The 72,089-nt window shown below is 43.2% G+C and overlaps 1 protein-coding gene and 1 long non-coding RNA gene across 2 annotated transcripts; one reads left to right on the forward strand and one right to left on the reverse strand.

The window, feature by feature from the left end:
- Positions 1-19,945: 19,945 nt before the first annotated feature.
- On the reverse strand, positions 19,946-22,075 carry LOC128652766 (uncharacterized). Its single transcript, XM_053705697.1, has 4 exons — positions 22,040-22,075; positions 21,203-21,601; positions 20,333-21,121; positions 19,946-20,221 (listed from the first exon to the last, which is right to left on the reverse strand). The coding sequence occupies exons 1-4, from the start codon at positions 22,073-22,075 to the stop codon at positions 19,946-19,948; spliced, it is 1,500 nt and encodes a 499-aa protein (XP_053561672.1).
- Positions 22,076-22,119: 44 nt separating this feature from the next.
- Positions 22,120-39,339, forward strand: LOC128652174 (uncharacterized). Its single transcript, XR_008401290.1, has 2 exons — positions 22,120-22,229; positions 38,864-39,339. It is a non-coding gene; the product is annotated as an uncharacterized LOC128652174 (long non-coding RNA).
- Positions 39,340-72,089: the final 32,750 nt, after the last annotated feature.

The raw sequence follows: 72,089 nt of genomic DNA on the forward strand, positions 1-72,089 counted from the left end.
CATGCAGAGAATAGGACACTGTGTTTGCCTGATACTAGCCAGTGCCTCACATGCAGAGAATAGGACACTGTGTGAACCTGATACTAGCCAGTGCCTCACATGCCGAGAATAGGACACTGTGTTTACCTGATACTAGCCAGTGCCTCACATGCAGAGAATAGGACACTGTGTTTACCTGGCTCTGATACTAGCCAGTGCCTCACATGCAGAGAATAGAAAACTGTGTTTACCTGGCTTTGATACTAGCCAGTGCCTTACATGCAGAGAATAGGACACTCTGTTTACCTGGCTCTGATACTAGCCAGTGCCTCACATGCAGAGAATAGGACACTGTGTTTACCTGGCTCTGATACTAGCCAGTGCCTCACATGCAGAGAATAGGACACTGTGTTTACCTGGCTCTGATACTAACCAGTGCCTCACATGCAGAGAATAGGACACTGTGTTTACCTGGCTCTGATACTAGCCAGTGCCTCACATGCAGAGAATAGGACACTGTGTTTACCTGGCTCTTATACTAGCCAGTGCCTCACAGGCAGAGAATAGGAAACTGTGTTTACCTGGCTCTGATACTAGCCAGTGCCTCACATGCAGAGAATAGGATACTGTGTTTACCTGGCTCTGATACTAGCCAGTGCCTCACATGCAGAGAATAGGACACTGTGTTTACCTGGCTCTGATACTAGCCAGTGCCTCACATGCAGAGAATAGGATACTGTGTTTACCTGGCTCTGATACTAACCAGTGCCTCACATGCAGAGAATAGGACACTGTGTTTACCTGGCTCTGATACTAGCCAGTGCCTCACATGCAGAGAATAGGACACTGTGTTTACCTGGCTCTTATACTAGCCAGTGCCTCACAGGCAGAGAATAGGAAACTGTGTTTACCTGGCTCTGATACTAGCCAGTGCCTCACATGCAGAGAATAGGACACTGTGTTTACCTGGCTCTGATACTAGCCAGTGCCTCACATGCAGAGAATAGAAAACTGTGTTTACCTGGCTTTGATACTAGCCAGTGCCTTACATGCAGAGAATAGGACACTCTGTTTACCTGGCTCTGATACTAGCCAGTGCCTCACATGCAGAGAATAGGACACTGTGTTTACCTGGCTCTGATACTAGCCAGTGCCTCACATGCAGAGAATAGGACACTGTGTTTACCTGGCTCTGATACTAACCAGTGCCTCACATGCAGAGAATAGGACACTGTGTTTACCTGGCTCTGATACTAGCCAGTGCCTCACATGCAGAGAATAGGACACTGTGTTTACCTGGCTCTTATACTAGCCAGTGCCTCACAGGCAGAGAATAGGAAACTGTGTTTACCTGGCTCTGATACTAGCCAGTGCCTCACATGCAGAGAATAGGATACTGTGTTTACCTGGCTCTGATACTAGCCAGTGCCTCACATGCAGAGAATAGGACACTGTGTTTACCTGGCTCTGATACTAGCCAGTGCCTCACATGCAGAGAATAGGATACTGTGTTTACCTGGCTCTGATACTAACCAGTGCCTCACATGCAGAGAATAGGACACTGTGTTTACCTGGCTCTGATACTAGCCAGTGCCTCACATGCAGAGAATAGGACACTGTGTTTACCTGGCTCTTATACTAGCCAGTGCCTCACAGGCAGAGAATAGGAAACTGTGTTTACCTGGCTCTGATACTAGCCAGTGCCTCACATGCAGAGAATAGGATACTGTGTTTACCTGGCTCTGATACTAGCCAGTGCCTCACATGCAGAGAATAGGACACTGTGTTTGCCTGATACTAGCCAGTGCCTCACATGCAGAGAATAGGACACTGTGTTTACCTGGCTCTGATACTAGCCAGTGCCTCACATGCAGAGAATAGGACACTGTGTATACCTGGCTCTGATGCTAGCCAGTGCCTCACATGCAGAGAATAGGACACTGTGTTTACCTGGCTCTGATACTAGCCAGTGCCTCACATGCAGAGAATAGGACACTGTGTTTACATGATACTAGCCAGTGCCTCACATGCAGAGAATAGGACACTGTGTTAACTGGCTCTGATACTAGCCAGTGCCTCACATGCAGAGAATAGGACATTGTGTTTACCTCGCTCTGATACTAGCCAGTGCCTCACATGCAGAGAATAGGACACTGTGTTTACCTGGCTCTGATACTTGTCAGTGCCTCACATGCAGAGAATAGGACACTGTGTTTACCTGGCTCTGATACTAGCCAGTGCCTCACATGCAGAGAATAGGACACTGTGTTTACCTGGCTCTGATACTAGCCAGTGCCTCACATGCAGAGAATAGGACACTGTGTTTACCTGGCTCTGATACTAGCCAGTGCCTCACATGCAGAGAATAGGACACTGTGTTTACCTGATACTAGCCAGTGCCTTACATGCAGAGAATAGGACACTGTGTTTACCTGATACTAGCCAGTGCCTCACATGCAGAGAATAGGACACTGTGTTTACCTGATACTAGCCAGTGCCTCACATGCAGAGAATACTACACTGTGTTTACCTGATACTAGCCAGTGCCTCACATGCAGAGAATAGGACACTGTTTTTACCTGATACTAGCCAGTGCCTCACATGCAGAGAATAGGACACTGTGTTAACCTGGCTCTGATACTAGCCAGTGCCTCACATGCAGAGAATAGGACACTGTGTTTACCTGATACTAGCCAGTACCTCACATGCAGAGAATAGGACACAGTGTTTACCTTGCTCTGATACTAGCCAGTGCCTCACATGCAGAGAATAGGACACTGTGTTTACCTGATACTAGCCAGTGCCTTACATGCAGAGAATAGGACACTGTGTTTACCTGATACTAGCCAGTGCCTCACATGCAGAGAATAGGACACTGTGTTTACCTGATACTAGCCAGTGCCTCACATGCAGAGAATAGGACACTGTGTTTACCTGATACTAGCCAGTACCTCACATGCAGAGAATAGGACACAGTGTTTACCTTGCTCTGATACTAGCCAGTGCCTCACATGCAGAGAATAGGACACTGTGTTTACCTGATACTAGCCAGTGCCTCACATGCAGAGAATAGGACACTGTGTTTACCTGATACTAGCCAGTGCCTCACATGCAGAGAATAGGACACTGTGTTTACCTGATACTAGCCAGTGCCTCACATGCAGAGAATATGACACTGTGTTTACCTGATACTAGCCAGTGCCTCACATGCAGAGAATAGGACACTGTGTTTACCTGATACTAGCCAGTGCCTCACATGCAGAGAATATGACACTGTGTTTACCTGATACTAGCCAGTGCCTCACATGCAGAGAATAGGACACTGTGTTTACCTGGCTCTGATACTAGCCAGTGCCTCACATGCAGAGAATAGGACACTGTGTTTACCTGATACTAGCCAGTGCCTCACATGCAGAGAATAGGACACTGTGTTTACCTGATACTAGCCAGTACCTCACATGCAGAGAATAGGACACTGTGTTTACCTGATACTAGCCAGTGCCTCACATGCAGAGAATAGGACATTGTGTTTACCTGGCTCTGATACTAGCCAGTGCCTCACATGCAGAGAATAGGACACTGTGTTTACCTGATACTAGCCAGTGCCTCACATGCAGAGAATGGGACACTGTGTTTACCTGATACTAGCCAGTGCCTCACATGCAGAGAATAGGACACTGTGTTTACCTGATACTAGCCAGTGCCTTACATGCAGAGAATAGGACACTGTGTTTACCTGATTCTAGCCAGTGCCTCACATGCAGAGAATAGGACACTGTGTTTACCTGATACTAGCCAGTGCCTCACATGCAGAGAATAGCACACTGTGTTTACATGATACTAGCCAGTGCCTCACATGCAGAGAATATGACACTGTGTTTACCTGATACTAGCCAGTGCCTCACATGCAGAGAATAGGACACTGTGTTTACCTGATACTAGCCAGTGTCTCACATGCAGAGAATAGGACACTGTGTTAACCTGATACTAGCCAGTGCCTCACATGCAGAGAATAGGACACTGTGTTTACCTGATACTAGCCAGTGCCTCACATGCAGAGAATAGGACACTGTGTTTATCTGGCTCTGATACTAGCCAGTGCCTCACATGCAGAGAATAGGACACTGTGTTTACCTGATACTAGCCAGTGCCTCACATGCAGAGAATAGGATACTGTGTTTACCTGGCTCTGATACTAGCCAGTACCTCACATGCAGAGAATAGGATACTGTGTTTACCTTGCTCTGATACTAGCCAGTGCCTCACATGCAGAGAATAGGACACTGTGTTTACCTGGCTCTGATACTAGCCAGTGCCTCACATGCAGAGAATAGGACATTGTGTTTACCTTGCTCTGATACTAGCCAGTGCCTCACATGCAGAGAATAGGACACTGTGTTTACCTGGCTCAGATACTAGCCAGTGCCTCACATGCAGAGAATAGGACACTGTGTTTACCTGGCTCTTATACTAGCCAGTGCCTCACATGCAGAGAATAGGACACTGTGTTTACCTGGCTCTGATACTAGCCAGTGTCTCACATGCAGAGAATAGGATACTGTGTTTACCTGATACTAGCCAGTGCCTCACATGCAGAGAATAGGATACTGTGTTTACCTGGCTCTGATACTAGCCAGTGCCTCACATGCAGAGAATAGGACACTGTGTTTACCTGGCCCTGATACTAGCCAGTGCCTCACATGCAGAGAATAGGACACTGTGTTTACCTGGCTCTGATACTAGCCAGTGCCTCACATGCAGAGAATAGGACACTGTGTTTACCTGGCTCTGATACTAACCAGTGCCTCACATGCAGAGAATAGGACACTGTGTTTACCTGGCTCTTATACTAGCCAGTGCCTCACAGGCAGAGAATAGGAAACTGTGTTTACCTGGCTCTGATACTAGCCAGTGCCTCACATGCAGAGAATAGGATACTGTGTTTACCTGGCTCTGATACTAGCCAGTGCCTCACATGCAGAGAATAGGACACTGTGTTTGCCTGATACTAGCCAGTGCCTCACATGCAGAGAATAGGACACTGTGTTTACCTGGCTCTGATACTAGCTAGTGCCTCACATGCAGAGAATAGGACACTGTGTTTACCTGGCTCTGATGCTAGCCAGTGCCTCACATGCAGAGAATAGGACACTGTGTTTACCTGGCTCTGATACTAGCCAGTGCCTCACATGCAGAGAATAGGACACTGTGTTTACATGATACTAGCCAGTGCCTCACATGCAGAGAATAGGACACTGTGTTTACCTGGCTCTGATACTAGCCAGTGCCTCACATGCAGAGAATAGGACATTGTGTTTACCTCGCTCTGATACTAGCCAGTGCCTCACATGCAGAGAATAGGACACTGTGTTTACCTGGCTCTGATACTTGCCAGTGCCTCACATGCAGAGAATAGGACACTGTGTTTACCTGGCTCTGATACTAGCCAGTGCCTCACATGCAGATAATAGGACACTGTGTTTACCTGGCTCTGATACTAGCCAGTGCCTCACATGCAGAGAATAGGACACTGTGTTTACCTGGCTCTGATACTAGCCAGTGCCTCACATGCAGAGAATAGGACACTGTGTTTACCTGATACTAGCCAGTGCCTTACATGCAGAGAATAGGACACTGTGTTTACCTGATACTAGCCAGTGCCTCACATGCAGAGAATAGGACACTGTGTTTACCTGATACTAGCCAGTGCCTCACATGCAGAGAATAGGACACTGTGTTTACCTGATACTAGCCAGTGCCTCACATGCAGAGAATATGACACTGTGTTTACCTGATACTAGCCAGTGCCTCACATGCAGAGAATAGGACACTGTGTTTACCTGATACTAGCCAGTGCCTCACATGCAGAGAATAGGACACTGTGTTTACCTGATACTAGCCAGTGCCTCACATGCAGAGAATAGGACACTGTGTTTACCTGATACTAGCCAGTGCCTCACATGCAGAGAATAGGACACTGTGTTAACCTGGCTCTGATACTAGCCAGTGCCTCACATGCAGAGAATAGGACACTGTGTTTACCTGATACTAGCCAGTACCTCACATGCAGAGAATAGGACACTGTGTTTACCTTGCTCTGATACTAGCCAGTGCCTCACATGCAGAGAATAGGACACTGTGTTTACCTGATACTAGCCAGTGCCTTACATGCAGAGAATAGGACACTGTGTTTACCTGATACTAGCCAGTGCCTCACATGCAGAGAATAGGACACTGTGTTTACCTGATACTAGCCAGTGCCTCACATGCAGAGAATAGGACACTGTGTTTACCTGATACTAGCCAGTGCCTCACATGCAGAGAATATGACACTGTGTTTACCTGATACTAGCCAGTGCCTCACATGCAGAGAATAGGACACTGTGTTTACCTGATACTAGCCAGTGCCTCACATGCAGAGAATATGACACTGTGTTTACCTGATACTAGCCAGTGCCTCACATGCAGAGAATAGGACACTGTGTTTACCTGGCTCTGATACTAGCCAGTGCCTCACATGCAGAGAATAGGACACTGTGTTTACCTGATACTAGCCAGTGCCTCACATGCAGAGAATAGGACACTGTGTTTACCTGATACTAGACAGTGCCTCACATGCAGAGAATAGGACACTGTGTTTACCTGATACTAGCCAGTGCCTTACATGCAGAGAATAGGACACTGTGTTTACCTGATTCTAGCCAGTGCCTCACATGCAGAGAATAGGACACTGTGTTTACCTGATACTAGCCAGTGCCTCACATGCAGAGAATAGGACATTGTGTTTACCTGGCTCTGATACTAGCCAGTGCCTCACATGCAGAGAATAGGACACTGTGTTTACCTGATACTAGCCAGTGCCTCACATGCAGAGAATAGGACACTGTGTTTACCTGATACTAGCCAGTGCCTCACATGCAGAGAATAGGACACTGTGTTTACCTGATACTAGCCAGTGCCTTACATGCAGAGAATAGGACACTGTGTTTACCTGATTCTAGCCAGTGCCTCACATGCAGAGAATAGGACACTGTGTTTACCTGATACTAGCCAGTGCCTCACATGCAGAGAATAGGACACTGTGTTTACCTGACACTAGCCAGTGCCTCACATGCAGAGAATATGACACTGTGTTTACCTGATACTAGCCAGTGCCTTACATGCAGAGAATAGGACACTGTGTTTACCTGATACTAGCCAGTGTCTCACATGCAGAGAATAGGACACTGTGTTAACCTGATACTAGCCAGTGCCTCACATGCAGAGAATAGGACACTGTGTTTACCTGATACTAGCCAGTGCCTCACATGCAGAGAATAGGACACTGTGTTTATCTGGCTCTGATACTAGCCAGTGCCTCACATGCAGAGAATAGGACACTGTGTTTACCTGATACTAGCCAGTGCCTCACATGCAGAGAATAGGATACTGTGTTTACCTGGCTCTGATACTAGCCAGTACCTCACATGCAGAGAATAGGACACTGTGTTAACCTTGCTCTGATACTAGCCAGTGCCTCACATGCAGAGAATAGGACACTGTGTTTACCTGGCTCTGATACTAGCCAGTGCCTCACATGCAGAGAATAGGACATTGTGTTTACCTTGCTCTGATACTAGCCAGTGCCTCACATGCAGAGAATAGGACACTGTGTTTACCTGGCTCTGATACTAGCCAGTGCCTCACATGCAGAGAATAGGACACTGCGTTTACCTGGCTCTGATACTAGCCAGTGCCTCACATGCAGAGAATAGGACACTGTGTTTACCTGGCTCTGATACTAGCCAGTGCCTCACATGCAGAGAATAGGACACTGTGTTTACCTGGCTCTGATACTAGCCAGTGCCTCACATGCAGAGAATAGGACACTGCGTTTACCTGGCTCTGATACTAGCCAGTGCCTCACATGCAGAGAATAGGACACTGTGTTTACCTGGCTCTGATACTAGCCAGTGCCTCACATGCAGAGAATAGGACACTGTGTTTACCTGGCTCTGATACTAGCCAGTGCCTCACATGCAGAGAATAGGACACTGTGTTTACCTGGCTCTGATACTAGCCAGTGCCTCACATGCAGAGAATAGGACACTGTGTTTACCTGGCCCTGATACTAGCCAGTGCCTCACATGCAGAGAATAGGACACTGTGTTTACCTGGCTCTGATACTAGCCAGTGCCTCACATGCAGAGAATAGGACACTGTGTTTACCTGGCACTGATACTAGCCAGTGCCTCACATGCAGAGAATAGGACACTGTGTTTACCTGATACTAGCCAGTGCCTCACATGCAGAGAATAGGACACTGTGTTTACCTGATACTAGCCAGTGCCTCACATGCAGAGAATAGGACACTGTGTTTACCTGATACTAGCCAGTGCCTCACATGCAAAGAATAGGACACTGTGTTTACCTGATACTAGCCAGTGCCTCACATGCAGAGAATAGGACACTGTGTTTACCTGGCTCTGATACTAGCCAGTGCCTCACATGCAGAGAATAGGACACTGTGTTTACCTGGCTCTGATACTAGCCAGTGCCTCACATGCAGAGAATAGGACACTGTGTTTACCTGGCACTGATACTAGCCAGTGCCTCACATGCAGAGAATAGGACACTGTTTTTACCTGATACTAGCCAGTGCCTCACATGCAGAGAATAGGACACTGTGTTTACCTGATACTAGCCAGTGCCTCACATGCAGAGAATAGGACACTGTGTTTACCTGATACTAGCCAGTGCCTCACATGCAAAGAATAGGACACTGTGTTTACCTGGCTCTGATACTAGCCAGTGCCTCACATGCAGAGAATAGGACACTGTTTTGTGTAAAGTGTTTAGCTATCAGGTACAGTTTCTCTATATTAGGTGAGTTATCTGAATATTGAATGAGATAACAAGAAGTCTCACTATAATTTCACTCTATTTAGTACGTTATGTTAGAATTGTGTAACATGATTCTTCATTTTTCTCCTTTGCAGGGCGTGTGCGCCTCATTTGACATGGCTGAGCAGGCTTGCATTATGGGAGACTGTGAGTGTGAGCGCCCACATATTATACGTAAACCAGGATTTGGCATGATCAAACAATTCCCCACTTACGATTCTATTCAGCAATGCTTACAGATGACTACATACAGTGACTTCAGCAGCTGCTTTGAAAGTAAGTGCTGATATCAAAACCAGTGTAATATAAAATGTGGTCCTGTCCCTCATACACCACACTGTGTCCCCCCAAGAGCCTAGATGTGTTGGTTACAAACCATTCCACACCCTTAACCCCACGTGCCAAGATATGAGGGTCCCTAAAGCACACCTAGTATATTGTGATCCTTATGTGCCCACATGACTTGGGCACAAACCATTCCTCACCCTCTATCACCCTATTTGCCAAGATGTGAAGGTTACAGAACCCCTTAACTGCACCAATCCAATTTGAACCCCACATGTCGGATGCGAGGTGTACAGACCGTCCACACACCATACTGTGACTCCCCATGTGCCCAAATGTTAGGGCAAACAAAACACTGAGACACAAATGCCCAGGTATGTTGTAAACAGACCATTTCTCATCTTAACTAACCACACAATTTATCCCAGAATACAGATTGTACCTCAATCACTAGCACACCACTATGTATCCAGAGGTCAGAGATCATGGTGTTCAGGCGATTCCTCATACTCCTCTTAGTGACCACTCATATGCTCAGATGTGAGTTGTACAGACCGTCCTTCACCCTAACACTTTACACTATAACTCCCATGTGTACAGATATGAGGGGTACAGACCGTCCTTCAATCTCACATTTTACACTATAACTCCCATATGTACAGATATGAGGGGTACAGACCATTCTTCATTCTCACATGTTACACTATAAGTCCCATGTTACGGTTACCCTTAGTCTCGCTGAGAGATGGACCGCTTAGTAGCCTGGATCCCTATTGCTAAAGAGGGGAGAAGCTGCTTTCCATAGTATTCTATATGAGTCTCGCAAATATAGAATAATCTCCCTTAGCTGTAGTACAGCTAGGATACCCTTCTGCCCACAAAAACGAGTCAACGCTGCGATTGAGGGTCAAACAAGAACTCAGCACTGGGATGCCCAGCCTGCTTTTTATTAAGGTTACATGCACACAGGGCACTCCCAGGGGGAGAGGGGGGGGAAGCACAAAATCCCCCATCACACATTTAGATAGAGAGCACTGTCCTTTGACAGGCCACAATAGGATTACAGTACTTAAGATAACAAGTTTACAAGTTCATCTTATCAATTAGCAGTCTGGCTCCAGAGGTGATTAGACAATGGGATTGGTTATCCCTAAACTTAGAGCTGAGGCCAGCAAAAATGTGTATTTAGGCAATAGTTTCTAAAAGCTGAAAAAAAAGAGTTAACTCTTTATGAAATGATACTTGTTACGGTTTTCTTGGAGCCCTTCTTAGGCGCTGGCTTGGCTGGTTCAGGCATTGCTGGGAAATAAGCTCTTCACAACAAAATAACTAATGCTTCTGTAACAGTGCTCCCTTTCTGTGGAACACTCTGGCAGACACGGTCTGACCCCTTTTCGGGGCAGACTAAGGCTGTCCAGACCGCTGGTTATGCAGGGCTGAGGTCTGTTTGTCTGGACAACCCGTCGGCGTTGCCATTCTGTTTCCCAGGTCTGTAAGAAATGGTGAAATTGAAGGGTTGCAACGATAAGCTCCAACGTAATAGCCTGCCGTTATCTCCAGAGACCCGGTTCAGCCACACCAACGGGTTATGGTCGGTGACCAGAGTGAACTCCTGACCATATAAATAGGGAGTCAATTTCTTTAATGCCCACACCAAAGCCAAACACTCCTTTTCGACCGCTGCATAGCTGACTTCGCGGGGCAGGAGCTTCCGGCTGATGTAGGCAACTGGATGCTCCCCTCCATCTTCGCCTACTTGGCTGAGGACAGCTCCCAGCCCGAACATGGAAGCGTCTGTATGGACGATAAAACGTTTGTTAAGGGCTGGGGCCGCCAAGACAGGAGCGTTAATTAGAGCATTTTTGAGAGCCTGGAAAGCCGTTTCACAGTGGGGAGACCACAGGACCTGTCGAGGTAAGTTCTTCTTGGTCAAGTCAGTCAGGGGTTTGGCAAGTGTGCTGTAGTCTGGTACGAACCGTCTATAGTACCCTGCCGTGCCCAGGAAGGCTAGGACCTGAGTCTTAGTGATGGGGGTGGGCCAATTGGCGACAGCTTCTATTTTGGCCGGCTCTGGTCGCTGCTTTCCACACCCCACCCGGTGACCCAGGTACTGTACCTCGGCCATCCCAAAGTGGCATTTTTCTGGCTTCAGAGTCAGGCCAGCAGCCCGGATCTGATCCAGAACCATTCCCACATGAGCTAAGTGGTCCTCCCAGGACTCACTGTGGATCGCTATGTCGTCCAGGTAGGCGCAAGCAAAACTCTGGAAGCCATCCAGGAGCCTATCCACCAAGCGCTGGAATGTAGCTGGGGCATTCTTCATCCCAAACGGCATTACCCGAAACTGATATAAGCCGAATGGGGTGACGAATGCCGACTTGGGGATAGCCTCCGGGGCCAGGGGAATCTGCCAGTAACCTTTGCAGAGGTCAATAGTGGTCAGGTAATTTCCCCTGGCTATACGATCGAGTAGCTCGTCTACCCTGGGCATAGGGTAAGCGTCCGTCACGGTATTTTCATTGAGCCTCCGATAGTCTACACAGAACCGGGTGGTCCCATCTTTCTTGGGCACCAAGACAACTGGGGAGGCCCATGGACTATCGGAGGGCTCAATTACCCTGAGCTGGAGCATCTCATCGATCTCCTTCTTCATTCCTGTCCTAACTGCTTCGGGGATTCGGTACGGAGCCTGGCGCAAGGGAGCTTGTCCCGGAGTATCTACCTGGTGGGTGGTTAAAGTAGTGTACCCTGGCTTCGGGGAGAAGGTGAGGTGTTTGGACTGGAGGAGTTGGTTGAGCTGCTCCCTTTCAGTGGGGCTAAGTCGGTCCCCTATCTGAACCTGCGCCACTATACCTGTGGGGAGACTCTTTTCTAATAGGTCTGGAATGGGTAAACTGTCGGGGTCTTCCTGAGGGGAACAACATACGGCCGTCACGTTCTCTGGTCGCTCAAAATATTCCTTGAGCATGTTTACATGTAATGTCTTTCTAAGATTGTTGTCATGGCAGCTAGCTATCACATAAGTGGTGTCTCCCCTTTTCTCTACGATCTGGTAGGGACCCTGCCAGGACGCCTGCAATTTGTCTGTCTTCACCGGCTTAAGTACTAACACCTTTTGTCCTATGGTGAAGATTCTCTTTCGGGCCCCCCGATCGTACCATACTTTCTGTCTTCTCTGGGCCAACTGGAGATTAGCCCGCACGGATTTGGCTAATTGCTCCATTCGGTCCCTGAGTTCCAGCACGTATGGCACAATGGGGACACCGTCAGCCTCCATCTCTCCCTCCCAGTGCTCCCGGATCAGGTTTAGGGGTCCCCGTACCTTTCTTCCGTAGAGCAACTCGAAGGGAGAGAACCCTGTCGTTTCCTGGGGCACCTCCCGATAAGCAAATAGGAGGTGCGGCAGGAAGCGTTCCCAGTCTCGGTATTCCTGAGTGAACGTCTTGAGCATTTGCTTGAGGGTCCCATTGAACCTCTCACACAGCCCGTTCGTCTGGGGGTGGTATGGGGAGCTCAGGAGGGACTTAATTTTGCAAACCTGCCAGAGTTGTTGGGTTAATTCAGCCGTAAATTGGGTGCCTCGGTCGGATAGGATTTCTTTTGGAAATCCTACCCGGGAGAACACCTGTACTAGTGCATTCGCTACCGTATCCGCTTGTATGTTGGATAGGGCGACAGCCTCTGGGTACCTGGTAGCGTAGTCCACTACGGTAAGAATGTAGCGCTTACCGGAGGGACTAGGGGTAGCCAGTGGTCCCACTAGGTCAATAGCAACCCGGCTGAAGGGTTCCTCTACAATGGGCATATTTACTAGCTGGGCTTTAGGGTGATCGCCTCGCCTTCCTACTCGTTGACACACATCGCAGGTGTTACAGTAAGTTCTAACGTCAGCGTGCACCCCTGGCCAAAAGAACGTGTGAGTAATGCGGTGTAGGGTACGGGTAACGGCTAGGTGGCCTGCTAAGGGGATGTCGTGGCCTATTTTGAGGATTTCTTGACGGTATTTGTGGGGCACTACCAGCTGTCGCCTACGCTGTCCCCTTTTCTCTATCCAGCGGTATAGTTTCCCTTTTTCCCATAAGAATGTTTCGTTATCTGCCCCGCCCCCTCCGGTCTCTGCTCGTTCCCGGTACTTTTGTAAGGTCGGGTCAGTCTTAGACTCTGCCTCGAAAGCATCTGGGGTGTCCCAGGGTATGGGGCCTAACCTGTCAGGCAAGGTCGGGGTAGGTCTTACCTGTGTCTCCCGCACTGGTGAGAGCTCTCGCTCCGTCCGGGCTTGGGCCCGTGTAGTCACTGGGTCCGCCTCGTTGTTGCATACTGGAGCATAGGCAGAAGTCATGGGGCCCAAATCGTTGCCCAGTAGTACTTCGGCAGGTAAATTATCCATTAGGCCCACGTTCACAGCCCCCTTTCCCGCTCCCCAATCAAGATGCACTTTAGCTGTTGGAATTTTGTACACATCCCCCCCCGCCACTCTAACGGCCACAGTCTGTCCGGATCGCTTGTGCTCTGGCACCAAATGACTCTGTACCAGCGTGATAGTAGCCCCTGTGTCTCGCAATCCCTCGGTAGATCGCCCCTCGAGCCATACCCTCTGCCGATGGTGCTGGCGGTTATCTGAGGCAGCATATACAGGGTCTGCCTCGTGAAGCGGCCCCACATATCCCTCCATAGGGGCCTCTTGGTTAACACAGAGGGCCCGGGCCGGACGATAGGACCCAGAGGGGTAATTGTAATTCCTGGGTGTCTGGTGCGTATTAAGGGGGCAGCTAGCCATGAAATGCCCTGGTTGCTTGCATCGGTGGCAAGTCGGTCTGTGATGCTCAGAGCTGTTATTGGGTGGTCCTGAGTGTCGGACGGGCCCTGTGGGCACCGGGGCTCGGAATTCAGCACGAGGGGGTGCACGGTAAACCTCTCTGGGTTCGACCCGTGCTGGAGCTCGGTAGTTCATGGGTTCGTGAAGACGGGAGTCATAATGTTCATCGGCCAATTTGGCTGCTTCTTCTAAGGTAGAAGGCCGCCTGTCTCGCAGCCATTCCTTCCCTTGCTGTTCCATGCCATTATAAAAATGTTCTAAGAGAAACAATTGTAAAATTTCCTCCCCAGTCACCGCTTTACTTCCGCTCAGCCAGTGATTTGCCGCTCTCCGCATTCGGTGCGCCCATTCCATATGGGTATCGTTAGGCTTCTTTTCCGTGCCCCGAAACTGTCGGCGATACGTGTCCGGAGTTACAGCGTACCGTCGCAACAGTGTCTCCTTAACTAGCTCATACTGTGTCACTTCCTTAGCACCCAGAGTACGAAAGGCTTCCAGGGCTCGCCCGGATAGTTTCCCAGACAATATCGTGGGCCACTCTCTGTTGGGAATCTGGTGCAGGGCACATTGCCTTTCGAAGTCCGCCAAATATTCATCAATCCCTGTCTCGCTCTCTAGAAAGGGTCGAAATGCTGTATAGGGTATCTTGGGCCTCCCAGCATTTTCGACAGGGATGATTACCTGCGGGGCTACAGCATTGCGGTGTGCGTTCGCTAGGTTGAGTTCGTGGGCTCGAGTCTCTCGTATATCCTCGTCCGCCTCCGCCATCAACTGCTGTACCAATTCCATGGAGGGGTTCGGCCCGTATAATGAGAGCCTTTCCCGAACAATCCTGGTTTTTTCGTCACTAATCGTGGTCGGTGTTTCCACCATTGTGAAGCTCTGATCCAGTTCGTTCAATTCTGCGATCAGCTCTCTCCTCGGCCGGTTGCTGGTGTACCCCCCTCTGCTTTCAAGTAAATCCTTTAGGGTTGTACGCTTCAATTTTTCGTAAGCGCTCTCCATCCGTTCTGTACCTCTCCTAGGAAATCCAGGAAAATCCCGCCGCTGCCGCCAAATGTTACGGTTACCCTTAGTCTCGCTGAGAGATGGACCGCTTAGTAGCCTGGATCCCTATTGCTAAAGAGGGGAGAAGCTGCTTTCCATAGTATTCTATATGAGTCTCGCAAATATAGAATAATCTCCCTTAGCTGTAGTACAGCTAGGATACCCTTCTGCCCACAAAAACGAGTCAACGCTGCGATTGAGGGTCAAACAAGAACTCAGCACTGGGATGCCCAGCCTGCTTTTTATTAAGGTTACATGCACACAGGGCACTCCCAGGGGGAGAGGGGGGGGGAAGCACAAAATCCCCCATCACACATTTAGATAGAGAGCACTGTCCTTTGACAGGCCACAATAGGATTACAGTACTTAAGATAACAAGTTTACAAGTTCATCTTATCAATTAGCAGTCTGGCTCCAGAGGTGATTAGACAATGGGATTGGTTATCCCTAAACTTAGAGCTGAGGCCAGCAAAAATGTGTATTTAGGCAATAGTTTCTAAAAGCTGAAAAAAAAGAGTTAACTCTTTATGAAATGATACTTGTTACGGTTTTCTTGGAGCCCTTCTTAGGCGCTGGCTTGGCTGGTTCAGGCATTGCTGGGAAATAAGCTCTTCACAACAAAATAACTAATGCTTCTGTAACATCCCATATGTACAGATATGAGGGGTACAGACCGTCCTTCACTCTCACACATTACACTATAACTTCCATGTGTACAGATATGAGGGGTACAGACCGTCCTTCACTCCCACACGTTATATTATAACTCCCATATGTGCAGATATGAGGGGTACAGACCATCCTTCACTCTCACACTTTACACTATAACTCCCATATGTACAGATATGAGGGGTACAGACCATCCTTCACTCTCACATGTTACACTATAACTCCCATATGTACAGATATAAGGGGTACAGACCGTCCTTCACTCTCACACATTATACTATAACTCCCATATGTACAGATATAAGGGGTACAGACCGTCCTTCACTCTAACATGTTACACAATAACTCCCATATGTACAGATATGAGGGGTACAGACTGTCCTTCACCCTAACACTTTACACTATAACGCCCATATGTACAGATATGAGGGGTACAGACCGTCCTTCACTCTCACACGTTACACTATAACTCCCATATGTACAGATATGAGGGGTACAGACCGTCGTTCACTCTCACACGTTACACTATAACTCCCATATGTACAGATATGAGGGGTACAGACCGTCCATCACTCTCACATGTTACACTATAACTCCCATGTGTACAGATATGAGGGGTACAGACCGTCCTTCACCCAAACACTTTACACTATAACTCCATTGTGTACAGATATGAGGGGTACAGACCGTCCTTCACTCTCACACTTTACACTATAACTTTCATGTGTACAGATATGAGGGGTACAGACCGTCCTTCACTCTCACATGTTACACTATAACTCCCATATGTACAGATATGAGGGGTACACACCGTCCTTCACTCACACACTTTACACTATAACTCCCATATGTACAGATATGAGGGGTACAGACCGTCCTTCAATCTCACACTTTACACTATAACTCCCATATGTACAGATATGAGGGGTACAGACCGTCCTTCACTCTCACATGTTACACTATAACTCCCATATGTACAGATATGAAGGGTACAGACCGTCCTTCACTCTCACATGTTACACTATAACTCCCATATGTACAGATATGAGGAGTACAGACCGTCCTTCAATCTCACACTTTACACTATAACTCCCATATGTACAGATATGAGGGGTACAGACCGTCCTTCAATCTCACACTTTACACTATAACTCCCATATGTACAGACCGTCCTTCAATCTCACACTTTACACTATAACTCCCATATGTACAGATATGAGGGGTACAGACCGTCCTTCACTCTCACACGTTACACTATAACTCCCATATGTACAGATATGAGGGGTACAGACCGTCCTTCACTCTCACACGTTACACTATAACTCCCATGTGTACAGATATGAGGGGTACAGACTGTCCTTCACTCTTACACGTTACACTATAACTCCCATGTGTACAGATATGAGGGGTACAGACCGTCCTTCACTCTCACACGTTACACTATAACTCCCATATGTACAGATATGAGGGGTACAGACCGTCCTTCACTCTCACACGTTACACTATAACTCCCATATGTACAGATATGAGGGGTACAGACCGTCCTTCACTCTCATACGTTACACTATAACTCCCATATGTACAGATATGAGGGGTACAGACCGTCCTTCACTCTCACATGTTACACTATAACTCCAATATGTACAGATATGAGGAGTACAGACTGTCCTTCACTCTCACACTTTACACTATAACTCCCATATGTACAGATATGAGGAGTACAGACCGTCCTTCACTCTCATGCTTTACACTATAACTCCCATGTTTACAGATATGAGGGGTACAGACCGTCCTTCACTCTCACACATTACACTATAACTCCCATGTGTACAGATATGAGGGGTACAGACCGTCCTTCACTCTCACACTTTACACTATAACTCCCATGTGTACAGATATGAGGGGTACAGACCGTCCTTCACTCTCACACATTACACTATAACTCCCATGTGTACAGATATGAGGGGTACAGACCGTCCTTCACTCTCACACATTATACTATAACTCCTATATGTACAGATATGAGGGGTACAGACCGTCCTTCACTCTCACACTTTACACTATAACTCCCATATGTACAGATATGAGGGGTACAGACCGTCCTTCACTCTCACACGTTACACTATAACTCCCATGTGTATAGATATGAGGGGTACAAACCGTCCTTCACCCTCACACTTTACATTATAACTCCCATATGTACAGATATGACGGGTACAGACCGTCCTTCACTCTCACAAGTTATACTATAACTCCCATATGCACAGATATGAGGGGTACAGACCGTCCTTCACTCTCACATGTTACACTATAACTCCCATATGTACAGATATGAGGGATACAGACCGTCCTTCACTCTCACATGTTACACTATAACTCCCATATGTACAGATATGAGGGGTACAGACCATCCTTCACTCTCACACGTTACACTATAACTCCCATGTGTACAGATATGAGGGGTACAGACCGTCCTTCACTCTCACACTTTACACTATAACTCCCATATGTACAGATATGAGGGGTACAGACCGTCCTTCACTCTCACGCTTTACACTATAACTCCCATGTGTACAGATATGAGGGGTACAGACCATCCTTCACTCTCACACATTACACTATAACTCCCATATGTACAGATATGAGGGGTACAGACCCTCCTTCACTCACACTTTACACTATAACTCCCATATGTGTACAGATATGAGGGGTACAGACCGTCCTTCACTCTCACACGTTACACTATAACTCCCATATGTACAGATACGAGGGGTACAGACCATCCTTCATTCTCACACTTTACACTATAACTCCCATGTGTACAGATATGAGGGGTACAGACCGTCCTTCACTCTCACACATTACACTATAACTCCCATATGTACAGATATGAGGGGTACAGACCGTCCTTCACTCTCACACGTTATACTATAACTCCCATATGTACAGATATGAGGGGTACAGACCGTCCTTCACTCTCACACGTTACACTATAACTCCCATATGTACAGATATGAGGGGTACAGACCGTCCTTCACTCTCACACGTTACACTATAACTACCATATGTACAGATATGAGGGGTACAGACCGTCCTTCACTATCACACATTACACTATAACTCCCATGTGTACAGATATGAGGGGTACAGACCATCTTTCACTCTCACATGTTACACTATAACTCCCATGTGTACAGATATGAGGGGTACAGACCGTCCTTCACTCTCACACGTTACACTATAACTCCCATGTGTACCGATATGAGGGGTACAGACCGTCCTTCACTCTCACACTTTAGACTATAACTCCCATGTGTACAGATATAAGGGGTACAAACTATTCTTCACTCTCACACTTTACATTATAACTCCATTAACTGACTAAAGGATTCAAGGGACTCCATCAACAGGCTGAGGGACACAAGGGTCTCCATCAACAGACTGTGAGACACAAGGGATTCCATCAACAGACTGAAACACAAGGGATTCCATCAACAGACTGTGAGACACAAGGGACTCCATCAACAGGCTGAGGGACACAAGGGATTCCATCAACAGACTGAGGGACACAAGGGTCTCCATCAACAGGCTGAGGGACACAAGGGTCTCCATCAACAGGCTGAGGGACACAAGGGATTCCATCAACAGATTGTGAGACACAACGAACTCCATCAACAGACTGTGAGACACAAGGGATTCCATCAACAGGCTGAGGGACACAAGGGATTCCATCAACAGACTGTGAGACACAAGGGACTCCATCAACAGGCTGTGAGACACAAGGGATTCCATCAACAGACTGTGAGACACAAGGGATTCCATCAACAGACTGAAACACAAGGGATTCCATCAACAGGCTGAGGGACACAAGGGACTCCATCAACAGGCTGAGGGACACAAGGGACTCCATCAACAGACTGTGAGACACAAGGGATTCCATCAACAGACTGAAACACAAGGGATTCCATCAACAGGCTGAGGGACACAAGGGACTCCATCAACAGGCTGAGGGACACAAGGGATTTCCATCAACAGACTGTGAGACACAAGGGGTTCCATCAACAGACTGTGAGACACAAGGGACTCCATCAACAGACTGTGAGACACAAGTGATTCCATCAACAGACTGTGAGACACAAGGGACTTCATCAACAGACTGAAACACAAGGGATTCCATCAACAGACTGTGAGACACAAGGGTCTCCATCAACAGGCTGAGGGACACAAGGGACTCCATCAACAGACTGTGAGGCACAAGGGATTCCATCAACAGACTGAAACACAAGGGATTCCATCAACAGGCTTAGGGACACAAGGGACTCCATCAACAGACTGTGAGACACAAGGGTCTCCATCAACAGGCTGAGGGGCACAAGGGACTCCATCAACAGACTGTGAGACACAAGGGTCTCCATCAACAGGCTGACAGACACAAGGGACTCCATCAACAGACTGTGAGACACAAGGGACTCCATCAACAGGCTGACGGACACAAGGGATTCCATCAACAGACTGAGGGACACAAGGGATTCCATCAACAGACTGTGAGACACAAGGGATTACATCAACAGACTATGAGACACAACGGATTCCATCAACAGTCTGTGAGACACAAGGGATTCCATCAACAGACTGTGAGACACAAGGGATTACATCAACAGGCTGATGGACACAAGGGATTCCATCAACAGACTGTGAGACACAAGGGATTACATCAACAGGCTGAGGGACACAAGGGATTCCATCAACAGACTGTGAGACACAAGGGATTTCATCAACAGGCTGAGGGACACAAGGGATTCCATCAACAGGCTGTGAGACACAAGGGATTCCATCAACAGGCTGTGAAACACAAGGGATTCCATGTACAGACTGAGGGACACAAGGGATTCCATCAACAGACTGTGAGACACAAGGGATTCCATCAACAGGCTGTGAAACACAAGGGATTCTATGTACAGACTGAGGGACACAAGGGACTCCATCAACAGGCTGAGGGACACAAGGGATTCCATTAACAGACTGAGGGACACAAGGGATTCCATTAACAGACTGTGAGACACAAGGGATTCCATCAACAGGCTGTGAAACACAAGGGATTCCATCAACAGACTGAGGGACACAAGGGATTCCATCAACAGGCTGAGGGACACAAGGGATTCCATCAACAGGCTGTGAGACACAAGGGATTCCATCAACAGGCTGAGGGACACAAGGGATTTCATCAACAGGCTGAGGGACACAAGGGATTTCATCAACAGGCTGAGGGACACAAGGGATTCCATCAACAGGCTGTGAGACACAAGGGATTCCATCAACAGGCTGTGAGACACAAGGGATTCCATCAACAGGCTGAGGGACACAAGGGATTTCATCAACAGGCTGAGGGACGCAAGGGATTCCATCAACAGACTGTGAGATACAAGGGATTCCATCAACAGGCTGTGAGACACAAGGGATTCAATCAACAGGCTGAGGGACACAAGGGATTCCATTAACAGACTGTGAGACACAAGGGATTACATCAACAGACTGAGGGACACAAGGGATTCCATTAACAGACTGTGAGACACAAGGGATTCCATCAACAGGCTGTGAAACACAAGGGATTCCATCAACAGGCTGAGGGACACAAGGGATTCCATTAACAGACTGTGAGACACAAGGGATTCCATCAACAGACTGTGAGACACAAGGGATTCCATCAACAGACTGAGGGACACAAGGGATTCCATCAACAGGCTGTGAGACACAAGGGATTCCATTAACAGACTGTGAGACACAAGGGATTCCATCAACAGGCTGTGAAACAAAAGGGATTACATCAACAGGCTGAGGGATGCAAGGGATTCCATCAACAGGCTGTGAGACACAAGGGATTCCATCAACAGACTGAGGGATGCAAGGGATTCCATCAACAGGCTGAGGGACACAAGTGTCTTCATTAACATACTGTGAGACACAAGGGACTCCATCAACAGACTGAGGGACTCAGTCTCACATGGAGTTGAAGTACTTAGGAATCATCTATTGCACCCCCTTATAGTTCAAGCCCCTAGAGAAATATAGGGGCAATCAATTAGCTCCAGTATATAAGTTATTCCCAAATGTTGCAGAAATCTCTCCATTAATCTGCCTTGTTAGAGAATCCTACATAAAGGTGATTTTTTGTCTCTCATGGATTTCAGAAATTGTGTTAGTACCCCAGAGAAGGTTGTTAGGGATTGACCCTTCAGGGGGGCTAAAAATGTTCCAAAGCCAAGAGATGCATGCAACTCACTTATATATTTATTTCCCTATATTTCCCTCTTTCCATGTTTAGCAGTAATTTTCACAATATGTTGATATAATTTCATATACTGTTGTCTTCACTAACCAATTACTATTGCTTTTCATGCTCTATTTTGGTTGAACAATGAACACTTTTTTTGTTAATGTATTTTGAAGGTGTGCACAACTACCCTCACGTGTACTTCGGCGGGACAATGGAGAATGTGCCTATTTCCTGCAATGACCCCTGGTTCTTCCTGCACCACGTCTTTATAGATTGGTAAGAATTTGTCTTTATAAGTCAATAATATAAAGATAGTGGTGGCCGGGCCGTGATGGCAAAAGTATCTCAGAAATAGTTCCATAACCCCATTTGTGAATGGCGAATCTGCCTGGTCTGTCCAGCACAATGTTCCCTCAGACACACCACTGTTCTGCGTACTGGGGGGCTGCATCTCCCCAGCTCCCATCCGTGTCCTGACCGGGCAAATAGGGCAAAATCCCTGGTCTCTTCCATGGGCCATAATCAGTGAGCAGGAGGCTAGCCCACAGCCCCCTCCAGAGGCCCCAGTGACGGAAGGTTCTGTCACATATATATTTGGGATATAGGGCAGTGTGTGTGTAGACAGTGGGATTTATATATTTGGGGTATAGAGCATTGTGTGTGTAGACAGTGGGATGTATATGAGCCCTAGGTTGGGAATAAGAGTGAGAGTGTAATGCTCGTGGGATACTCCTCTATCAGACCGAACTCGGCCAGTAGCCTTGTTATCCCGGCGTCGAGCCAGAATGATAGGGAATATCCCAGAGGAGAGAAAGTCAATGAGATGAGAAAGATGGCACTCACCACAGTTAGGACAGTTCCCAGCAGCAACAGCAGAACAGTCCAGGGATACAGCATTAGAATGGTCAGGCAGGCAGGGATTGGCAGCAGTAAATAATCCAGCAGATCAAGGGTTAAGACAGGTAGAGTAATCAGTAGACAGGCAGGTTCAGCAACAGTGATCAGTCCAGCAGTTTAAGGGTTAAGGCAGGTAGAGTAGTCAGCAAACAGGCAGGTTCAGCAACAAAGATCAGTCCAGCAGTTTAAGGGTTAAAGGAAAAGGAAATTTTCAGCCTCTGCATTAATGTGAAGGATTGCCTTATATGAGATATTAATAGTCGATAAGTTTTTTTAAAAAACATGCTTATTTAAAAGTTATTTATATCATAAATCACCTACCCGATTCCGTAGTTACTCCTCCCACCCGACCATTTCCGTATCTCTGTACATTACACGTGAGATCGGTCCCACCCGCTCTTACATGTACTTTCATGCGCATTCTCATTCGTGTCGCCATATCTCGCATGCGCATAACTTATTCCCCGTATCGGAACAGCCAATAGAATGTGAGCTCAATCTGATTGGCTGATTGGATCAGCCAATCGGATTGAACTGGAATCTGATTGGCTGATTCAATCAGCCAATCAGATTTTTCCTACCTTAATTCCGATTGGCTGATAGAATCCTATCAGCCAATCGGAATTCGAGGGACGCCATCTTGGATGATGTTATTTAAAGGAACCTTCATTCAGCGAGTAGGCGTCGGTTGAAGAGGATGGATCCGCGTTGGCTGGAAGAAGATGGCTCCGCTCCGGATGGATGAAGATAGAAGATGCTGCTTGGATGAAGATGTCTGCCGGTCCGGATGTCCTCTTCTGCCCGGATAGGATGAAGACTTCTGCCAGTCTGGATGTCCTCTTCTGCCCCATCGGATGAAGACTTCGGCCCGGCTGGGTGAAGACGACTCAAGGTAGGGAGATCTTCAGGGGGATAGTGTTAGGTTTATTTAAGGGGGGTTTGGGTGGGTTAGAATAGGGGTATGTGGGTGGTGGGTTTTAATGTTGGGGGGGTTGTATTTTTTTTTTACAGGCAAAAGAGCTGATTACTTTGGGGCATGCCCCCAAAAGAGCTGATTACTTTTTAATTTAGAATAGGGTAGGGACCTTTATTATTTTGGGGGGCTTTTTTATTTTATTAGGGGGCTTAGAGTAGGTGTAATTAGCCTAATATTCTTGTAATCTTTTTTTATTTTTTGTAATTTAGTGTTTGTTTGTTTTTGTAATTTAGTTTAGTTTATTTAATTGTAGATAATTGTAGGTAGTTTATTTAATTAATTTATTGATAGTGTAGTGTTAGGTTTAATTGTAACTTAGGTTAGGATTTATTTTACAGGTAATTTTGTAATTATTTTAACTAGGTAGCTATTAAATAGTAAATAACTATTTAATAGCTATTGTACCTGGTTAAAATAAATACAAAGTTGCCTGTAAAATAAATATAAATCCTAAAATAGCTACAATATAATTATTTGTTATATTGTAGCTATATTAGGGTTTACTTTACAGGTAAGTATTTAGCTTTAAATAGGAATAATTTAGTTAATAAGAGTTCATTTATTTTGTTAGATTAAAATTATATTATGTTAGTGTTAAGGTTAGACTTAGCTTTAGGGGTTAATACATTTATTAGAGTAGCGGCGAGGTCCGGTCGGCAGATTAGGGGTTAATACTTGAAGTTAGGTAGGGCAGATTAGGGGTTAATACTATTTATTATAGTGTTTGTGAGGCGGGAGTGCGGCGGTTTAGGGGTTAACTTAATACATTTATTATAGCGGCGGCGAGGTCCGGTCGGCAGATTAGGGGTTAATAAGTGTAGGTACAGTAGTGGCGACTTTAGGGGGGCAGATTAGGGGTTAATACATATAATATAGGGGTTGGCAATGTTAGGGGCAGCAGATTAGGGGTACATAGGGATAATGTAGGTTGCGGCGGTGTCCGGAGCGGCAGATTAGGGGTTAATAATATAATGCTGGTGTCAGATAGCGGGGGCAGCAGATTAGGGGTTAATAAGTGTAAGATTAGGGGTGTTTAGATTCGGGGTTCATGTTAGGGTGTAGACATAAAAAGTATTTTCCCCATAGGAAACAATGGGGCTGCGTTGGGAGCTTAACGCTGCTTTTTTGCAGGTGTTAGGTTTTTTTTTCAGCCAACTCAGCCCCATTGTTTCCTATGGGGGAATCGTGCACAAGCATGTGTAGCCAGCTTTCCGCTACCGTAAGCAACGCTGGTATTGAGGGTTGAAGTGGCGGTAAATTCGGCTCAACGCACCCTTTTTGGAGCCTAACGCAGCCCTTCAGACAACTCTAAATACCAGCGTTGTTTGGAAGCAGCGGTAGGAAAAAAAGCTGCGTTAGCTACGCGGGTCTTTACCGACAAAACTCTAAATCTAGCCGTATGAAAGCATATTTCATATAAGTATATATATTACTAGATATATGCTATAAACATCAATAATATATCATTTATTTTTTACATATGTAAAGTGATGATTACAATATAATTTGTTATACTTTACTAGTATTACACATAAGTTAATATATTTCTATAAAAACATAATTATTTATTTACAAAAATGTGCTCTCTATCACTCTATTTTCACTTTCTCTCTCCTTTCACTCTCTCTCTCTCTCTCTCTCTCTTTCTCTCTCTTTCTCTCTCTCTCTCTCTCTCTCTCTCTTTCTCTCTCTCGCTCTCTCTTTCACTCTCTTTTTCTCTTTCTCTCTCTCGCTCTCTCTTTCACTCTCTTTTTCTCTTTCTCTCTCTCGCTCTCTCTTTCACTCTCTTTTTCTCTTTCTCTCTCTCGCTCTCTCTTTCACTCTCTTTTTCTCTTTCTCTCTCTCGCTCTCACTCTCTCTCTCTTTTTCTCTCTCTCGCTCTCTCTTTCACTCTATTTTTCTCTTTCTCTCTCCTTTCACTCTCTAACTCTCTCTCTCACTCTCTCTCTCTTTTTCTCTCTCTCGCTCTCTCTTTCACTCTATTTTTCTCTCTTTATTTTCTATCTTTCTCTCTCTCTCTCTTTCTCTCAATCTCTTTTTAACTCTCTCTCTCACTCTCTCTCTCTTTTTCTCTCTCTCGCTCTCTCTTTCACTCTATTTTTCTCTCTTTATTTTCTATCTTTCTCTCTCTCTCTCTTTCTCTCAATCTCTTTTTAACTCTCTCTCTTTCTGTCTCTCACTGTAACATTCTAGAGAGCGTTAAATTGTAGGCATTAATATATCATTTCTATTATACTAAATATAAAATAAAGTAAAATAGAATTATGTAGTATTGGAAACGAGCCAAATAACATTGCATATACTTACTAAATAATTTTTCAATTGAATGAAATAGTCGCTACGATCGCGAAATAGCGTTGCTGGAACAGATGCCTTAAAAAACGGAAATGCGCATGCGTTATACACGAACGTGCATATGATACGGCCGCAATAACAAGAAAGTCGCGCATGCATACATACATTGGTATGTTGAGACGCCAGTGGGGGACCAATTGAAATGGTCTCTATACAAAACGTCATTAGAAAACAAACAAAAAAATAAACAAAGGCAGAGTTATCGCGATAGAAGCGCTCATTTTAAAAGGTAAAAGAAAAGTACGATAAAGAGAGCAGTAAAAAAAAAAGATGAATGTAAGTCCTAATGATTTTATGAATATTTGTGATTGCTGCCTTAATATTTCTCATAGTTTACTTTTCCTTTAAGGCAGGTAGAGTAGTCAGTAAACAGGCAGGTTCAGCAACAATGGTATTTAGGTACATAGAACAATCTGTCAAACCCAGGAGCACACAGAGTAACACCTATACTTGGGCAGTGACAGATCGTTAGTGCAGGATTTAAATAGGCGCAGGATTCGCGCCAGTGAGCTCCCACCGGCATCAGGAGCGTGCAGCGATGACATCAGCACCGCACGCATCCTGAGCCGACACTGACCCTGGCAACGAGCAGGAAGGAGACGCCTGAGCCGACACTGCCCCTGGCAACGAGCAGGAAGGAGACGCCGTGCCCCTAGCAACGGCTAGAGCGGCGTGGTGTGACAGAGGGTAGCAAGTAAGGCCTAGTTTCCGTTAAGATGGTAATGTTTGGAAACTGGTAGCAAAAACATTTATCTCCATTAAAGTTTATGGGGAATTTTATCGTTACCATCAGTTTCGAAACTTTACCACCTCAATAAAAACTATGCCTAAATTGGTAATAAGTGCGTGAGTACAGAGTAGATTGGCAATAAGAGCATGAGTGAGGAGTTGGTTGGGAATAGGAGTGCGAGTACTGAGTACGGGCTTAAGGTGGTAAAGTGTGAAAACTGGTTGAAACATAAAAATCTCCATAGACTTTAATGGAGATAAATGTTTTTATTACCAGTTTTGTCACCTTACCACATTAATAGAAACAAGCCCTAGCTTGGGAATAAGAGCACGAGTTGCGAGTTGGGGCTAGTTTCCATTGAGGTGGTAAAGTGTGAAACCTGATGGTAAAAACATTTTTCTCAAATAATGTCTAGGGAGAATTTTTTTTACCACAAGTTTCCACACTTTACCACCTCAATGGAAACTAGGCCTTGGTTGGGAATAAGGGTGCAAGCACCAAGTAGTGGTTAGTTTTCATTGAGGTGCTAAAGTGTGGAAACTTGTGGTGATCAAAATCTCCATTAAATTCTATGGAGAATTTTTATGTTACCAACAGTTTCTAAACTTTACCATCTCAATGGAAACTGGAAACTATGCCAAGATTGGGAATAAGATGGCAAGTTCCAAGGGCTCATTTCCATTGAGGTGGTAAAGTTTGGAAACTGGTGATAAAAACATTTATCTCCATTAAAGTCTATGGAGATTTTTTATGTTACCACCAGTTTCCAAAGTTTACCACCTCAATGGAGAGCCCTATAATAGGAATAAGAGCGCGAGTACTGGATGGGTTAGTTATATATAAATATATGCACACGCTTTCATTGCAGGACTGGCAAACTATGAAAGACACAATTAAAAGTTCCAGTCTGCATCTGCTGCCTTTAGTGCAGAATTCAGTCCTTCTTCCACTCTAGGCCAGTGAAACTACATTCACCAGTAAACCGCTCACCCAACATTGTAGAATGCTGTAAAATGAAATTCCTAGGCACTGCCTATATCAAATGCTATAGTAGAGCTCTGCAATCAGAACCTGAGAACAAGATGGGTTTTTAGAAACAGAACTTGAGTACTGGATGTGTTTACGGAATCTGAGCCATGAGTATAAGACGTGTTTTGGAATGAGACCCAGCGTATTGGGTGTGTTTGCGGAATCAGAGACAGAGGCCTCTATTTATCAAGCTGTCTACTTTCTAGCATTCGCCGGCCCCAATACGCTCGCCTAACATCGCCGGCATGGACCTGAATACGTTCGGCAAATTTATCAAGAAAGCTGTCAAAAAGCCGCGCACCAAGTACGGTGCGATGAGCAGCGGACTGTTGTTAACTAGCAGTCATCAATCTCGCTGCTCATCGGCTTATTCGCAGCTTTCTTGCTAGCCTGTCACTAAGCACCCACACTATACTATACTGTTTTACCGCCTATACCGCCGCTCCCGGAGACCCCCGCAACTAAATAAACTTATTAACCCTAAACCCCCACTCCCGGACCCCGCCGCAACTATAATAAATATATTAACCCCTAAACCGCCGCTCCCAGACCCCGCCGCCACCTACATTATACCTATTAACCCCTAATCTGCCGCCACCTACATAAAGTTATTAATCCCTTTCCTGCTGATCCCGGACCCCGCCGCAAATAAATAAAATGTTTAACCCCTAAACTGCCACTCCCGGAGCCCACCGCCACCTACATTACATTTATTAACCACTAATCTGCCCCCCTACACCGCTGCCACCTATATTATATCTATTAACCCCTAAACCTAAGTCTAACCCTAACCCTAACACCCCCCTAATTTAAATATTATTTAAATTAAGCTAAATAAATATTCCTATAATTAAATAAATTAATCCTATTTAAAACTAAATACTTACCTATAAAATAAACCCTAAGATAGCTACAATATAACATAGTTATATTGTAGCTAGCTTAGGGTTTATTTTATAGGTAAGTATTTAGTTTTAAATAGGAATAATTTATTTAATGATAGGAATTTTTATTTAGATTTATTTAAATTATATTTAAGTTAGGGGGGTGTTAGGGTTAGGGTTAGACTTAGGTTTAGGGGTTAATAACTATAGTATAGTGGTGGCAGTGTAGGGGGGGGCAGAGTAGGGGTTAATAAATATAATGTAGGTGGCGGCAGTGTAGGGGGGGCAGATTAGGGGTTAATAAATATAATGTAGGTGGTGGCGGTATAGGGGGGGGCAGATTAGGGGTTAATAAATATAATGTAGGTGGTGGCGGTGTAGGGGGGGCAGATTAGGGGTTAATAAATATAATGTAGGTGGCGGTGTGCTCCGGGAGCGACGGTTTAGGGGGTAAACACTTTATTTAGTTGCGGGGGGTCCGTGAGCGGCGGTTTAGGGGTTAAGCACTTTATTTAATTGCTGTGGGTTCCAGGAGCAGCGGTTTAGGGGTTAAACACTTTATTTAGTTGTGGTGGGCTCTGGGAGCAGCGGTTAAGGGGGTAATACAGTGTAGTATAGTGTGGGTGTTTAGTGACAGTTTACCAATAAAGCTGTGAAAAGCCAAAGAGCAGCGAGATCGTTAACAACAGTCCGCTGCTCATCACTCTGTACTTGGTAAGCGGCTTTTTGACAGCTTTTTTGGTAATTTTGGAGAACATATTCAGGTCCGCGGCAGCGATGTTAGGCGATCTTAGGTGAGTGTATTGGGGCGGTGAATGCAGGTAAGTTGACGGCTTGATAAGTAGATGCCATAGAGAGAGAGAAAGAGAGAGAAACAAAGATAGAGAGAGAGAGAGACAAAGAGAGAGAGAGAAAAGAGAGAGAGAGACAAAGAGAGAGAGAGAAAAGAGAGAGAGGAAAAGAGAGAGAGAGAAATAGAGAGAGAGAGAGAGAGAGAGACAAAAAGAGTGAGAAAAAAAAGAGAGAGAGAAAAAAAAAACATCTTGCACTCAAGCTGTGATTCAAAAAATATACACAGTACTCATGGTCTCATTACACAGATGCACCGAAAACTCAGGTTCTCAACTCCAAAATGTATCTAGCACCTATGCTCTCATTCCAAAACTGTCCAATACTAATTCTCTCATTCCAAAACTGTCCAATACTAATTCTCTCATTCCAAAATTGTCCAATACTAATTCTCTCATTCCAAAACTGTCCAATACTAATTCTCTCATTCCAAAACTGTCCAATACTAATTCTCTCATTCCAAAATTGTCCAATACTAATTCTCTCATTCCAAAATTGTCCAATACTAATTCTCTCATTCCAAAATTGTCCAATACTAATTCTCTCATTCCAAAACTGTCCAATACTAATTCTCTCATTCCAAAATTGTCCAATACTAATTCTCTCATTCCAAAATTGTCCAATACTAATTCTCTCATTCCAAAATTGTCCAATACTAATTCTCTCATTCCAAAATTGTCCAATACTAATTCTCTCATTCCAAAACTGTCCAATACTAATTCTCTCATTCCAAAATTGTCCAATACTAATTCTCTCATTCCAAAATTGTCCAATACTAATTCTCTCATTCCAAAACTGTCCAATACTAATTCTCTCATTCCAAAACTGTCCAATACTAATTCTCTCATTCCAAAACTGTCCAATACTAATTCTCTCATTCCAAAATTGTCCAATACTAATTCTCTCATTCCAAAATTGTCCAATACTAATTCTCTCATTCCAAAATTGGCCAATACTAATTCTCTCATTCCAAAATTGGCCAATACTAATTCTCTCATTGCAAAATTGGCCAATACTAATTCTCTCATTCCAAAATTGGCCAATACTAATTCTCTCATTCCAAAATTGTCCAATACTAATTCTCTCATTCCAAAATTGTCCAATACTAATTCTCTCATTCCAAAATTGTCCAATACTAATTCTCTCATTCCAAAATTGTCCAATACTAATTCTCTCATTCCAAAATTGTCCAATACTAATTCTCTCATTCCAAAACTGTCCAATACTAATTCTCTCATTCCAAAATTGTCCAATACTAATTCTCTCATTCCAAAATTGTCCAATACTAATTCTCTCATTCCAAAATTGGCCAATACTAATTCTCTCATTCCAAAATTGGCCAATACTAATTCTCTCATTCCAAAATTGTCCAATACTAATTCTCTCATTCCAAAATTGGCCAATACTAATTCTCTCATTCCAAAATTGGCCAATACTAATTCTCTCATTCCAAAATTGGCCAATACTAATTCTCTCATTCCAAAATTGGCCAATACTAATTCTCTCATTCCAAAACTGTCCAATACTAATTCTCTCATTCCAAAATTGGCCAATACTAATTCTCTCATTCCAAAACCCGTCCAATACTCAGTTTCTTATTCCAAAACTCTTCCAGTACTCTGGCCTCTATTTATCAAGCCATCAACCGCAAATACGCAGGAATTCCGCAGCGTATTTGTGGCGAGGCTGATTCGCCATAGTTATCAAGCCCTACAGTCCGACACAGATCGATGGTTACGTCACTCCAGATGTTCCGAACGCAAGGTACGCTCGCCACTATTCTGGCCCAGCGTACCTGGTTTTCAATCCGCCGCCCTGGAGGCGGCGGATCCCATTGGAATCAATGGGAGTCTGACAGCAGCGAGAGCTCATGTTCCCTGCTGCCCGATATCCCATTGATTCCTATGTGAAGTGTCTGCACCTAACACTCTAACATGTACCCTGAGTCTAAACACCCCTAATCTGCCCCCCCTACACCGCCACCACCTACTTTATACTTTTTAACCCCTAAACCGCCGCCCCGACACCACCTACATTATACGTATTAACTCCTAAACCGCCGGACCCCACCGCAACTAAATAAAATGTTTAACCCCTAAACCGCCGCTCCCGGACCCCGTCGCAACTATATTAAATTTATTAACCCCTAAACCGCCGCTCCCGGACCCCGCTGCCACCTACATTATACCTATTAACCCCTAATCTGCCACCTCCAATACCGCCGCCACCTACATAAAGTTATTAAACCCTATTCTGCCGATCCCGGACCCCGCCGCAAATAAATGAATTGTTTAACCCCTAAACCGTCCCTCCCGGAGTCCACCGCCACCTACATTACATTTATTAACCCCTAATCTGCCCCCCCACACCGCCGCCACCTACATTATATCTATTAACCCCTAAACCTAAGTCTAACCCTAACCCTAACACCCCCCTAACTTAATTATTATTTAAATTAATCTAAATAAATATTCCTATAATTAAATAAATGAATCCTATTTAAAACTAAATACTTACCTATAAAATAAACCCTAATATAGCTACAGTATAACTAATAGTTACATTGTAGCTATTTTAGGGTTTATATTTATTTTACAGACAACTTTGTATTTATTTTAACTAGGTACAATAGTTATTAAATAGTTATTAACTATTTAACAGCTACCTAGCTAAAATAAATATAAATATACCTGTAAAATAAAACCTAACCTAAGTTACAATTACACCTAACACTATACTACAATTAAATAAATTAAATTAATTAAATACAATTAAATAAAAATAACTAAAATTAACTAAAGTACAAAAAAACCCTCTAAATTACAGAAAATAAAAAAAATGTCAAGAAGTTTAATCTAATTACACCTAATCTAAGCCCCCTAATAAAATAAAAAATCCCCCCACATTCTATTGGCTGATCCAATCAGCCAATAGGATTGAGCTCGCATTCTATTGGATCAGCCAATAGGATTAAACTTCAATCCTATTGGCTGATTGCATCAGCCAATAGGATTTTTCCTACCTTAATTCCGATTGGCTGATAGAATTCTTTCAGCCAATCGGAATTGAAGGGACACCATCTTGGATGACATCATTTAAAGGAACCTTCATTCGTCAGGTAGTCATCGGCCGAGAAGGATGCTCCACGTCGGATGTCTTGAAGATGGAGCCGCCCCGCCTCGGATGGATGAAGATTGAAGATGTCGTCTGGATGAAGACTTCTGCGCGTCTGGAGGACCTCTTCTGCCCAGCTTGGATGAAGACTTCTGCCCATCTGGAGGACCACTTCGCCCGGCTTTGTTGAGGACTTCGGCCCGGTTGGGTGAAGACGTCTCCCGATAAGGTGATCTTCAAGGGGTTAGTGCTAGGTTTTTTTAAGGGGGTATTGGGTGGGTTTTAGAGTAGGGTTGGTTGTGTGGGTGGTGGGTTTTAATGTTGGGAGGGGATTTGTACTTTTTTTTACAGGTAAAAGAGCTGATTATTACTTTGGGGCAATGCCCTTTTAAGGGCTATTTGTAATTTAGTATAGGGTAGGGCTTTTTTATTTTATTAGGGGGATTAGATTAGGTGTAATAAGTTTAAAAATCTTCTAATTATTTTATTATTTTCTGTAATTTAGTGTTTGTTTTTTGTAATTTAGCTAATTGTATTTAATTTATTTAATTGTAGTTAATTAAGTGAATTAATTTAATTGTAGTGTATTATTAGGTGTAATTGTAACTTAGATTAGGATTTATTTTACAGGACAATTTGTATTTATTTTAGCTAGGTAGTTATTAAATAGTTAATAACTATTTCATAACTATTCTACCTAGTTAGAATAAATACAAACTTGCCTGTAAAATAAAAATAAACCCTAAGCTAGATACAATGTAACTATTAGTTATATTGTAGCTAGTTTAGGGTTTATTTTATAGGTAAGTATTTAGTTTTAAATAGGAATAATTTATTTAATGATAGTCATTTTTATTTAGATTTATTTAAATTATATTTAAGTTAGGGGGTGTTAGGGTTAGAGTTAGACTTAGGTTTAGGGGTTAATAAATATAATGTAGGAGGTGGCGGCAGTGTAGGGGGGGCAGATTAGGGGTTAATAAATATAATGTAGGTGGCGGCAGTGTAGGGGGGGCAGATTAGGGGTTAATAAATATAATGTAGGTGGCGGTGGGCTCCGGGAGTGGCGGTTTAGGGGTTAAACACTTTATTTAGTTGCGGCGAGGTCCGTGAGCGGCGGTTTAGGGGTTAAGAAGTTTATTAGAGTGGCGGTGGGCTCCGGGAGTGGCAGATTAGGGGTTAATAAGTATAATGTAGGTTGCGGCGGTGTAGGGGTGGCAGATTAGGGGTTTTTAGACTCGGGGTACATGTTAGGGTGTTAGGTGTAAACATTACCATAGAAATCTATGGGACATCGGGCAGCAGCCAACATAAGCTTTCGCTGCTTTCAGACTCCCATTGATTCCTATGGTATCCACCGCCTCCAGTGTGGTGGATTGAAAACCAGGTATGCTGGGCCGGAATAGTGGCGAGCGTTCCCGCTAGTTATTTGATAACTAGCAAAAGTAGACAGATAGTGCCGAATTTGCATTCGGAACATCTGTAGTGACGTAAGAATCGATCTGTGTCGGACTGAGACCAGCGGATCATAAGTTACGTCACTAAATTCTACTTTTGCTGGTCTGTAGGGTTTGATAACTAAGGGGAATCAGGCTCACCACAAATACGCTGCAGAATTCCAGCGTATTTGCGGTTGACGGCTTGATAAATAGATGCCTTTGTCTCTCTCTCTCTCTTTCTTGGTCTCTCTCTCTTTTTTCTCTCTCTCTCTCTCTCTCTCTCTCTCTCTCTTTCGCTCTCTCTCTCTCTCTCTTTGTCTCTCTCTCTCTCTCTTTGGGGCCTAGTTATCAAGCCGTCAACCTCAAATACGCTGGAATTCCGCAGCGTATTTGTGGCGAGGCTGATTCGCCTTAGTTATCAAAGGCTAGATCCCGGCAAAAGTAGAATTTTGTGACGTAAACTTCGATCCGCCGGACTCAGTCCGACACAGAACGATTCTTACGTCACTACAGATGTTCCGCACACAAGTGCAGCACAATCTGACTACTTTTGCTAGTTATCAAAAAACTAGCAGGTACGCTCGGCCCAGCGTACCTGGTTTTCAAACCGCCACCCTGGAGGCGGCGGATCCCATAGGAATCAATGGGAGTCTGACCATAGCGAAAGTACAAGTTCGCTGCTGACAGACATCCCATTGATTCCTATGGGAGCTGTCTACACCTAACACCCTAACATGTACCCCGAGTCTAAACACCCCTAATCTGCCCCCTCTAAACCGCCGCAACTAAATAAAGTGTTTACCCCCTAAACCGCCGCTCCCGGAGCCCACCGCAAGCTACTCTATACATATTAACCCCTAAACCGCCGCTCCCGGAGCCCACTGCAAGTATAATAAATGTCTTAACCCCTAAACCGCCGCTCCCGGAGCCCACCGCCACCTACATTATACCTAGTAACCCCTATCCTGCCCCCCCTATACCGCCGCCCTCTATAATAAAGTTATTAACCCCTATCCTGCTGATCCCGCACCTCGCCGCAAATAAATAAATAGTTTAACCCCTAAACCGTCGCTCACTGAACCCGCTGCAACCTATATTAAATTTATTAACCCCTATCCTGCCCCCCCTACACCGTCGCCACCTATAATAAATTTATTAACCCCTATCCTGCCCCCCTTACACCGTCGCCACCTATAATAAATGTATTAACCCCTATCCTGCCCCCCACTACACCGCCGCCACTGTAATAAAATTATTAACCCCTAAACCTAAGTCTAACACTAACCCTAACACCCCCCTAACTTAAATATTATTTAAATAAATCTAAATAATATTTCTATTATTAACTAAGTTAATCCTATTTAAAACTAAATACTTACCTGTAAAATAAACCCTAATATAGCTACAATATAAATAATAATTATATTGTAGCTATCTTAGGATTTATTTTTATTTTACAGGCAACTTTCAATTTATTTTAGCCAGGTACAATAGCTATTAAATAGTTATTAACTATTTAATAGCTACCTAGCTAAAATAAAGAGAAATTTACCTGTAAAATAAAAACTAACCTAAGTTACAATTACACCTAACACTACACTATCATTAAATAAATTATTCCTATTTAAAACTAAATACTTACCTGTAAAATAAACCCTAAGATAGCTACAATACAATTAATAATTATATTATAGCTATCTTAGGATTTATATTTATTTTACAGGTAACTTTGTATTTATTTTAGCTAGTTAGAATAGTTATTAAATAGTTATTAACTATTTAATAACTACCTAGCTAAAAGAAATACAAAATTACCTGTAAAATAAATCCTAACCTAAGTTACAATTAAACCTAACACTACACTATCATTAAATTAATTAAATAAATTACCTACAAATAACTACAATTAAATACAATTACATAAACTAACTAAAGTACAAAAAATAAAAAAAGCTAAGTTACGAAAAAAAAAAAAAAAAATTTACAAACATTTTAAAAATATTACAACAATTTTAAGCTACTTACACCTAATCTAAGCCCCCTAATAAAATAATAATCCTATCAGCCAATCGGAATTGAAGGGACGCCATCTTGGATGACGTCCCTTAAAGGAGCCTTCATTCGTTGGTAGTCCGTAGGTAAAGAAGGATGTTCCGCATCGGCGGGATGAAGATTGAAGACCCGGCTTGGAAGATGACATCGCCCGGATAGAAGACTTCTTCAGCGCCTCTTGGAAGATGACATCGCCCGGATCGAAGACTTCTTCAGCGCCGCTTGGAGGATCACTTTATCGGATGGAAGATTTCTTCAGCGCTGCTTGGAGGATAACTTCTTCCGCCTTGGATGTCCACTTCAGTTCCATCGCTGCTCGGCTGATTGAAGACGACTCAAGGTAGGATGATCTTCAGGGGATTAGTGTTAGGTTATTTTAAGGGGGGTTTGGGTTAGATTAGGGGTATGTGGGTGGTGGGTTTTAATGTTGGGGGGGTTGTATTTTTCTTTTACAGGCAAAAGAGCTGAATTCTTTGGGGCATGCCCCCACAAAAGGCCCTTTTAAGGGCTAGTAAGGTAAAAGAGCTTTGAACTTTTTTAATTTAGAATAGGGTAGGGATTTTTTTTATTTTGGGGGGGTTTGTTATTTTATTAGGGGGCTTAGATTAGGTGTAAGTAGCTTAAAATTGTTGTAATATTTTTAAAATGTTTGTAAATTATTTTTTTTATTTTTTGTAACTTAGCTTTTTTTATTTTTTGTACTTTAGTTAGTTTATGTAATTGTATTTAATTGTAGTTATTTGTAGGTAGTTTATTTAATTAATTTAATGATAGTGTAGTATTAGGTTTAATTGTAACTTAAGTTAGGATTTATTTTACAGGTAATTTTGTATTTCTTTTAGCTAGGTAGTTATTAAATAGTTAATAACTATTTAATAACTATTCTAACTAGCTAAAATAAATACAAAGTTACCTGTAAAATAAATATAAATCCTAAGATAGCTATAATATAATTATTAATTATATTGTAGCTATCTTAGGGTTTATTTTACAGGTAGGTATTTATTTTTAAGTAGGAATAATTTATTAAAGTATAGTGTAGTGTTAGGTGTAATTGTAACTTAGGTTAGTTTTTAGTTTACAGGTAAATTTCTCTTTATTTTAGCTAGGTAAGCTATTAAATAGTTAATAACTATTTAATAGTTATTGTACATGGTTAAAATAAATTGAAAGTTACCTGTAAAATAAATATAATTCCTAAAATAGCTACAATATAATTATTATTTACATTGTAGCTATCTTAGGGTTTATTTTACAGGTAAGTATTTAGTTTTAAATTGGAATAATTTATTAAAGTATAGTGTAGTGTTAGGTGTAATTGTAACTTAGGTTAGTTTTTATTTTACATGTACATTTCTCTTTATTTTAGCTAGGTAAGCTATTAAATAGTTAATAACTATTTAATAGCTATTGTACCTAGTTAAAATAAATTGAAAGATGCCTGTAAAATAAAAATAAATCCTAAGATAGATACAATATAATTATTATTTATATTGTAGCTATATTAGGGTTTATTTTAAAGGTAAGTATTTAGTTTTAAATAGGATTAACTTAGTTAATAATAGAAATATTATTTAGATTTATTTAATTAATATTTAAGTTAGGGGGGTGTTAGGGTTAGTGTTAGACTTAGGTTTAGGGGTTTATAATTTTATTACAGTGGCGGCGGTGTAGTGGGGGGCAGGATAGGGGTTAATAAATTTAATATAGGTTGCGGCGGGTTCAGTGAGCGGCGGTTTAGGGGTTAAACTATTTATTTATTTGCGACGAGGTGCGGGATCAGCAGGATAAGGGTTAATAACTTTATTATAGAGGGCGACGGTATAGGGGGGGCAGGATAGGGGTTACTGGGTATAATGTAGGTGGCAGCGGTGTCCGGGAGCGGCGGTTTAGGGGTTAATACATTTATAAGAGTTGCGGCAGGGTCTAGGAGCGATGGTTTAGGGGTTAATAACTATATTTAGTTGCGGGGGGCTCCGGGGGCGCCGGTATAGAGGGTAGAACAGTGTAGTTAGTGTGGGTGCTTAGTGACAGGCTAGCAAGAAAGCTGTCAAAAAGCTGAAGAGCAGCGAGATCGGATGAGTGATAACTCTCACAGTCCGCTGCTCATCGCCCCGTACTTGGTGCACGGCTTTTTGACAGATTTTTTGATAACTTAGGAGAATTTTGGTAGGTCCGCGGCGGCGATGTGAGGCGAGCTTAGGCGGGCGTATTGCACCGGCGAAGGCCGGAAAAGTAGATGCGTTGATAACTAGGCCCCATTGTCTCTCTATCTCTCTCTCTTTGTCTCTCTCTCTCTCTCTCTCTCTCTCTTTGTCTCTCTCTCTCTCTTTATCTCTCTCTTTGTCTCTCTCTCTCTCTCTTTGTCTCTCTCTCTTTGTCTCTCTCTCTTTCTCTCTTTGTCTTTCTCTCTCTCTCCCTCTCTCTCTCTCTCTCTCTCTCTTTGTCTCTCTCTCTCTCTCTTTGTCTCTCCTTCTATCTATATATCTATATATCTATATATCTATATATATATATGTGTGTGTGTTTGAGTGTGTCTTTTCTTCTCCTGACACCAAGTCATACCTACATTTTTGTCTTTGCAGCATTTTTGAAGACTGGGTCAGATTTTACAAGGCGACCCCAAGTAACTACACAAGTACCACAGTTGAGGGACACAGGGCAACAGACTGCATTGTACCTGGCATTCCATGCAAGATGCAAAGGAGCTATCTCCAAAATTCAAACAATCTGGGCTACACATGTGACATATTCAATGACAGCTAATCTGGGACTGGCACGTGGTGTCACAATGTTATGCTGATTTAGCACAACAATTGCTGTGTGCATATCTGTGCATTATACAGCATATTGTAGGAGATTAGCAAATGATTACACTAACAGATAAAAATGATTGGAGCACAAATATGTAGGAAATTATGCAAATGGCAAATTGTAGTCATCAGATTATTACAGAATATTTATGTGCTACAAAACTTGTTTCAGACTAACATAAATCAATTTACTCACCAATATTCACACTAATCTGTTTAATTGTGAAATAAACCAATGATTTAATCTATTTACTTGTGTTTCCTTTATCAGAACAGTATTATACACAGTACACGTGTCACTAAATAGCTAGTGGGGACACTATACTCTGAATTCTACTTATGGTGACATAAATCAGTGATATAATCTGTTTATTTGTGTGACCTTTATTAGCACAGTATTATACACAGTACACTTGTCACTAAATAGCTAACGGGGACACTATAGACTGTATCCTGATGGTGACATAAACCAGTGATATAATCTGTGTGTGTGACCTTTATCAGCACAGTATTATACACAGTACACGTGTCACTAAATAGCTAACGGGGACACTATAGGCTGAATCCTGATGGTGACATAAACCAGTGATATAATCTGTTTGTGTGACCTTTATCAGCACAGTATTATACACAGTACACGTGTCACTAAATAGCTAACGGGGACACTATAGGCTTAATCCTGATGGTGACATAAACCAGTGATATAATCAGTTTGTGTGACCTTTATCAGTACAGTATTATACACAGTACACCTGTCACTAAATAGCTAACGGGGACACTATAGACTGTATCCTGATGGTGACATAAACCAGTGATATAATCTGTGTGTGTGACCTTTATCAGTACAGTATTATACACAGTGCATGTGTCACTAAATAGCTAATGGGGTCACTATAGGCTGAATCCTGATGGTGACATAAACCAGTGATATAATCAGTTTGTGTGACCTTTATCAGAACAGTATTATACACAGTACACGTGTCACTAAATAGCTAGTGGGGACACTATACTCTGAATTCTACTTATGGTGACATAAATCAGTGATATAATCTGTTTATTTGTGTGACCTTTATTAGCACAGTATTATACACAGTACACTTGTCACTAAATAGCTAACGGGGACACTATAGACTGTATCCTGATGGTGACATAAACCAGTGATATAATCTGTGTGTGTGACCTTTATCAGCACAGTATTATACACAGTACACGTGTCACTAAATAGCTAACGGGGACACTATAGGCTGAATCCTGATGGTGACATAAACCAGTGATATAATCTGTTTGTGTGACCTTTATCAGCACAGTATTATACACAGTACACGTGTCACTAAATAGCTAACGGGGACACTATAGGCTTAATCCTGATGGTGACATAAACCAGTGATATAATCAGTTTGTGTGACCTTTATCAGTACAGTATTATACACAGTACACCTGTCACTAAATAGCTAACGGGGACACTATAGACTGTATCCTGATGGTGACATAAACCAGTGATATAATCTGTGTGTGTGACCTTTATCAGTACAGTATTATACACAGTGCATGTGTCACTAAATAGCTAATGGGGTCACTATAGGCTGAATCCTGATGGTGACATAAACCAGTGATATAATCAGTTTGTGTGACCTTTATCAGAACAGTATTATACACAGTACACGTGTCACTAAATAGCTAGTGGGGACACTATACTCTGAATTCTACTGATGGTGACATAAATCAGTGATATAATCTGTTTATTTGTGTGACCTTTATTAGCACAGTATTATACACAGTACACTTGTCACTAAATAGCTAACGGGGACACTATAGACTGTATCCTGATGGTGACATAAACCAGTGATATAATCTGTGTGTGTGACCTTTATCAGTACAGTATTATACACAGTGCATGTGTCACTAAATAGCTAATGGGGTCACTATAGGCTGAATCCTGATGGTGACATAAATCAGTGATATAATCTGTTTATTTGTGTGACCTTTATCAGCACAATATTATACACAGTACACTTGTCACTAAATAGCTAGCGGGGACACTATAGACTGAATCCTGATGGTGACATAAATCAGTGATATAATCTGTTTATTTGTGTGACCTTTATTAGCACAGTATTATACACAGTACACTTGTCACTAAATAGCTAACGGGGACACTATAGACTGTATCCTGATGGTGACATAAACCAGTGATATAATCTGTGTGTGTGACCTTTATCAGTACAGTATTATACACAGTGCATGTGTCACTAAATAGCTAATGGGGTCACTATAGGCTGAATCCTGATGGTGACATAAATCAGTGATATAATCTGTTTATTTGTGTGACCTTTATCAGCACAATATTATACACAGTACACTTGTCACTAAATAGCTAGCGGGGACACTATAGACTGAATCCTGATGGTGACATAAATCAGTGATATAATCTGTTTATTTGTGTGACCTTTATCAGCACAATATTATAAACAGTACACTTGTCACTAAATAGCTAGCGGGGACACTATAGACTGAATCCTGATGGTGACATAAATCAGTGATATAATCTGTTTGTGTGACCTTTATTAGCACAGTATTATACACAGTACACTTGTCACTAAATAGCTAACGGGGACACTATAGGCTGAATCCTGATGGTGACATAAATCAGTGATATAATCTGTTTATTTGTGTGATCTTTATCAGTACAGTATTATACACAGTGCACCTGTCACTAAATAGCTAACGGGGACACTATAGTCTGAATTCTGCTGATGGTGACATAAATCAGTGATATAATCTGTTTATTTGTGTGACCTTTATTAACACAGTATTATACACAGTACACTTGTCACTAAATAGCTAACGGGGACACTATAGGCTGAATCCTACTGATGGTGACATAAACCAGTGATATAATCTGTTTGTGTGACCTTTATTAGAACAGTATTATACACAGTGAACTTGTCAGTAAATATCTAACGGGGACACTATAGGCTGAATCCTGATGGTGACATAAACCAGTGATATAATCAGTTTGTGTGACCTTTATTAGCACAGTATTATACACAGTGCATGTGTCACTAAATAGCTAACGGGGTCACTATAGGCTGAATCCTGATGGTGACATAAACCAGTGATATAATCTGTGTGTGTGACCTTTATCAGCACAGTATTATACACAGTACACTTGTCACTAAATAGCTAACGGGGTCACTATAGGCTGAATCCTGATGATGACATAAACCAGTGATATAATCTGTTTGTGTGACCTTTATCAGCACAGTATTATACACAGTGCACGTGTCACTAAATAGCTAACAGGGACACTATAGGCTAAATCCTGATGGTGACATAAACCAGTGATATAATCAGTTTGTGTGACCTTTATCAGCACAGTATTATACACAGTACACTTGTCACTAAATAGCTAATGGGGACACTATAGGCTGAATCCTGATGGTGACATAAACCAGTGATATAATCAGTTTGTGTGACCTTTATCAGCACAGTATTATACACAGTGCACTTGTCACTAAATAGCTAACGGGGACACTATAGGCTGAATCCTGATGGCGACATAAATCAGTGATATAATCTGTTTGTGTGACCTTTATCAGTACAGTATTATACACAGTGCACTTGTCACTAAATAGCTAACAGGGACACTATAGGCTGAATCCTGATGGTGACATAAACCAGTGATATAATCTGTGTGTGTGACCTTTATCAGCACAGTATTATACACAGTGCACGTGTCACTAAATAGCTAACAGGGACACTATAGGCTGAATCCTGATGGCGACATAAATCAGTGATATAATCTGTTTGTGTGACCTTTATTAGCACAGTATTATACACAGTGCATGTGTCACTAAATAACTAACGGGGACACTATAGGCTGAATCCTGATGGTGACATAAACCAGTGATATAATCTGTTTGTGTGACCTTTATCAGTACAGTATTATACACAGTGCACTTGTCACTAAATAGCTAACGGGGACATTATAGGCTGAATCCTGATGGTGACATAAACCAGTGATATAATCAGTTTATTTGTGTGACCTTTATCAGCACAGTATTATACACAGTGCATGTGTCACTAAATAGCTAACGGGGACACTATAGGCTGAATCCTGATGGCGACATAAATCAGTGATATAATCTGTTTGTGTGACCTTTATTAGCACAGTATTATACACAGTGCATGTGTCACTAAATAGCTAACAGGGACACTATAGGCTAAATCCTGATGGTGACATAAACCAGTGATATAATCTGTTTGTGTGACCTTTATCAGTACAGTATTATACACAGTACACTTGTCACTAAATAGCTAACAGGGACACTATAGACTGAATCCTGATGGTGACATAAACCAGTGATATAATCTGTTTGTGTGACCTTTATCAGCACAGTATTATACACAGTACACTTGTCACTAAATAGCTAACGGGGAGACTATAGACTGAATCCTGATGGTGACATAAACCAGTGATATAATCAGTTTGTGTGACCTTTATCAGCACAGTATTATACACAGTACACTTGTCACTAAATAGCTAACGGGGAGACTATAGACTGAATCCTGATGGTGACATAAACCAGTGATATAATCAGTTTGTGTGACCTTTATTAGCACAGTATTATACACAGTACACTTGTCACTAAATAGCTAACAGGAACACTATAGGCTGAATCCTGATGGTGACATAAACCAGTGATATAATCAGTTTGTGTGACCTTTATCAGCACAGTATTATACACAGTACACTTGTCACTAAATAGCTAACGGGGTCACTATAGGCTGAATCCTGATGGTGACATAAACCAGTGATATAATCTGTTTGTGTGACCTTTATTAGCACAGTATTATACACAGTGCATGTGTCACTAAATAACTAACGGGGACACTATAGGCTGAATCCTGATGGTGACATAAACCAGTGATATAATCTGTTTGTGTGACCTTTATCAGCACAGTATTATACACAGTGCACTTGTCACTAAATAGCTAACGGGGACACTATAGGCAGAATCCTGATGGTGACATAAACCAGTGATATAATCAGTTTGTGTGACCTTTATTAGAACAGTATTATACACAGTACACGTGTCACTAAATAGCTAACGGGGACACTATAGGCAGAATCCTGATGGTGACATAAACCAGTGATATAATCTGTTTGTGTGACCTTTATCAGTACAGTATTATACACAGTACACTTGTCACTAAATAGCTAACGGGGTCACTATAGGCTTAATCCTGATGGTGACATAAACCAGTGATATAATCTGTTTGTGTGACCTTTATTAGCACAGTATTATACACAGTGCATGTGTCACTAAATAGCTAACGGGGACACTATAGACTGAATCCTGATGGTGACATAAACCAGTGATATAATCTGTTTGTGTGACCTTTATTAGCACAGTGTTATACACAGTACATGTGTCACTAAATAGCTAATGGGGTCACTATAGGCTGAATCCTGATGATGACATAAACCAGTGATATAATCAGTTTGTGTGACCTTTATTAGCACAGTATTATACACAGTACACTTGTCACTAAATAGCTAACGGGGACACTATAGGCTGAATCCTGATGGTGACATAAACCAGTGATATAATCAGTTTGTGTGACCTTTATCAGTACAGTATTATACACAGTACACTTGTCACTAAATAGCTAACTGGGACACTATAGGCTGAATCCTGATGGTGACATAAACCAGTGATATAATCTGTTTGTGTGACCTTTATCAGTACAGTATTATACACAGTACACTTGTCACTAAATATCTAACGGGGACACTATAGGCTGAATCCTGATGATGACATAAACCAGTGATATAATCTGTTTGTGTGACCTTATCAGCACAGTATTATACACAGTGCACTTGTCACTAAATAGCTAACGGGGACTGTTACGGTACCAACAGTGTACCAAGGTTAATATCAGATGAACAATGTCCTGCATAGGGAATCAGCAATTCACAACCCAGCCAGTTTTCAGGTTTAAAACAGAATGACATTTATTAAAGGCTAGATGCCTAGTATTTATGCAGGTCTGACCCCCCCCCCCAGATGGGGGTTGAAAGGCTGTTGTACATTACATGGAGGGAACAAGCCCTTTGACATGATACAATAGAATTATATTACTTAAACACTTCAACCACAAGACACTCTTGGCCCTTCTTATCACTTAGGCGTTTTCTCTCTGGAGGTGATCAAACAATAGAATGCTTAGCCAGCAACTCTGTCTTTAGAAATTAGTTTCTTAGCTAAACACAATTAACTCCTTCAGTCCTGACAGAAGGGTCTGTCACATATCTCCCCCCTTGTGGAACACTCCGGCAGACCCGGCTTGACCCTTTGGCGGGTCAACCTGGGGATGACCGGACTAGGAGGTGGTAGGCATGTCGGTTTGCCAGGACAATCCATCTGTATTCCCTTTATGAGAGAGAATTCCTGTCCATACAAAGAAGGGTTCAACTTCCTCAGTGCCCAGACTAGGGCTAAACAGTCCTTCAAAATCCCATTCGCTTCTTTACGAGTTTTCTGTACCTGCTCTTTATAGGTATCCACAATCCCTTCATACTGACATAGGGTGCCCTTGAGTTGCTGCACCTCACTATGAGCCAGCGTCAGCTTCTCCTCAAGTGTCGCTAAGTTTGTCTTTAATGTTTCATGTCCCACTCTCAAGCTGGTGTTTTCTGCAGTCTGTCGGTGCAGCTTGTCTAGCAGAGATTCACGTTCTAAACGTGCTTTTTCCTCTGCGCTCCTCTTCTCCTTCATCAGCGCATTGTAACGGGACTTCCACGTATCAATAGCGGATAGAGATTTACTGAGCTCAGCGTCCTGGGGCTTAGCAGCAGGGGGGTCAGTCTCTGCTGCACGGATCTGAGCACGGGTAGTCACAGGGTTAACATCAGCGGGACCCATGGGAGCATAGGCAGAAACAAGGGGAGCCAAGTCATTTCCAAGAAGAACATCAGCAGGTAAGTCCTTCTTGACCCCCACATTCACAGGTCTAGCGCCCACTCCCCAATCCAAATGTACCCTGGCAACAGGTAGGCTGAACACATCGCCCCCTGCTACCCTCACAGCCACAGTGTCTCCAGTGTACTGTTTCTCAGACACCAAGTTCTTTTGAAGCAAGGTCATGGTAGCACCAGTATCCCGTAGACCACTGACCTTCTTCCCATTCACTTTAACCAGTTGCCGGTTATTCCGGTGGGCAGCTTGCACAAGGTCTGCCTCATGTAGGATGCTCCAGCATTCTTGCGCCTCTACGTAGCGGGCCGCAGGCTGAGAGTTACGTGGGATTCCGCCGGCGGGTCTTCTCCAGGACTGTGCTTGGTTCGCTGCATTTAGGGGACACTCTGGTCTTTTGTGCCCTAGTTGCTTACATCCAAAGCACCAAATAGGCTGTGAGTAGCCCCGTGAATTGAACCGGGCTCTCTGAGGGTAGTTCGTGGCCGGAGGCCGTGTGGTATAGCGGTGCGCCGGGGGTTGGTAACTGGCAGCTGTTGGGGTGACTGGGGGTCTGTACTCCACTCTAGCAGGGGGCTTAGTGGTAGCAGTGTCCAGTTTGCGGGCATCCATATACTCATCTGCCAGGCGAGCAGCTTCATGCAGGGTGGAGGGTTTACGGTCCCGAACCCACTCTCTAACTCCTGCTGATAACTTGTCAAAGCAATGTTCCAACAGGAATAGCTGCAGCACCTCTTCCCCAGATACGGCTTGGCACCCCGCTATCCAGTGAGCTGCTGTGCGGTGCACCTTACATGCCCACTCAACGTAGGAATCACCAGCTAATTTAACAGTGTCTCTGAACCGCCTCCGGTATGCCTCCGGTGTAACCGCATACCTGGAGAGCAGAGCCTCTTTCACAGTATTATAATCCCCAACCTCCTCATCTGGAATGGCCCGAAAAGCCTCACTGGCCCGGCCGGATAATTTTCCGGATAATATCGTGACCCAGTCCTCTGCGGGTACCTTGTGTAGTGCACATTGCCTCTCAAAATCCGCAAGGAACCCATCAATCTCTCCTTCTGTTTCCAGGAAGTTTTTAAAAGCTGCAAAATTTACTTTTCTCTTTTCCACTTGGGCTGCTGCAGCGCTGCTTTGGCGAAGTAGGTTGGCCTCCACAGCTGCTATGACCCGGTCGATAATTTCCGCAGATGGGTTGGGGCCATAATATGCCAGTCTTATTTTAACCGCCCGATCAAAGCTTGCTTCTTCAGGGGTTCTGTCTGATATGCTGGGCCCATTGGTTCCTTCTGTCCCTGGTACTCTTTCCATCTTAGTCAGTATTGTAATAATCCCCCTCTTCCTGAGGTTACTGGCTTGTGTAGTTGCTCTTCTGGGCGATAAGGTTCATTCCGTCGCTTGCCACCAATTGTTACGGTACCAACAGTGTACCAAGGTTAATATCAGATGAACAACGTCCTGCATAGGGAATCAGCAATTCACAACCCAGCCAGTTTCAGGTTTAAAACAGAATGACATTTATTAAAGGCTATACCTAGTATTTATGCAGGTCTGACCCCCCCCCCCCCCAGATGGGGGTTGAAAGGCTGTTGTACATTACATGGAGGGAACAAGCCCTTTGACATGATACAATAGAATTCTATTACTTAAACACTTCAACCACAAGACACTCTTGGCCCTTCTTATCACTTAGGCGTTTTCTCTCTGGAGGTGATCAAACAATAGAATGCTTAGCCAGCAACTCTGTCTTTAGAAATTAGTTTCTTAGCTAAACACAATTAACTCCTTCAGTCCTGACAGAAGGGTCTGTCACAGGGACACTATAGGCTTAATCCAGATGGTGACATAAACCAGTGATATAATCAGTTTGTGTGACCTTTATTAGCACAGTATTATACACAGTGCACTTGTCACTAAATAGCTAACGGGGACACTATAGGCTAAATCCTGATGGTGACATAAACCAGTGATATAATCAGTTTGTGTGACCTTTATCAGTACAGTATTATACACAGTACACCTGTCACTAAATAGCTAACGGGGTCACTATAGGCTGAATCCTGATGGTGACATAAATCAGTGATATAATCTGTTTGTGTGACCTTTATTAGTACAGTATTATACACAGTACATGTGTCACTAAATAGCTAACAGGGACACTATAAGCTGAATCCTGATGGTGACATAAACCAGTGATATAATCAGTTTGTGTGACCTTTATCAGTACAGTATTATACACAGTACACTTGTAACTAAATAGCTAATGGGGACACTATAGGCTGAATCCTGATGGTGACATAAACCAGTGATATAATCAGTTTGTATGACCTTTATCAGTACAGTATTATACACAGTACACTTGTCACTAAATAGCTAACGGGGACACTATAGGCTGAATCCTGATGGTGACATAAACCAGTGATATAATCTGTTTGTGTGACCTTTATCAGCACAGTGTTATACACAGTACACTTGTCACTAAATAGCTAACAGGGACACTATAGGCTGAATCCTGATGGTGACATAAACCAGTGATATAATCTGTTTGTGTGACCTTTATCAGCACAGTATTATACACAGTACACTTGTCACTAAATAGCTAACGGGGACACTATAGGCTTAATCCTGATGGTGACATAAACCAGTGATATAATCTGTGTGTGTGACTGTGACAGACCCTTCTGTCAGGACTGAAGGAGTTAATTGTGTTTAGCTAAGAAACTAATTTCTAAAGACAGAGTTGCTGGCTCCAGCTATAATCTAATTAGTGCTAAGCATTCTATTGTTTGATCACCTCCAGAGAGAAAACGCCTAAGTGATAAGAAGGGCCAAGAGTGTCTTGTGGTTGAAGTGTTTAAGTAATATAATTCTATTGTATCATGTCAAAGGGCTTGTTCCCTCCATGTAATGTACAACAGCCTTTCAACCCCCATCTGGGGGGGGGGGTCAGACCTGCATAAATACTAGGCATAGCCTTTTAATAAATGACATTCTGTTTTAAACCTGAAACTGGCTGGGTTGTGAATTGCTGATTCCCTATGCAGGACATTGTTCATCTGATATTAACCCTTGGTACACTGTTGGTACCGTAACAATTGGTGGCAAGCGACGGAATGAACCTTATCGCCCAGAAGAGCAACTACACAAGCCAGTAACCTCAGGAAGAGGGGGATTATTACAATACTGACTAAGATGGAAAGAGTACCAGGGACAGAAGGAACCAATGGGCCCAGCATATCAGACAGAACCCCTGAAGAAGCAAGCTTTGATCGGGCGGTTAAAATAAGACTGGCATATTATGGCCCCAACCCATCTGCGGAAATTATCGACCGGGTCATAGCAGCTGTGGAGGCCAACCTACTTCGCCAAAGCAGCGCTGCAGCAGCCCAAGTGGAAAAGAGAAAAGTAAATTTTGCAGCTTTTAAAAACTTCCTGGAAACAGAAGGAGAGATTGATGGGTTCCTTGCGGATTTTGAGAGGCAATGTGCACTACACAAGGTACCCGCAGAGGACTGGGTCATGATATTATCCGGAAAATTATCCGGCCGGGCCAGTGAGGCTTTTCGGGCCATTCCAGATGAGGAAGTCGGGGATTATAATACTGTAAAAGAGGCTCTGCTCTCCAGGTATGCGGTTACACCGGAGGCATACCGGAGGCGGTTCAGAGACACTGTTAAATTAGCTGGTGATTCCTACCTTGAGTGGGCATGTAAGGTGCACCGCACAGCAGCTCACTGGATAGCGGGGTGCCGAGCCGTATCTGGGGAAGAGGTGCTGCAGCTATTCCTGTTGGAACATTGCTTCGACAAGTTACCCGCAGGAGTTCGAGAGTGGATTCGGGACCGTAAACCCTCCACCCTGCATGAAGCGGCTCGCTTGGCAGATGAGTATACGGATGCCCGCAAACTGGACACTGCTACCACTAAGCCCCCTGCTAGAGTGGAGTACAGACCCCCAGTCACCCCAGCAGCTGCCAGTTACCAACCCCCGGCGCATCGCTATACCACACGGCCTCCGGCCACGAACTACCCTCAGAGAGCCCGGTTCAATTCACGGGGCTACTCACAGCCTATTTGGTGCTTTGGATGTAAGCAACTAGGGCACAAAAGACCAGAGTGTCCCCTAAATGCAGCGAACCAAGCACAGTCCTGGAGAAGACCCGCCGGCGGAATCCCTTGTAACTCTCAGCCTGCGGCCCGCTACGTAGAGGCGCAAGAATGCTGGAGCATCCTACATGAGGCAGACCTTGTGCAAGCTGCCCACCAGAATAACCGGCAACTGGTTAAAGTGAATGGGAAGAAGGTCAGTGGTCTACGGGATACTGGTGCTACCATGACCTTGCTTCAAAAGAACTTGGTGTCTGAGAAACAGTACACTGGAGACACTGTGGCTGTGAGGGTAGCAGGGGGCGATGTGTTCAGCCTACCTGTTGCCAGGGTACATTTGGATTGGGGAGTGGGCGCTAGACCTGTGAATGTGGGGGTCAAGAAGGACTTACCTGCTGATGTTCTTCTTGGAAATGACTTGGCCCCCCTTGTTTCTGCCTACGCTCCTATGGGTCCCGCTGATGTTAACCCTGTGACTACCCGTGCTCAGATCCGTGCAGCAGAGACTGACCCCCCTGCTGCTAAGCCCCAGGACGCTGAGCTCAGTAAATCTCTATCCGCTATTGATACGTGGAAGTCCCGTTACAATGCGCTGATGAAGGAGAAGAGGAGCGCAGAGGAAAAAGCACGTTTAGAACGTGAATCTCTGCTAGACAAGCTGCACCGACAGACTGCAGAAAACACCAGCTTGAGAGTGGAACATGAAACATTAAAGACAAACTTAGCGACACTTGAGGAGAAGCTGACGCTGGCTCATAGTGAGGTGCAGCAACTCAAGGGCACCCTATGTCAGTATGAAGGGATTGTGGATACCTATAAAGAGCAGGTACAGAAAACTCGTAAAGAAGCTGATGGGATTTTGAAGGACTGTTTAGCCCTAGTCTGGGCACTGAGGAAGTTGAACCCTTCTTTGTATGGACAGGAATTCTCTCTAATAACGGGAATACAGATGGATTGTCCTGGCAAACTGACATGCCTACCACCTCCTAGTCCGGTCATCCCCAGGTTGACCCGCCAAAGGGTCAAGCCGGGTCTGCCGGAGTGTTCCACAAGGGGGGAGATATGTGACAGACCCTTCTGTCAGGACTGAAGGAGTTAATTGTGTTTAGCTAAGAAACTAATTTCTAAAGACAGAGTTGCTGGCTCCAGCTATAATCTAATTAGTGCTAAGCATTCTATTGTTTGATCACCTCCAGAGAGAAAACGCCTAAGTGATAAGAAGGGCCAAGAGTGTCTTGTGGTTGAAGTGTTTAAGTAATATAATTCTATTGTATCATGTCAAAGGGCTTGTTCCCTCCATGTAATGTACAACAGCCTTTCAACCCCCATCTGGGGGGGGGGGGGGGTCAGACCTGCATAAATACTAGGCATAGCCTTTTAATAAATGTCATTCTGTTTTAAACCTGAAACTGGCTGGGTTGTGAATTGCTGATTCCCTATGCAGGACATTGTTCATCTGGTATTAACCCTTGGTACACTGTTGGTACCGTAACAGTGACCTTTATCAGCACAGTATTATACACAGTGCATGTGTCACTAAATAGCTAATGGGGACACTATAGGCTGAATCCTGATGGGGACATAAACCAGTGATATAATCTGTTTGTGTGACCTTTATCAGCACAGTATTATACACAGTGCATGTGTCACTAAATAGCTAATGGGGACACTATAGGCTGAATCCTGATGGGGACATAAACCAGTGATATAATCTGTTTGTGTGACCTTTATCAGCACAGTATTATACACAGTACACTTGTCACTAAATAGCTAACAGGGACACTATAGACTGAATCCTGATGTGACATAAACCAGTGATATAATCTGTTTGTATGACCTTTATCAGCACAGTATTATACACAGTACACTTGTCACTAAATAGCTAACGGGGAGACTATAGACTGAATCCTGATGGTGACATAAACCAGTGATATAATCAGTTTGTGTGACCTTTATTAGCACAGTATTATACACAGTACACGTGTCACTAAATAGCTAACGGGGACACTATAGGCTGAATCCTGATGGTGACATAAACCAGTGATATAATCTGTTTGTGTGACCTTTATCAGCACAGTATTATACACAGTACACGTGTCACTAAATAGCTAACGGGGACACTATAGGCTTAATCCTGATGGTGACATAAACCAGTGATATAATCTGTGTGTGTGACCTTTATCAGCACAGTATTATACACAGTGCATGTGTCACTAAATAGCTAATGGGGACACTATAGTCTGAATTCTACTGATGGTGACATAAACCAGTGATATAATCAGTTTGTGTGACCTTTTTTAGCACAGTATTATACACAGTGCATGTGTCACTAAATAGCTAACAGGGTCACTATAGGCTTAATCCTGATGGTGACATAAACCAGTGATATAATCAGTTTGTGTGACCTTTATCAGCACAGTATTATACACAGTACACGTGTCACTAAATAGCTAATGGGGTCACTATAGGCAGAATCCTGATGGTGACATAAACCAGTGATATAGTCAGTTTGTGTGACCTTTATCAGCACAGTATTATACACAGTGCATGTGTCACTAAATAGCTAATGAGGACACTATAGGCAGAATCCTGATGGTGACATAAACCAGTGATATAATCAGTTTGTGTGACCTTTATCAGCACAGTATTATACACAGTACACGTGTCACTAAATAGCTAACGGGTACACTATAGGCTGAATCCTGATGGTGACATAAACCAGTGATATAATCTGTTTATTTGTGTGACCTTTATCAGCACAGTATTATACACAGTACACTTGTCACTAAATAGCTAACGGGGACACTATAGTCTGAATTCTACTGATGGTGACATAAACCAGTGATATAATCAGTTTGTGTGACCTTTATTAGAACAGTATTATACACAGTACACCTGTCACTAAATAGCTAACGGGGACACTATAGACTGAATCCTGATGGTGACATAAACCAGTGATATAATATGTTTGTGTGACCTTTATCAGCACAGTATTATACACAGTACATGTGTCACTAAATAGCTAACGGGGTCACTATAGGCTTAATCCTGATGGTGACATAAACCAGTGATATAATCTGTTTATTTGTGTGACCTTTATTAGCACAGTATTATACACAGTACACTTGTCACTAAATAGCTAACAGGGTCACTATAGGCTGAATCCTGATGGTGACATAAACCTGTGATATAATCTGTTTATTTGTGTGACCTTTATTAGCACAGTATTATACACAGTACACTTGTCACTAAATAGCTAACAGGGTCACTATAGGCTGAATCCTGATGGTGATATAAACCTGTGATATAATCTGTTTGTGTGACCTTTATCAGCACAATATTATACACAGTACACTTGTCACTAAATAGCTAACGGGGACACTATAGGCTGAATCCTGATGGTAACATAAACCAGTGATATAATCTGTTTGTGTGACCTTTATCAGCACAGTATTATACACAGTACACTTGTCACTAAATAGCTAACGGGGACACTATAGGCAGAATCCTGATGGGGACATAAACCAGTGATATAATCAGTTTGTGTGACCTTTATCAGCACAGTATTATACACAGTACACTTGTCACTAAATAGCTAACGGGGACACTATAGGCTGAATCCTGATGGTGACATAAATCAGTGATATAATCTGTGTGTGTGACCTTTATCAGTACAGTATTACACACAGTGCATGTGTCACTAAATAGCTAACGGGGACACTATAGACTGAATCCTGATGGTGACATAAACCAGTGATATAATCTGTTTATTTGTGTGACCTTTATTAGTACAGTATTATACACAGTGCACTTGTCACTAAATAGCTAACAGGAACACTATAGGCTGAATCCTGATGGTGACATAAACCAGTGATATAATCTGTTTGTATGACCTTTATCAGTACAGTATTATACACAGTACACTTGTCACTAAATAGCTAACGGGGACACTATAGGCAGAATCCTGATGGTGACATAAACCAGTGATATAATCTGTGTGTGTGACCTTTATCAGTACAGTATTATACACAGTGCATGTGTCACTAAATAGCTAACGGGGACACTATAGGCTGAATCCTGATGGTGACATAAACCAGTGATATAATCTGTTTGTGTGACCTTTATCAGTACAGTATTATACACAGTGCACGTGTCACTAAATAGCTAACGGGGACACTATAGGCTTAATCCTGATGGTGACATAAACCAGTGATATAATATGTTTGTGTGACCTTTATTAGCACAGTATTATACACAGTGCATGTGTCACTAAATAGCTAACAGGGTCACTATAGGCTTAATCCTGATGGTGACATAAACCAGTGATATAATCAGTTTGTGTGACCTTTATCAGTACAGTATTATACACAGTACACTTGTCACTAAATAGCTAACAGGGACACTATAGACTGAATCCTGATGTGACATAAACCAGTGATATAATCTGTTTGTATGACCTTTATCAGCACAGTATTATACACAGTACACTTGTCACTAAATAGCTAACGGGGTCACTATAGGCTGAATCCTGATGGTGACATAAATCAGTGATATAATCTGTGTGTGTGACCTTTATCAGTACAGTATTATACACAGTACACGTGTCACTAAATAGCTAACGGGGACACTATAGGCTGAATCCTGATGGTGACATAAACCAGTGATATAATCAGTTTGTGTGACCTTTATCAGTACAGTATTATACACAGTACACGTGTCACTAAATAGCTAACGGGGACACTATAGGCTGAATCCTGATGGTGACATAAACCAGTGATATAATCTGTGTGTGTGACCTTTATCAGCACAGTATTATACACAGTACACTTGTCACTAAATAGCTAACGGGGACACTATAGACTGAATCCTGATGGTGATATAAACCTGTGATATAATCTGTTTGTATGACCTTTATCAGTACAGTATTATACACAGTGCACGTGTCACTAAATAGCTAACGGGGTCACTATAGGCTGTATCCTGATGGTGACATAAACCAGTGATATAATCAGTTTGTGTGACCTTTATCAGCACAGTATTATACACAGTGCACGTGTCACTAAATAGCTAATGGGGACACTATAGGCTGAATCCTGATGGTGACATAAACCAGTGATATAATCTGTTTGTGTGACCTTTATCAGCACAGTATTATACACAGTGCATGTGTCACTAAATAGCTAACAGGGTCACTATAGGCTTAATCCTGATGGTGACATAAACCAGTGATATAATCTGTTTGTGTGACCTTTATCAGCACAGTATTATACACAGTACACTTGTCACTAAATAGCTAACAGGGACACTATAGACTGAATCCTGATGTGACATAAACCAGTGATATAATCTGTTTGTATGACCTTTATCAGCACAGTATTATACACAGTACACTTGTCACTAAATAGCTAACGGGGTCACTATAGGCTGAATCCTGATGGTGACATAAATCAGTGATATAATCTGTGTGTGTGACCTTTATCAGTACAGTATTATACACAGTACACGTGTCACTAAATAGCTAACGGGGACACTATAGGCTGAATCCTGATGGTGACATAAACCAGTGATATAATCAGTTTGTGTGACCTTTATCAGTACAGTATTATACACAGTACACGTGTCACTAAATAGCTAACGGGGACACTATAGGCTGAATCCTGATGGTGACATAAACCAGTGATATAATCTGTGTGTGTGACCTTTATCAGCACAGTATTATACACAGTACACTTGTCACTAAATAGCTAACGGGGACACTATAGACTGTATCCTGATGGTGACATAAACCAGTGATATAATCAGTTTGTGTGACCTTTATCAGCACAGTATTATACACAGTGCACGTGTCACTAAATAGCTAATGGGGACACTATAGGCTGAATCCTGATGGTGACATAAACCAGTGATATAATCAGTTTGTGTGACCTTTATTAGCACAGTATTATACACAGTGCATGTGTCACTAAATAGCTAACGGGGACACTATAGGCTGAATCCTGATGGCGACATAAACCAGTGATATAATCTGTTTGTGTGACCTTTATCAGTACAGTATTATACACAATGCACGTGTCACTAAATAGCTAACGGGGACACTATAGGCAGAATCCTGATGGTGACATAAACCAGTGATATAATCTGTTTGTGTGACCTTTATCAGCACAGTATTATACACAGTGCATGTGTCACTAAATAGCTAACGGGGACACTATAGGCTGAATCCTGATGGTGACATAAACCAGTGATATAATCTGTGTGTGTGACCTTTATCAGCACAGTATTATACACAGTACACTTGTCACTAAATAGCTAACGGGGACACTATAGACTGAATCCTGATGGTTACATAAACCAGTGATATAATCAGTTTGTGTGACCTTTATCAGCACAGTATTATACACAGTGCACGTGTCACTAAATAGCTAATGGGGACACTATAGGCTGAATCCTGATGGTGACATAAACCAGTGATATAATCAGTTTGTGTGACCTTTATTAGCACAGTATTATACACAGTGCACGTGTCACTAAATAGCTAACGGGGACACTATAGGCAGAATCCTGATGGTGACATAAACCAGTGATATAATCTGTTTGTGTGACCTTTATCAGCACAGTATTATACACAGTGCATGTGTCACTAAATAGCTAACGGGGACACTATAGGCTGAATCCTGATGGTGACATAAACCAGTGATATAATCTGTGTGTGTGACCTTTATCAGCACAGTATTATACACAGTACACTTGTCACTAAATAGCTAACGGGGACACTATAGACTGAATCCTGATGGTTACATAAACCAGTGATATAATCAGTTTGTGTGACCTTTATCAGCACAGTATTATACACAGTGCACGTGTCACTAAATAGCTAATGGGGACACTATAGGCTGAATCCTGATGGTGACATAAACCAGTGATATAATCAGTTTGTGTGACCTTTATTAGCACAGTATTATACACAGTGCACGTGTCACTAAATAGCTAACGGGGACACTATAGGCAGAATCCTGATGGTGACATAAACCAGTGATATAATCTGTTTGTGTGACCTTTATCAGCACAGTATTATACACAGTGCACGTGTCACTAAATAGCTAACGGGGTCACTATAGGCAGAATCCTGATGGTGACATAAACCAGTGATATAATCTGTGTGTGTGACCTTTATCAGTACAGTATTATACACAGTACACTTGTCACTAAATAGCTTACAGGGACACTATAGGCTGAATCCTGATGGTGACATAAACCAGTGATATAATCAGTTTGTGTGACCTTTATTAGCACAGTATTATACACAGTACACGTGTCACTAAATAGCTAACGGGGACACTATAGGCTTAATCCTGATGGTGACATAAACCAGTGATATAATCTGTTTGTGTGACCTTTATTAGCACAGTGTTATACACAGTGCACTTGTCACTAAATAGCTAACAGGGACACTATAGGCTGAATCCTGATGGTGACATAAACCAGTGATATAATCAGTTTGTGTGACCTTTATTAGCACAGTATTATACACAGTACACGTGTCACTAAATAGCTAACAGGGACACTATAGACTGTATCCTGATGGTGACATAAACCAGTGATATAATCTGTTTGTGTGACCTTTATCAGTACAGTATTATACACAGTGCATGTGTCACTAAATAGCTAACAGGGACACTATAGACTGTATCCTGATGGTGACATAAACCAGTGATATAATCAGTTTGTGTGACCTTTATTAGCACAGTATTATACACAGTGCACTTGTCACTAAATAGCTAACAGGGACACTGTAGGCTGAATCCTGATGGTGACATAAACCAGTGATATAATATGTTTATTTGTGTGACCTTTATTAGCACAGTGTTATACACAGTACACTTGTCACTAAATAGCTAACGGGGACACTGTAGGCTGAATCCTGATGGTGACATAAACCAGTGATATAATCTGTTTGTGTGACCTTTATCAGTACAGTATTATACACAGTGCATGTGTCACTAAATAGCTAACGGGGACACTATAGGCTTAATCCTTATGGTGATATAAACCAGTGATATAATATGTTTGTGTGACCTTTATTAGCACAGTATTATACACAGTGCATGTGTCACTAAATAGCTAACGGGGACACTATAGGCTTAATCCTGATGGTGATATAAACCAGTGATATAATATGTTTGTGTGACCTTTATTAGCACAGTATTATACACAGTGCACTTGTCACTAAATAGCTAACGGGGACACTGTAGACTGAATCCTGATGGTGACATAAACCAGTGATATAATCAGTTTGTGTGACCTTTATCAGCACAGTATTATACACAGTACACTTGTCACTAAATAGCTAACGGGGACACTATAGGCTTAATCCTGATGGTGACATAAACCAGTGATATAATCTGTTTGTGTGACCTTTATCAGCACAGTATTATACACAGTACACTTGTCACTAAATAGCTAACGGGGAGACTATAGACTGAATCCTGATGGTGACATAAACCAGTGATATAATATGTTTGTGTGACCTTTATCAGCACAGTATTATACACAGTGCACTTGTCACTAAATAGCTAACGGGGACACTATAGACTGAATCCTGATGGTGACATAAACCAGTGATATAATCTGTTTGTGTGACCTTTATTAGCACAGTATTATACACAGTACACTTGTCACTAAATAGCTAACGGGGACACTATAGGCTGAATCCTGATGGTGACATAAACCAGTGATATAATCAGTTTGTGTGACCTTTATCAGCACAGTATTATACACAGTGCACTTGTCACTAAATAGCTAACGGGGACACTATAGGCAGAATCCTGATGGTGACATAAACCAGTGATATAATCAGTTTGTGTGACCTTTATCAGTACAGTATTATACACAGTGCATGTGTCACTAAATAGCTAACGGGGACACTATAGGCTGAATCCTGATGGTGATATAAACCAGTGATATAATCTGTTTGTGTGACCTTTATCAGCACAGTATTATACACATCACAGTACACTTGTCACTAAATAGCTAACGGGGTCACTATAGGCTGAATCCTGATGGTGACATAAACCAGTGATATAATCTGTTTGTGTGACCTTTATTAGCACAGTGTTATACACAGTACACTTGTCACTAAATAGCTAACGGGGACACTATAGGCTGAATCCTGATGGTGACATAAACCAGTGATATAATCAGTTTGTGTGACCTTTATCAGCACAGTATTATACACAGTGCACTTGTCACTAAATAGCTAACGGGGACACTATAGGCAGAATCCTGATGGTGACATAAACCAGTGATATAATCAGTTTGTGTGACCTTTATCAGTACAGTATTATACACAGTGCATGTGTCACTAAATAGCTAACGGGGTCACTATAGGCTGAATCCTGATGATGACATAAACCAGTGATATAATCTGTTTGTGTGACCTTTATTAGCACAGTATTATACACAGTGCATGTGTCACTAAATAGCTAACGGGGACACTATAGGCTGAATCCTGATGGTGACATAAACCAGTGATATAATCAGTTTGTGTGACCTTTATCAGCACAGTATTATACACAGTACACTTGTCACTAAATAGCTAACGGGGTCACTATAGGCTGAATCCTGATGTGACATAAACCAGTGATATAATCAGTTTGTGTGACCTTTATTAGCACAGTATTATACACAGTGCACTTGTCACTAAATAGCTTACAGGGACACTATAGACTGAATCCTGATGGTGATATAAACTTGTGATATAATCAGTTTGTGTGACCTTTATTAGCACAGTATTATACACAGTGCACTTGTCACTAAATAGCTTACAGGGACACTATAGACTGAATCCTGATGGTGACACAAACCAGTGATATATTCTGTTGTGTGACCTTTATCAGCACAGTATTATACACAGTACACGTGTCACTAAATAGCTAACGGGGACATTATAGGCTGAATCCTGATGGTGACATAAACCAGTGATATAATCTGTTTGTGTGACCTTTATCAGCACAGTATTATACACAGTACACTTGTCACTAAATAGCTAACGGGGACACTATAGGCTGAATCCTGATGGTGACATAAACCAGTGATATAATCAGTTTAAGTGACCTTTATCAGTACAGTATTATACACAGTGCACTTGTCACTAAATAGCTAACGGGGACACTATAGGCTGAATCCTGATGGTGACATAAACCAGTGATATAATCAGTTTGTGTGACCTTTATTAGAACAGTATTATACACAGTGCACTTGTCACTAAATAGCTAACGGGGACACTATAGGCTGTATCCTGATGTGACATAAACCAGTGATATAATCAGTTTGTGTGACCTTTATCAGTACAGTATTATACACAGTGCACTTGTCACTAAATAGCTAACGGGGACACTATAGGCTGTATCCTGATGTGACATAAACCAGTGATATAATCAGTTTGTGTGACCTTTATCAGCACAGTATTATACACAGTACACTTGTCACTAAATAGCTAACAGGGACACTGTAGGCTGTATCCTGTTGTGACATAAACCAGTGATATAATCAGTTTGTGTGACCTTTATCAGCACAGTATTATACACAGTGCATGTGTCACTAAATAGCTATCAGGGACACTATAGGCTGTATCCTGATGTGACATAAACCAGTGATATAATCAGTTTGTGTGACCTTTATCAGCACAGTATTATACACAGTGCATGTGTCACTAAATAGCTAACAGGGACACTATAGGCTGAATCCTGATGATGACATAAAACTGTGATATAATCAGTTTGTGTGACCTTTATCAGCACAGTATTATACACAGTACACTTGTCACTAAATAGCTAACGGGGTCACTATAGGCTGTATCCTGATGTGACATAAACCAGTGATATAATCAGTTTGTGTGACCTTTATCACTACAGTATTATACACAGTACATGTGTCACTAAATAGCTAACGGGGACACTATAGGCTGAATCCTGATGGTGACATAAACCAGTGATATAATCTGTTTGTGTGACCTTTATTAGCACAGTATTATACACAGTACATGTGTCACTAAATAGCTAACGGGGACACTATGGCCTAGATTTGGAGTTCGGCGTTAGCCGTGAAAACCAGCGTTAGAGGCTCCTAACGCGGGTTTCTTACGGACTCCGGTATTTAGAGTTCAGTTACCGACACTCAAAAAAAAACTAACGCTCACATTTCTACCGACACCTCTGACCCAGTAGTAAAGATATACCGACAAAAAAAACATCCACGAATCAAATTAAAAATATTACACAAAGTACACTTACAGTCATACAAACACTACACTATGTTTATTTTTCATATTTAATAATTTTTCAGCAAAATACAAAGGATTAAAGTTGCGAGATCTCGGGTGTTAGAAAAAAACCAACACAAATCCATTTTCCCATTGACTTACATTGACACACGGGAAAAGACCCTCATATACCTACATCTAACTAATAACATTATCACAAACATACACTCATCGATGCATACAAACAATATACACCACGTGACATACACAAAATATTTATTTATCACAAAAAGAACACGATTTAGTTACTTTTTCACACAAGCTCATGACGTCATTCACTTTACGATGAAAACCAGTCTTAGAAAAAAAAAAGGCCAATTTTCAGAGACTCCATTGACTTCTATGGGGAAGACGTGCTCGTGCACGCGAAACCCTCATTTCCCTAATGCACGCAAACAGCGTAGACAGAAAAACTCCAAATACCAGCGCTAGAAAAGACATGATTTCATGCGTTAGACCCAGCTATGATAAATAGATCAAGAAATGACTATTTCCCTATGGTGGATTTATGGATTTTACTGTTTGAATATTCACAACAGCATTAAATTGTTTCAGACTTTTATATTACATCAACTACAAATCAACATCACTAGTAACAACATTTTTGTTTTAAAAATATTACATTTAAACGGACACAAAAATAATGTCAACTTTTCAGGATTCACAAACACTACACAATGGGAAACAATTCTCATTTACCTTTATTATTGCATTTCAGTTATTCAGCTCATATGCTTGCAGCAACAGCATATCTACATAGGCTTAACATATGATCAGTCATGGATGCACATACATTACTTTTAACATTCACTCATACATGTGTGTTACGGTTACCCTTAGTCTCGCTGAGAGATGGACCACTTAGTAGCCTGGATCCCTATTGCTAAAGAGGGGAGAAGCTGCTTTCCATAGTATTCTATATGAGTCTCGCAAATATAGAATAATCTCCCTTAGCTGCAGTACAGCTAGGATACCCTTCTGCCCACAAAAACGAGTCAACGCTGCGATTGAGGGTCAAACAAGAACTCAGGACTGGGATGCCCAGCCTGCTTTTTATTAAGGTTACATGCACACAGGGCACTCCCAGGGGGAGAGGGGGGGAAGCACAAAATCCCCCATCACACATTTAGATAGAGAGCACTGTCCTTTGACAGGCCACAATAGGATTACAGTACTTAAGATAACAAGTTTACAAGTTCATCTTATCAATTAGCAGTCTGGCTCCAGAGGTGATTAGACAATGGGATTGGTTATCCCTAAACTTAGAGCTGAGGCCAGCAAATGTGTATTTAGGCAATAGTTTCTAAAAGCTGAAAAAAAAGAGTTAACTCTTTATAAAATGATACTTGTTACGGTTTTCTTGGAGCCCTTCTTAGGCGCTGGCTTGCAGGTTCAGGCATTGATGCTGGGAAATAAGCTCTTCACAACAAAATAACTAATGCTTCTGTAACAGTGCTCCCTTTCTGTGGAACACTCTGGCAGACACGGTCTGACCCCTTTTTGGGGCAGACTAAGGCTGTCCAGACCGCTGGTTATGCGGGGCTGAGGTTGGTTTGTCTGGACAACCCGTCGGCGTTGCCATTCTGTTTCCCAGGTCTGTAAGTAATGGTGAAATTGAAGGGTTGCAACGATAAGCTCCAACGTAAAAGCCTGCCGTTATCTCCAGAGACCCGGTTCAGCCACACCAACGGGTTATGGTCGGTGACCAGAGTGAACTCCTGACCATATAAATAGGGAGTCAATTTCTTTAATGCCCACACCAAAGCCAAACACTCCTTTTCGACTGCAGCATAGCTGACTTCGCGGGGCAGGAGCTTCCGGCTGATGTAGGCAACTGGATGCTCCCCTCCATCTTCGCCTACTTGGCTGAGGACAGCTCCCAGCCCGAACATGGAAGCATCTGTATGGACGATAAAACGTTTGTTAAGGGCTGGGGCCGCCAAGACAGGAGCGTTAATTAGAGCATTTTTGAGAGCCTGGAAAGCCGTTTCACAGTGGGGAGACCACAGGACCTGTCGAGGTAAGTTCTTCTTGGTCAAGTCAGTCAGGGGTTTGGCAAGTGTGCTGTAGTCTGGTACGAACCGTCTATAGTACCCTGCCATGCCCAGGAAGGCTAGGACCTGAGTCTTAGTGATGGGGGTGGGCCAACTGGCGACGGCTTCTATTTTGGCCGGCTCTGGTCGCTGCTTTCCACACCCCACCCGGTGACCCAGGTACTGTACCTCGGCCATCCCAAAGTGGCATTTTTCTGGCTTCAGAGTCAGGCCAGCAGCCCGGATCTGATCCAGAACCATTCCCACATGAGCTAAGTGGTCCTCCCTCCACTTACTGTGGATCGCTATGTCGTCCAGGTAGGCGCAAGCAAAACTCTGGAAGCCATCCAGGAGCCTATCCACCAAGCGCTGGAATGTAGCTGGGGCATTCTTCATCCCAAACGGCATTACCCTAAACTGATATAAGCCGAATGGGGTGACGAATGCCGACTTGGGGATAGCCTCCGGGGCCAGGGGAATCTGCCAGTAACCTTTGCAGAGGTCAATAGTGGTCAGGTAATTTCCCCTGGCTATACGATCGAGTAGCTCGTCTACCCTGGGCATAGGGTAAGCGTCCGTCACGGTATTTTCATTGAGCCTCCGATAGTCTACGCAGAACCGGGTGGTCCCATCTTTCTTGGGCACCAAGACAACTGGGGAGGCCCATGGACTATCGGAGGGCTCAATTACCCTGAGCTGGAGCATCTCATCGATCTCCTTCTTCATTCCTGTCCTAACTGCTTCGGGGATTCGGTACGGAGCCTGGCGCAAGGGAGCTTGTCCCGGAGTATCTACCTGGTGGGTGGTTAAAGTAGTGTACCCTGGCTTCGGGGAGAAGGTGAGGTGTTTGGACTGGAGGAGTTGGTTGAGCTGCTCCCTTTCAGTGGGGCTAAGTCGGTCCCCTATCTGAACCTGCGCCACTATACCTGTGGGGAGACTCTTTTCTAATAGGTCTGGAATGGGTAAACTGTTGGGGTCTTCCTGAGGGGAACAACATACGGCCGTCACGTTCTCTGGTCGCTCAAAATATTCCTTGAGCATGTTTACATGGAATGTCTTTCTAAGATTGTTGTCATGGCAGCTAGCTATCACATAAGTGGTGTCTCCCCTTTTCTCTACGATCTGGTAGGGACCCTGCCAGGACGCCTGCAATTTGTCTGTCTTCACCGGCTTAAGTACTAACACCTTTTGTCCTATAGTGAAGATTCTCTTTCGGGCCCCCCGATCATACCATACTTTCTGTCTTCTCTGGGCCAACTGGAGATTAGCCCACACGGATTTGGCTAATTGCTCCATTCGGTCCCTGAGTTCCAGCACGTATGGCACAATGGGGACACCGTCAGCCTCCATCTCTCCCTCCCAGTGCTCCCGGATCAGGTTTAGGGGTCCCCGTACCTTTCTTCCGTAGAGCAACTCGAAGGGAGAGAACCCTGTCATTTCCTGGGGCACCTCCCGATAAGCAAATAGGAGGTGCGGCAGGAAGAGTTCCCAGTCTCGGTATTCCTGAGTGAACGTCTTGAGCATTTGCTTGAGGGTCCCATTGAACCTCTCACACAGCCCGTTCGTCTGGGGGTGGTATGGGGAGCTCAGGAGGGACTTAATTTTGCAAACCTGCCAGAGTTGTTGGGTTAATTCAGCCGTAAATTGGGTGCCTCGGTCGGATAGGATTTCTTTTGGAAATCCTACCCGGGAGAACACCTGTACTAGTGCATTCGCTACCGTATCCGCTTGTATGTTGGATAGGGCGACAGCCTCTGGGTACCTGGTAGCATAGTCCACTATGGTAAGAATGTAGCGCTTACCGGAGGGACTAGGGGTAGCCAGTGGTCCCACTAGGTCAATAGCAACCCGGCTGAAGGGTTCCTCTACAATGGGCATATTTACTAGCTGGGCTTTAGGGTGATCGCCTCGCCTTCCTACTCGTTGACACACATCGCAGGTGTTACAGTAAGTTCTAACGTCAGCGTGCACCCCTGGCCAAAAGAACGTGTGAGTAATGCGGTGTAGGGTACGGGTTACGGCTAGGTGGCCTGCTAAGGGGATGTCGTGGCCTATTTTGAGGATTTCTTGATGGTATTTGTGGGGCACTACCAGCTGTCGCCTACGCTGTCCCCTTTTCTCTGTCCAGCGGTATAGTTTCCCTTTTTCCCATAAGAATGTTTCGTTATCTACCCCGCCCCCTCCGGTCTCTGCTCGTTCCCGGTACTTTTGTAAGGTCGGGTCAGTCTTAGACTCTGCCTCAAAAGCATCTGGGGTGTCCCAGGGTATGGGGCCTAACCTGTCAGGCAAGGTCGGGGTAGGTCTTACCTGTGTCTCCCGCACTGGTGAGAGCTCTCGCTCCGTCCGGGCTTGGGCCCGTGTAGTCACTGGGTCCGCCTCGTTGTTGCATACTGGAGCATAGGCAGAAGTCATGGGGCCCAAATCGTTGCCCAGTAGTACTTTGGCAGGTAAATTATCCATTAGGCCCACGTTCACAGCCCCCTTTCCCGCTCCCCAATCAAGATGCACTTTAGCTGTTGGAATTTTGTACACATCCCCCCCCCGCCACTCTAACGGCCACAGTCTGTCCGGATCGCTTGTGCTCTGGCACCAAATGACTCTGTACCAGCGTGATAGTAGCCCCTGTGTCTCGCAATCCCTCGGTAGATCGCCCCTCGAGCCATACCCTCTGCCGATGGTGCTGGCGGTTATCTGAGGCAGCATATACAGGGTCTGCCTCGTGAAGCGGCCCCACATATCCCTCCATATGGGCCTCTTGGTTAACACAGAGGGCCCGGGCCGGACGATAGGACCCAGAGGGGTAATTGTAATTCCTGGGTGTCTGGTGCGTATTAAGGGGGCAGCTAGCCATGAAATGCCCTGCTTGCTTGCATCGGTGGCAAGTCGGTCTGGGACGCTCAGAGCTGTTATTGGGTGGTCCTGAGTGTCGGACGGGCCCTGTGGGCACCGGGGCTCGGAATTCAGCACGAGGGGGTGCACGGTAAACCTCTCTGGGTTCGACCCGTGCTGGAGCTCGGTAGTTCATGGGTTTGTGAAGACGGGAGTCATAATGTTCATCGGCCAATTTGGCTGCTTCTTCTAAGGTAGAAGGCCGCCTGTCTCGCAGCCATTCCTTCCCTTGCTGTTCCATGCCATTATAAAAATGTTCTAAGAGAAACAATTGTAAAATTTCCTCCCCAGTCACCGCTTTACTTCCGCTCAGCCAGTGATTTGCCGCTCTCCGCATTCGGTGCGCCCATTCCATATGGGTATCGTTAGGCTTCTTTTCCGTGCCCCGAAACTGTCGGCGATACGTGTCCGGAGTTACAGCGTACCGTCGCAACAGTGTCTCCTTAACTAGCTCATACTGTGTCACTTCCTCAGCACCCAGAGTACGAAAGGCTTCCAGGGCTCGCCCGGATAGTTTCCCAGACAATATCGTGGGACACTCTCTGTTGGGAATCTGGTGCAGGGCACATTGCCTTTCGAAGTCCGCCAAATATTCATCAATCCCTGTCTCGCTCTCTAGAAAGGGTCGAAATGCCGCATAGGGTATCTTGGGCCTCCCAGCATTTTCGACAGGGATGATTACCTGCGGGGCTTCAGCATTGCGGTGTGCTTTCGCTAGGTTGAGTTCGTGGGCTTGAGTCTCTCGTATATCCTCATCCGCCTGCGCCATCAACTGCTGTACCAATTCCATGGAGGGGTTCGGCCCGTATAATGAGAGCCTTTCCCGAACAATCCTGTTTTTTTCGTCACTAATCGTGGTCGGTGTTTCCGCCATTGTGAAGCTCTGAGCCGGTTGCTGGCGTACCCCCCTCTGCTTTCAAGTAAATCCTTTAGGGTTGTACGCTTCAATTTTTCGTAAGCGTTCTGTACCTCTCCTAGGAAATCCAGGAAAATCCCGCCGCTGCCGCCAAATGTTACGGTTACCCTTAGTCTCGCTGAGAGATGGACCACTTAGTAGCCTGGATCCCTATTGCTAAAGAGGGGAGAAGCTGCTTTCCATAGTATTCTATATGAGTCTCGCAAATATAGAATAATCTCCCTTAGCTGCAGTACAGCTAGGATACCCTTCTGCCCACAAGAACGAGTCAACGCTGCGATTGAGGGTCAAACAAGAACTCAGGACTGGGATGCCCAGCCTGCTTTTTATTAAGGTTACATGCACACAGGGCACTCCCAGGGGGAGAGGGGGGGAAGCACAAAATCCCCCATCACACATTTAGATAGAGAGCACTGTCCTTTGACAGGCCACAATAGGATTACAGTACTTAAGATAACAAGTTTACAAGTTCATCTTATCAATTAGCAGTCTGGCTCCAGAGGTGATTAGACAATGGGATTGGTTATCCCTAAACTTAGAGCTGAGGCCAGCAAATGTGTATTTAGGCAATAGTTTCTAAAAGCTGAAAAAAAAGAGTTAACTCTTTATAAAATGATACTTGTTACGGTTTTCTTGGAGCCCTTCTTAGGCGCTGGCTTGCTGGTTCAGGCATTGCTGCTGGGAAATAAGCTCTTCACAACAAAATAACTAATGCTTCTGTAACAGTGTGCATTCAAATGATGGGGGAAAAACACATTACATTCTCTCTAGGAATCACAAAACAGAACATATGTATTTTACTGTACTTTTAACATCATGATTCCATCACCAGAAACCATTAGGAATTACGTACAACAAGAACATCATTACACCAGATTACAGATGTCACTTTATGGGAAGGAACAACAATGCCAGACCGCAATATAGAAGTCAGCATATGTGGGACACAATCACAATATATACGTACATGTACATAACACGCATCACCCATCACGCAACCACAAAGCACACATTTAGATTTTATTCAGCACACAATAACAATGTAGCACAATACAACAACACAATGAGGATTTCACAACTACATAGGCAGGTTAATAATATCATGACGTCATTAGAAGATTCAACCATACACATCACAGATTCACCACTGTACCGCCCCTTTCGGAACTTTACCACTCAATACTACAATACAACATATACGTAAACAACAGTTTGGAACAGCATTATTAAGTCGATTTCAATGGGACAATTAATAAATATTGTCAGATCGCAAATCACTTATATATATAATACTACAGATGACAGCCGGAAGTTCTTCAGTATTAGTGCCATTTGAATGGGACGCATACAATATTGACAGCTCGGCAATCACTTATATATACAATACTACAGATGACAGCCGGAAGTTATTCAGTATTAGTGCCATTTGAATGGGACGCATACAATATTGACTGCTCGGCAATCACTTATATATACAATACTACAGATGACAGCCGGAAGTTATTCAGCATTAGTGCGATTTTAATGGGACGCATACAATATTGACATCTCGGCAATCACTTATATATACAATACTACAGATGGCAGACGGGAAGTTCGGAATTATTATTGCGATTTGAAAGGGACGCATACAATATTGACAGCTCGGCAATCACTTATATATATACAATACTACAGATGGCAGACGGGAAGTTCGGAATTATTATTGCGCTTTGAAAGGGACGCATACAATATTGACAGCTCGGCAATCACTTATATATACAATACTACAGATGGCAGACGGGAAGTTCGGAATTATTATTGCGATTTTAAAGGGACGCGTACAATATTGACATCTCGGCAATCACTTATATATATACAATACTACAGATGGCAGACGGGAAGTTCTGAATTATTATTGCGATTTTAAAGGGACACATACAATATCTCGGCAATCACTTATATATACAATACTACAGATGGCAGACGGGAAGTTCTGAATTATTATTGCGATTTGAAAGGGACGCATACAATATTGACATCTCGGCAATCACTTATATATACAATACTACAGATGGCAGACGGGAAGTTCTGAATTATTATTGCGATTTGAAAGGGACGCATACAATATTGACATCTCGGCAATCACTTATATATACAATACTACAGATGGCAGACGGGAAGTTCGGAATTATTATTGCGATTCTAAAGGGACGCATACAATATTGACATCTCGGAAATCACTTATATATACAATACTACAGATGGCAGACGGGAAGTTCTGAATTATTATTGCGATTTTAAAGGGACGCATACAATATTGACAGCTCGGCAATCACTTATATATACAATACTAAAGATGGCAGCTGTTACTTTATCGTTTACAAACAATGTTGCAGCAACATTGATCGATCACATTCGATGCACATTATACACAACTATGCACTTTCATTCATGTTAGCCTGGACGTGTGCTTGTTACTATAACATCGCGTTTAAGAAATATTGATTACGCATATGATCAAACATTACAAACATGCACTGTATGTGTGATATTTGACACTTTCACATTGAGATTCATTGGGGGAAAACAACATTTCAGCAAACAACAAAAAAACGCCCACTGTGAAAGCATTCGCGCCGCTCACATACAAACAAGTGAATACAATTAGCATTCATTACAAACTCACTACCATTGGACTAATTGTACTATAAATCACCCAAACAACATGGCCAAAGCATCACTTGTGATCCACATCAGATCAAGTGCATACCTTGTTACGCTGTTTTGAAAGATGGATGACGATGACATGGTAGACGCTGCTGGTGCTGCTATTGGCGAACTAGCTGTTGGTCGAATCAGGCAGCCTCGGAGGCTCAGACCGAGACGAAGGGGTCGACTGGTTCGAGGTCCTCCTGTCTACAGGGTGAGACCCACCTTGGAAAACATGAGTGACTTTGAGGTTTATGATAAGTATCGGCTCAATCGCGAACAGCTCATTGGCCTTTACGATCTTCTTAAACCTCATTTGGAGCCACGTATACGAATAAGGACTGATGTTCCCGCCATGAGTAAGATGCTAAGCTGTCTATACGTTCTGGCCTCTGGGAGTTTTCAATCCGGAGAACTGTACATGCATGGCCTTGCTCAAGGTACATTCTCTGTGGTGTTTGATAACTTTCTGGACACCATGGTACGTATCAGTAAGCAATACATAGGATTCCCACAGAATGATGGTGATTGGAGGCGCCTGAAGCGGGAATTCTTTGATATTGCTCAATTGCCCAATGTCTTGGGAGCCATAGATTGTACCCACATTGCGCTGCGTGCTCCAATTGATGACTCGCCCTTCAGAAATCGCAAACATTTTCATAGCCTTAACGTGCAGTATGTTTGTGACGCACAGATGAGGATTATGCATGTGTGTGCGAATTTTGGAGGGGCTAGTCATGATGCCCGCATCCTCTCTCTGTCGTCCCTGTGGAGACAGTTTGAGGAAAGACAAATGCCCCCTGGTTATCTCGTTGGTGAGTATTTGTGCACAACATGGTTAATTATTGTGACAATTGCCACTGTAGTTTTAAAATGTTAGCGTAATGTTCAGCTATAGGATGCAATTTAACCATATATTTTCCCCCCGCTAATGTCTACTTTTAGTTCAATGCAGATATGTAGCATGTCTTACCTTAAATGCTCAGAAAGAGAATGTAATGTAACCATGTAGTTTTCATTTTACACAAGGCTTGATTTAGGAGAAATACGCATATGTAGCATGTCTTAGCTGAAATGGGAAGATATTAACTAATGCAATTTAACCATGTCCTTGTCTCTTTCCGCAAATGTCTTTTAGTTCAATGCAGATATGTAGCATGTCTTACCTGAAATGCTCAGATAGAGAATGTAATGTAACCATGTAGTTTTCATTTTACACAAGGCTTGATTTAGGAGAAATACGCATATGTAGCATGTCTTAGCTGAAATGGGAAGATATTAGCTAATGCAATTTAACCATGTCCTTGTCTCTTTCCGCAAATGTCTTTTAGTTCAATGCAGATATGTAGCATGTCTTACCTGAAATGCTCAGATAGAGAATGTAATGTAACCATGTAGTTTTCATTTTACACAAGGCTTGATTTAGGAGAAATACGCATATGTAGCATGTCTTAGCTGAAATGGGAAGATATTAGCTAATGCAATTTAACCATGTCCTTGTCTCTTTCCGCAAATGTCTTTTAGTTCAATGCAGATATGTAGCATGTCTTACCTGAAATGCTCAGATAGAGAATGTAATGTAACCATGTAGTTTTCATTTTACACAAGGCTTGATTTAGGAGAAATACGCATATGTAGCATGTCTTAGCTGAAATGGGAAGATATTAGCTAATGCAATTTAACCATGTCATTGTCTCTTTCCGCTAATGTCTTTTAGTTCAATGCAGATATGTAGCATGTCTTACCTTAAATGCTCAGATAGAGAATGCAATGTAACCATGTAGTTTGCATTTTACACAAGGCTTGATTTAGGAGAAATACGCATATGTAGCATGTCTTAGCTGAAATGGGAAGATATTAGCTAATGCAATTTAACCATGTCCTTGTCTCTTTCCGCAAATGTCTTTTAGTTCAATGCAGATATGTAGCATGTCTTACCTGAAATGCTCAGATAGAGAATGTAATGTAACCATGTAGTTTTCATTTTACACAAGGCTTGATTTAGGAGAAATACGCATATGTAGCATGTCTTAGCTGAAATGGGAAGATATTAGCTAATGCAA

This window comes from Bombina bombina, chromosome 3 (assembly GCF_027579735.1).
Source record: "Bombina bombina isolate aBomBom1 chromosome 3, aBomBom1.pri, whole genome shotgun sequence".
Lineage (NCBI taxonomy): Eukaryota > Metazoa > Chordata > Amphibia > Anura > Bombinatoridae > Bombina > Bombina bombina.

Excerpts from the sequence above, each read along its gene's own strand:
- LOC128652766 (XM_053705697.1), bottom strand. The coding sequence starts at position 22,075 with ATGAAAAGCAATAGTAATTGGTTAGTGAAGACAACA. Across the intron at positions 21,122-21,202 it reads GTGTCCCTCAGTCTGTTGAT|CCTGTTGATGGAATCCCTTG; the intron begins GTAATCCCTTGT and ends TGTGTCTCACAG. Across the intron at positions 20,222-20,332 it reads GTGTCCATCAGCCTGTTGAT|TCTGTTGATGGAATCCCTTG; the intron begins GTAATCCCTTGT and ends TGTGTCTCACAG.